Below are 72,089 nucleotides of genomic sequence, written 5' to 3'. Positions count from 1 at the left end.
TCTCAGAAACTTTGTGAGTAGCTGAAACGGATCTCTCTGATCGAGGAAAAGTACAAGATGTGTAGTTACACTTGCCAAAACTGTGGAACTCAGAGAGGACGGTACGATTGATCTGTACTGGAAGAAGAAAAGATGAACTTGAGTTTAACGTCCGGAGTAAGACGAAGTCAATAGAGGCCAGAGCACAAGTTCTTACTGGGAAGGGATGAAGGAGGAAATCGACGGTGTCCCTGCAAAGAAACAATCCTGGGCCTTCGGCCTAAGTGACTGACGGTCGTACCTAAAAATCTGTATGTGAGCAGGAGGACAGCAATTCGCCCGCATCCGCAATACAAGTCCAATGGCGTGTAACTGCACCACGTCTCTGGGTGTTACAGGGTGAGGATTTGAGGATGCGTCCATAAACTCAAGAAAGATGCCACTCTGTGAAGGTGTCTGAAGTGTCTGTGGACGCCCCACGATCAGAAAACAACTAAGCGGACATGGGAAAGGTGCAGGTCATTTATCGCAAGTCATTTGTTACTTCATAAGAGTCCAATGATATTTTTCTGCACAGATACCGAAAACGGTAATAAAATACAAATGACTCAGGCAGCTATTCCAAAAATTTCTTCAATTAAAGCAACTGATGATTAATTACTTAATTTAAACTGATGAAGTGCACACATTAAGAAGCACTAACAAGCAAGTAGTACCATAAAATGTAGCTCAAACACGCGTTTAGCTCTGGCGAACAACGACAACAACAATGCTAAAGGTTAAAATTCCAACATTTGGCTGGCAAAAGGGTGTGATTGACATTTATGAATTTATGAATGTACCTTACAAGAAGTTTAGTAATATTAATTTACACAAGTCTTGTATCTCATGAGCTGAGGCCCGTTAAGTGCTAATACTTTATGCAACGAGCACAGGAAAAATTTTCAACACATATTGAATATTTGATCAATTATAGAAGCCCCTTCACCATAATCAGGATACTGATGTAGAAAAATAATGAAATAAAGTTTAACAAATTGAGCATTATCCCAATGTTAAAACTATTACGTTAAAATCAAACTTAAAACAGGGAAAACGTATAAGTGGTAGGTAAAGCCATGGAGGTCTGAGTAAGGTGTTTAGAATGACGGGCCCCTCTTGTTAAATTAACACCAGGCTGCAACTAGATAGAAACTCAACTTATGAGGGATGCCGTAGCAAGCCAGCGCTTCAGAGGTTACGATGAAACGCGAAGCGGCGCCCCTCCTGCGCATACATACACAGCAGACGCAGGTAGGCTACATCCTATGGACAGGTAGGTAACAAATGAAAGCCTGCAGCAGCGCCTCCAAACGCTACGAACATCTCGAAAAACCGAGACCATATAAGCGAACATATAATTCAGGCATAACAGTCACAGAACGTATGAAAATGCTCACACCCAGACAAGAAACTTAATATGAGGATGGCCCCAAGCCCCAACCAAACCTTACGTATTACAACAAGAATATTACAATACAAATTACACGTAGCGGCCTACAACATATGATAACTAATTTCAGGCCCGAATAACAAAATAAGCAGACACTGAACAAGTTGCAACTCAAAGAAATTTTAAAACACATCAAATATGGCACTCAGATAATTTCAAACAGATGCACCGAAAGGTAAATTTAACACTTGAGACAGAGTGATGTCGAAACACAGGCAATCCATTGTAGCGGGAACAACTTCAACACGGGAGGACATGTGTCAGTCAAGTAACGAGTATTTTTCTTGAAAGACATCATGTTTACGCCAGTGACGGTTAAATGTTTTACTATTGTAATTTCGGCCTTAGGCTATTATTAAGTGCAGATGTTTAGGCTCTAAGCCATGTCTACTTCATACAAGCTTACACATTTATATGTCTTTTTTTTCCTTTATTGAGATTCGATTCACCCCGAAGGGGGCGGGCTGGCAGCAGCTTAGTACGCCGCTTTTCAGCCTACAGAATTTTTTTTTAAATGAAGATAATAAATAATAAAAGCAGGCGATAAAATCGGTGACTTAAATGGTAAAATGGCGGAAAATTGTGGAACTTAAAACATAAAACAAAGGGATGGCGATGTTAATAAAATACACAGGAAGCAGACAGGTAAAATAATAGACAGACAATTAAAAAAAAACATGGTGACAGTCTGGTTTCTGTTCGCAAGAGATATAAAAATCACACCCAGCGACAGCATGATGTCTGTTTGCAACACTTTGGAAAAGACACACGACACTGAACACTCACTTGAACACTGCACTAAAAAGTTGGCACAAATATGACACACCACAGCCGAGGGCAGATGGGGGCACCTGGACAGATCATGGGAAAGAAAAGGGGGAAGGAGAGGAAAACCGAAGTGGGGGGAGGGGGGAAGGAGCCGACGGAGGACGAGGACTCATAAGAGTGGGGGGGGGGGGGGGGGAACAGATGCGAGAGGGAGTGGGGAAAGGCAGAGGAGGGGAATGCAAAAGGACTCGGGTTGGGGGTTATATGTCATTGTCATATGCTGTTATATACATTCATAACGCTGCTAAGTAATCCGAGCACACATGTCCATACATCGTAAAACAGCACATTCAATCAAAACATCTGCACTTGATAATGGCTTAAGGCCGAAATTGCAACAGTGGAAATAAAAAGTTTCACAGTCACTGGTGTAAACATGGTGTCTTTCATGAAATGTCACATGACTGTGAATCCCAGTTATGAAAAGTTAGGTAACAAGTACTTTACCCCCAGAGAGCAGAACAAAGGGCACCAGAAAATGAACAACACTCCAACACCCACATCAGCATCTATCCCTCCTTAATCCAGGGTAAACCGGCTGCGTCGACATCAGGCCCAAGAATTACCGAGCAACACAACTCTACCGATCACCGGCTGCTTAGACAATCGTTGACCTGTAAACTCCGTGCAGAGCTCACCGTAAATCACATGTGCCTCTTACCACTGTCCCTCTCCCTCTCCCTCTCCCCTTTTTCTGTTTTTTTTTCCTTTTATTGAGATTTGATTCCCCCCCAAGGGGGTGGGCTGGCAGCAGCTTTGTACACCGCTTTTCAGCCTACAGAATGTGTTGTAAAAAATTAAGATAATAAATAATAAAAGCAGGCGATAAAATCGGTGACTTAAATGGTAAAATGACGGAAAATTGTGGAACTTAAAACATAAAACAAAGAGATAGCATAGCAAATAAAATACACAGGAAGCAAACAGATAAAATAATAGACAGACAATTAAAAACACAGTAACAGTCTGGTTTCTGTTCGCAACAGATATAAAAATCACACCCAGCGACAGTATGATTTCTGTTCACAACACTTGGGAAAGATGCACTAAAAAGTTGGCACAAATATGACACATCACAGCCGAGGGCAGATGGGGGGAACCTGCACAGATGATGGGAAAGAAACAGAGAAGGAGAGGAAAACCGAAGTGGGTGGGGGAGGGGTGGAAGGAGCCGATGGGAGACGAGGACTGAGGACTCATAAGAGGGGGGGGGGGGCTGGGCAGACGTGAGAGGGAGAGGGGAAAGGCAGAGGAGGGGAACGAAAAAGCTCTCAAGGGGGGGGGGGGAGGGAGGCAGAGAGAGGGTAGGCGGGGAAAAACAGGATGGGAGGGGGGGGGGGGAGAGGGAGCCCAGCGAAAGGACAGAGGAAAGGAGGGGAGGGGAGGATCAGAGTTGATAGGAGGGATAAATGGAGGGAGAGAGGGCATCATCCGCGAACTCTCCCCCCCCCCCTGACTGCGGCAGATTCCATGCTCATGTGATCAACAACCCGCTCCAAGGAACTACAACCAAAGACTTAACTAACTGGCAACCGAAGCGCCACCTGGCGACTAGACGGAGAGACGGATCGCGCCAGTAGGCAAGGATGTGATAGTGTAGGACGAGCTGACGTGGTTCACTGTTAAAGCTGAAACGTTCCTGATGTAATTAAAACATCACGAAGCATGTGGGACAAGCACAACTGAACAGAAAAACAGAGCTCCATATCGCTGCTGGTCCGCATAGTGTTTTTATAAACTCACCTGTCATTAAATTACAGAATGTTTCAGGATTCACCAAATTTCACGAGATAAAACATTTGGCCCCCCAATGAACCATGGACCTTGCCGTTGGTGGGGAGGCTTGCGTGCCTCAGCGATACAGATAGCCGTACCGTAGGTGCAACCACAACGGAGGGGTATCTGTTGAGAGGCCAGACAAACGTGTGGTTCCTGAAGAGGGGCAGCAGCCTTTTCAGTAGTTGCAAGGGCAACAGTCTGGATGATTGACTGATCTGGCCTTGTAACAATAACCAAAACGGCCTTGCTGTGCTGGTACTGCGAACGGCTGAAAGCAAGGGGAAACTACAGCCGTAATTTTTCCCGAGGGCATGCAGCTTTACTGTATGATTACATGATGATGGCGTCCTCTTGGGTAAAATATTCCAGAGGTAAAATAGTCCCCCATTCGGATCTTCGGGCGGGGACTACTCAAGAGGATGTCGTTATCAGGAGAAAGAAAACTGGCGTTCTACGGATCGGAGCGTAGAATGTCAGATCCCTTAATCGGGCAGGTAGGTTAGAAAATTTAAAAAGGGAAATGGATAGGTTGAAGTTAGATATAGTGGGAATTAGTGAAGTTCGGTGGCAGGAGGAACAAGACTTCTGGTCAGGTGACTACAGGGTTATAAACACAAAATCAAATAGGGGTAATGCAGGAGTAGGTTTAATAATGAATAGGAAAATAGGAATGCGGGTAAGCTACTACAAACAGCATAGTGAACGCATTATTGTGGCCAAGATAGATACGAAGCCCACACCTACTACAGTAGTACAAGTTTATATGCCAACTAGCTCTGCAGATGACGAAGAAATTGAAGAAATGTATGATGAAATAAAAGAAATTATTCAGATTGTGAAGGGAGACGAAAATTTAATAGTCATGGGTGACTGGAATTCGAGTGTAGGAAAAGGGAGAGAAGGAAACATAGTAGGTGAATATGGATTGGGGGACAGAAATGAAAGAGGAAGCCGCCTGGTAGAATTTTGCACAGAGCACAACATAATCATAGCTAACACTTGGTTTAAGAATCATGAAAGAAGGTTGTATACATGGAAGAACCCTGGAGATACTAAAAGGTATCAGATAGATTATATAATGGTAAGACAGAGATTTAGGAACCAGGTATTAAATTGTAAGACATTTCCAGGGGCAGATGTGGACTCTGACCACAATCTATTGGTTATGACCTGTAGATTAAAACTGAAGAAACTGCAAAAAGGTGGGAATTTAAGGAGATGGGACCTGGATAAACTAAAAGAACCAGAGGTTGTGCAGAGATTCAGGGAGAGCATAAGGGAGCAATTGACAGGAATGGGGGAATTAAATACAGTAGAAGAAGAATGGGTAGCTTTGAGGGATGAAGTAGTGACAGCAGCAGAGGATCAAGTAGGTAAAAAGACGAGGGCTAGTAGAAATCCTTGGGTAACAGAAGAAATATTGAATTTAATTGATGAAAGGAGAAAATATAAAAATGCAGTAAGTGAAACAGGCAAAAAGGAATACAAACGTCTCAAAAATGAGATCGACAGGAAGTGCAAAATGGCTAAGAAGGGATGGCTAGAGGACAAATGTAAGGATGTAGAGGCCTATCTCACTAGGGGTAAGATAGATACCGCCTACAGGAAAATTAAAGAGACCTTTGGAGATAAGAGAACGACTTGTATGAATATCAAATGCTCAGATGGAAACCCAGTTCTAAGCAAAGAAGGGAAAGCAGAAAGGTGGAAGGAGTATATAGAGGGTCTATACAAGGGCGATGTACTTGAGGACAGTATTATGGAAATGGAAGAGGATGTAGATGAAGATGAAATGGGAGATATGATACTGCGTGAAGAGTTTGACAGAGCACTGAAAGACCTGAGTCGAAACAAGGCCCCCGGAGTAGACAATATTCCATTGGAACTACTGACGGCCGTGGGAGAGCCAGTCCTGACAAAACTCTACCATCTGGTGAGCAAGATGTATGAAACAGGCGAAATACCCTCAGACTTCAAGAAGATATAATAATTCCAATCCCAAAGAAAGCAGGTGTTGACAGATGTGAAAATTACCGAACTATCAGCTTAATAAGTCACAGCTGCAAAATACTAACACGAATTCTTTACAGACGAATGGAAAAACTAGTAGATGCCAACCTCGGGGAAGATCAGTTTGGATTCCGTAGAAACACTGGAACACGTGAGGCAATACTGACCTTACGACTTATCTTAGAAGAAAGATTAAGGAAAGGCAAACCTACGTTTCTAGCATTTGTAGACTTAGTGAAAGCTTTTGACAATGTTGACTGGAATACTCTCTTTCAAATTCTGAAGGTGGCAGGGGTAAAATACAGGGAGCGAAAGGCTATTTACAATTTGTACAGAAACCAGATGGCAGTTATAAGAGTCGAGGGGCATGAAAGGGAAGCAGTGGTTGGGAAGGGAGTAAGACAGGGTTGTAGCCTCTCCCCGATGTTGTTCAATCTGTATATTGAGCAAGCAGTAAAGGAAACAAAAGAAAAATTCGGAGTAGGTATTAAAATTCATGGAGAAGAAATAAAAACTTTGAGGTTCGCTGATGACATTGTAATTCTGTCAGAGACAGCAAAGGACTTGGAAGAGCAGTTGAATGGAATGGACAGTGTCTTGAAAGGAGGATATAAGATGAACATCAACAAAAGCAAAACGAAGATAATGGAATGTAGTCTAATTAAGTCAGGTGATGCTGAGGGAATTAGATTAGGAAATGAGGCACTTAAAGTAGTAAAGGAGTTTTGCTATTTGGGGAGCAAAATAACTGATGATGGTCGAAGTAGAGAGGATATAAAATTTAGGCTGACAATGGCAAGGAAAGCGTTTCTGAAGAAGAGAAATTTGTTAACATCCAGTATTGATTTAAGTGTCAGGAAGTCATTTCTGAAAGTATTCGTATGGAGTGTAGCCATGTATGGAAGTGAAACATGGACGATAAATAGTTTGGACAAGAAGAGAATAGAAGCTTTCGAAATGTGGTGCTACAGAAGAATGCTAAAGATTAGATGGGTAGATCACATAACTAATGAGGAAGTATTGAATAGGATTGGGGAGAAGAGAAGTTTGTGGCACAACTTGACCAGAAGAAGGGATCGGTTGGTAGGACATGTTCTGAGGCATCAAGGGATCACCAATTTAGTATTGGAGGGCAGCGTGGAGGGTAAAAATCGTAGAGGGAGACCAAGAGATGAATACACTAAGCAGATTCAGAAGGATGTAGGTTGCAGTAGGTACTGGGAGATGAAAAAGCTTGCACAGGATAGAGTAGCATGGAGAGCTGCATCAAACCAGTCTCAGGACTGAAGACCACAACAACAACACAAAACATTTGGCTGAATTTCACATTAAGCATAATATTACCTGATCAAAATAGCATAGAACCCATCAGAGGAGGAGGAATCGAAGTGAAATTCCGTATAATGACAGGGAATGTAATGTTGGTGATTATAAAATCGAATCAAATTTATAAAAAATCTTGGCAATATGAAACCATTTGTTATAAACTCACCTGTCATTAAATTACAGAATGTTTCAGGATTCGCAAAATTTCACGAGGTAAAACATTTGGCTGAATTTCACATTAAGCATAGTAATATTGCCTGATCAAAATAGCATAGAACCGATCAGAGATGGAGGAATCGAAGTGAAATTCAGTATAATGACCGGGAATGTAATGTTGGTGATTATAAAATCGAATCAAATTTATAAAAGATCTTGGCTATATGAAACCAATTATCAGCAGGATGTGCAACTCTCTGGCCTGGATTCACGCATTGGTTCGATTGGAAAGGGTGTCAGAAGGTGCTGTATCCTCTGATGTGGCAAATTGTTCCACAACTGTGTCCAGTTCGCCGGGAAAAGTTAAGGTCTCACATTGTTTATCTCTATGGGGAGGAAATGCATCGTTGCTTATGGAGGTTGGACAAACGTCGCAGCAGTAGAGTAAGGTTGGAATGTGCATTATCGTTTTTATTGAAGTGTCGAAATCATAGTGTGGTTCCAACGTTTGCTAAGGTTGTGCATCATATTAATTCTCATGCCGCCAATCGCATCAAGCAACGTGCTGGTTTAGGTCTTGTTCGTGAAAGGATCCACTATACTCGCCGTCAATTAGATTTTGTTTCTATGGAATTATTTCAGCTTCATTTAATGATGGCGTCTCATGTTTCTGAATTTTCTTGGGATTGGGTGGACGGTGGCTCTTGGTCGCAGTCTGACTGGGAGTTTCATTCTGTAACTGCTCGTCATTCGGCGATGTTTGAAAGTTTCCTTTGCTCAGTGCCTAATTCTAATTTTAATTCTCGACGTTCTGTGATCAATCTCACGGGGAAAACGTTTGACGACGCAGCTTCGAGTTTGCCAGTCGTTTGATATCATTAGTTCTATGGAACAGGCTTTTTATAAACTACCTTCCGAAGCTGCTGAAGAGGTTAGTTAGGAGGGAAGCTTGTCGCGTGTTAACTGGGGCCCGTCCACCCAAGTGTAACATTACAGTAGCTGAGGCGGCTGCTTTACGTTCGCTCCGGATAGATACTGATATTGTTATTTTACCTGCGGACAAGGGAATTGCGCGGTTTTGTTGAAGAAGCACGATTACGTTCAAAAGATGCAGTGTCTACTTTCTGATTCAGCTTATCTCAAAATCGGTGCTGACCTTACTAAGAGTGTTGAGAGAAATACTAATAACCTCCTGAAGAAACGGTCTTTGTCACAGGAGACTATCGACAGTCATAAGTCTTACTGTGCTGTACCACCTAGATTATATGGCCTCCCTAAGGTCCATAAAAAGGCTGTCCCGTTGAGTCCTATTGTTTCTAATGTTGGTGCTCCGAAATATCGTGTAGCTAAACATCTTGCTAGTTTTTGAGCCCACTAGTAGGTAGGTGTGAACACCACATTAAGAACTCTGCAGATTTCTTACGTCGATTGCAGGAATTGCGTTTGAATGACTCTGATATTTTAATCAGTTTTGATGTGTTTTCTCGTTTCACTCGCGTTCCACTCTCTGGGTCGTTGCAGCTAATTGAGGTTAAGTTTGATGTCGAGTTAACAAATTTGTTTCGACATGTGCTGACATCCACTTACTTTTTATTCAATGGTCAGTACTACGAGCAGACTGATGGAGTTGCTATGGGAAGCCCGTTGGCACCTATTGTGGCCAATTTGTTTATGGTGGACTTTGAGGAACGTACATTGGAGTCAGCGACCTTGAAATCTGCGTGTTTTTCAGATATGTAGACGTTACTTCTGTTGTTTGGCCTCATGGTAGTGAGAATTTAAACCGGTTTTTGGAACACCTGAATTGAATCCACCCGAATGTTCAGTTCACTATGGAGGTGGAAAAGAATGGATGCCTTCCCTTCCATGATGTGTTGGTCAAAAAGAAGACTGATGGTACGTTGGGACATTCTGTTTATAGGAAGACTACTCACACTGACTTGCGTCTGGGAGCTGATAGTTGACACCATCCAGCACAGCGTGAAAGAGTACTTCGTACCTTGGATCACAGGGCACACGTTATCTCAGACCCTGAAAGTTTGGCAGATGAGCTATCACATCTCGAAGTCACCTTTCGTCAGAATGGTTATAGCGAGAGGCAGATCAAACGTGCGTTGCGCTATCAGCCTTCTGTGCAACGGGTGAGTGACGACAGCAACGAAGTGGCACCTAAATCTACGGCCTTTTTGCCTTACGCAGGAAGCATTTCCAACAGGATTGGCCGTATTTTGCGTAAATATGATGTGAAATGTATTTTTCGACCACCTTGTAAGATAAAGGCCCTGTTAGCATCCGTAAAAGGTGATCTTGGTTTGCGTAAGGCTAGTGTCTATCGTATTCCTTGCAGTTGTGGCATGTCATATATTGGTCAGACAATCAGGACTGCGGAAGACCGGTGTATTGAACATAAGCGCCACACACGCTCACAACAGCCGAGCAAAGCCGCTATTGCAGAACATTGCCTTGACACCGGTCATCCTATGGAATACAACAACACGGAGACTCTGGCTTGCACGTCCAGCTATTGGGATAGTGTTATTAAGGAAGCTGTTGAAATCAAACTATCAAGCAAAATTATAAACAGGGATGGTGGATTTTGTTTAAATGCTGCTTATAATCCGGCTCTGTCTCTCATCAAAAACAGAGGGACAGAATTAGTGCTACCTCACCTGTTGATTAATAGTCACTATCGATGTTTCTGATGTTGATTATCTTAGTTTGTGTTGACACTTGCTCTGTGTGTGGTATCTTCCTTGTTTCTCCTCTGTGAATCGAGGTATCAAATTCCGTTGCACATTGCTTCCTCCTTGCATTTGTGCCTTGAGAATGGCAGGGTGTTCTCCTGTCGAAATATCGGCGGCGGTCGACGACGTCGCCCAGCAGCAAACCCGTAAGTTATTTGGTCCATAACTGTTGTAACTGGTGTTTGATATCGAGAATCCCGGCACTGGGACCGAGTGTACATCTCAGCTGATCTCACACACGTTCTATATGGGACAAAAAGGGGCATTTTACTGGGGACAGAGGTGTTTCAACGTCAAGCAACGCTTCATAGTGATTCGTGACACGGGTGAATGAGCACTGTCTTGTTGAAAAGTGGCACCACATTCTCATCGCACGAGAGTTTAGCCATGAGGACGAAGCATGCCTGCAGCACACTGTTGCTGAGTCAGACTTCCCTCAATCACAACCATCATGATGTAAAGTCATACCCAATGGCTCCGCGTATTATAAGGCAGGGTGCCTCCGTGCCACTCCAGACACTGGAAGAACGGGTCTTATCCCCAGTCACTACCATACTCGTTGACGATAGTTATGTATGGTAGTGTAGAATCGTAATTCGCTGCAGAAGACACTGTTACCCCACTTATCAACAATCGATGCTTTCCGGTCCCGGTGCCACACTAAACGCAGCCGTTTGCGCCGAGTTACCAACGGCAGCCTATTTGTGGAGATATTTCTAGTCCGACCAGTGCTGTGGGAACCTGCATTCGAACATGTCGCTCGTGTTGTGGGTCCAGATCATGAGAAAAATTAAGAATTGACCCAAAGTGCCTCCTACTGTATTCCTCCACACCAGTTTCTTCACTCTTATTTGAATGACTAGCGGGGACAGGTGATGTAAGGATTTCACTGAGTGGCGTCCCCAGCTCCCTAACCTCAGTCACTTCTGAGCCATGTGTGGCTCGTGTTCGTGCCATCTCTTATTTTACACCCTGTTTTTACCCTACTGCCGCTTCGTTATGTTAACTTTCAATTACTGGTGTAACTGAGTTGCTGCCTTGCCTGCCTGTGAGCGGCAGCAGCAGCGCTTATTTATACAGGGTGTTACAAAAAGGTACGGCCGAACGTTCAGGAAACATTCCTCACACACAAAGAAAGAAAATATGTTATGTGGACATGGGTCCGGAATCGCTTACTTTCCATGTTAGAGCTCATTTTATTACTTCTCTTCAAATCACATTCATCATAGAGTGGAAGCACACAGCAGCAGAACGTACCAGCGTGACTTCAAACACTTTGTTACAGGAAATGTTCAAAATGTCCTCCGTTAGCAAGGATACATGCATCCACCCTCCGTCGCATGGAATCCCTGATGCGCTGATGCAGCTCTGGAGAATGGCGTATTGTATCACAGGAGTCTACAGTACGAGCACGAAGAGTCTCTACATTTGGTACCGGGGTTGCGTAGACAAGAGCTTTCAAATGCCCCCATAAATGAAAGTCAAGAGGGTTGAGGTCAGGAGAGCGTGGAGGCCATGGAATTGGTCCGCCTCTACCAATCCATCGGTCACCGAATCTGTTGTTGAGAAGCGTACGAACACTTCGACTGAAATGTGCAGGAGCTCCATCGTGCATGAACCACATGTTGTATCGTACTTGTAAAGGCACATGTTCTAACAGCACAGGCAGAGTATCCCGTATGAAATCGTGATAACGTGCTGCATTGAGCGTAGGTGGAAGAACATGGGGCCCAATCAAGACATCACCAACAACGCCTGCCCAAACGTTCCCAGAAAAAATGTGTTGATGACGTGATTGCACAATTGCGTGCGGATTCTCGTCAGCCCACACATGTTGATTGTGAAAATTTACAGTTTGATCACGTTGGAATGAATCCTCATCCGTAAAGAGAACATTTGCACTGAAATGAGGATTGACACATCGTTGGATGAACCATTCGCAGAAGTGTACCCGTGGAGGCCCGTCAGCTGCTGATAGTGCTGCACACGCTGTACATGGTACGGAAACAACTGGTTCTCCCGTAGCACTCTCCATACAGTGACGTGGTCAACGTTACCTTGTACAGCAGCAACTTCTCTGACGCTGACATTAGGGTTATCGTCAACTGCACGAAGAATTGCCTCGTCCATTGCAGGTGTCCTCGTCGATCTAGGTCTTCCCCAGTCGCGAGTCATAGGCTGGAATGTTCTGTGCTCCCTAAGACGCCGATCAATTACTTCGAACGTCTTCCTGTCGGGACACCTTCGTTCTGGAAATCTATCTCGATACAAACGTACTACGCCTCGGCTATTGCCCCGTGCTAATCCATACATCAAATGGGCATCTGCCAACTCCGCATTTGTAAACTTTGCACTGAGTGCAAAACCACGTTCGTGATGAACACTAACCTGTTGATGCTCCTGATGTGCTTGATGCTCGTATGTAGAGCAATGTGTCGCATGTCAACACAAGCACCGAAGTCAACATTACCTTCCTTCAATTTGGCCAACTGGCGGTGAATCGAGGAAGTGCAGTACATACTGACGAAACTAAAATGAGCTCTAACATGGAAAGTAAGCGTTTCCGGACACATGTCCACATAACATCTTTTCTTTATTTGTGTGTGAGGAATGTTTCCTGAAAGTATGGCCGTACCTATTTGTAACACCCTGTATAGGCCCTGCCGTATTATCTTTTCTGGACTGCTATTAATTCCCGGTCGTCGTGTGTCCCCGGGTGAGTTGGAACGTGGCAGCAGTTAGTTCGGACCTGACAGTGTGTGACTTGGCACGTTGCACAAGTTCAGTCCGGGCGTGGCAGCAGTGTGGTCTGAACCGCCATGACTCGCCCGACGCTTGCCAACACACATGACTGAAGTGGGGACGACTTTGGTTGGTCGTCGGTAATCGCTTATGGGTTGGTTATGTGTGCCGACTCGTGATGCGTCCCTGTTCTTGTACAGTCACTGCCGTTAGCATTGTCTAGTTCTTCGTGCAATTGTTCTTGAAACTGTGTGTAGTTCGTATGATTTTGACTGACAAGTTATTTTAAATGTTGTCAGCATACTGGCTCTGAGCAGTCGGTCAGTTGGTGTGGATCAGCCAGGAAATCTCCGAGTGGCGCAGTCGGCCGGGCCCGCTGGCAGTCTCTAAGCAGTACCGGAGTTTGTGAGAGCTGTTCCCATTGCTACGAGGTACATGGCTCAGCGACCCAGGACATCAAAGTTGACTGTTGGTTTAATTACCAAAGCCAGTCTGTTCACATTGTGCCGTTGGTTTTCATGGTTGGCTGTTGGGGGTATTCCCGTGAGCAACTGCGAGTGTTCGAGTTGGCGAAAGTTTGGCCACCAGCCGGTGGGCTTTAACTGTAATTCGGTAATTTGAAATCCAAGTGCACCAGCGGAGTTTTCTGCCTTGTGGCCGTTAGCGTTCCGGTTACCTGCCCTGGCCGCTGCTGTAAAATTCAGGCAGTGTCCTTTCCTCACCGTGTTGTTGCTGTCCAACGTATGTGTGTAGTTTTGACAGCATATGCATACTTGGTTGTGGGCGGCGACGCCTTTTACGCTTTGGCTTTGGAGTTCCTTGTCTACTCGTCGGGTGGAAAGCAAGTCGTCTTGTCCGTGGGTCCGTTGACTGTATCTTGGTTGGGTTGCCGGCGGACCGGATATAGTTGGCCAAACTACCTTTCTCCCCTAAGCGAACGTTAATATGTCAAGTGCAGACCGATCCCCGGAAACTTCTGAGCGCCGCTGGCTGTACGGACTTTTCTTATTGGTGTTTGATTGTGTATTTTAATGGCTCATAGCAGATTGTCTGAATTTGTATGCTTTTAGTTGGATTGTAAATAATGGACCTCCAGCCATTTTAAAACTGAACGTTCCTTGCTTGTCAAGTCTTGCATTGTTTGGGCCTTCAGCCTTAATTAAAATATTTTTTGGATAAAGCTTTGGGCCATTTGCATTTGAAAATTCAATGGAGTTGTGTTTTTCGATCATGGGCCTACAGCTGTTTTAAAATTTAAATTCGTTACTTGTTAAATCTTACATTGTTTGGGCCTTCAACTTATCTGAAATATTATTTAAGGATAAAACTTTGCGCTTTCCGCCTTTTGAAAATTTATTGTAGTTGTGTTTGAAATATGGGCCTTCAGCCGTTTAAAAAATTAAAGACGTTGTCCCCTTAAGCCATAAGATTGTGTGACATATTCAGTCGATAGTTAAGCTCGAAAATTTGCGCTGTAATGTTTGGGCAACTAAATAAAGTTATATGATGAGGTTATATGTGTTCGAGTGTAACTGACAGCCGTTCATTTTTGGCCCCTATCCACGATTTCAACGCCTTGTTCTGTCCTGCGGATTTAACCAGGCGTTTCAACTTCCTCTTGTCTTTCTTCTTACATGCTCTCTTTTACATTTTCTAATCTAAGAGGCAGTGGTTTGTCAGCTGTTGTGTTCATATGTTGCAGCTGAGCCAGCGTTTCACAGTGCCTGAGGTTGACTTCTGGGCTGTGCTTGCTTGAATGCTTGCTTGAACTGTAGAGATCTAACCTGTTACTGATCGGGACAAGCAGTACGTTGCGTAAAGTCAAGTACTGCTACCACACCCTAGCGCAATGTGCTCCACCGCTGTGGCTAGTGAGCCGACTTTAGTTACAACTTTAGATATAACATTGTTCTGTTTTTTCAAGGCGACTTCGTATGTCGCCACCTGCTGAAACATATGCTATCACTTCTTACTGTTCTACACATAAACTCACGATTACTTCTGTGAAATGTTGGTACTCAGCCCCGGCGCAATCCTGCACTATTAAATCGTAGTCCGCCGCCAGTATTCTGTTCTCTAGCCGTTCTGTAATTTCGGTAATACTGCCGCAAATTTGCTACACTCATTACGAACAGATTCAGTCGTAGCTTTATTTTCGTACACTTCTGCATTAATTCTGGGACTAACTTCCTCTGACCTCCACCTGGTTATCTAACCTTGAATTTATAGCTTGTAACTGCTCATTTGGTACTAGCAACTCCAGACGCCCACTTACTCTAGAAAACACATTTTGCAAAAACGTAAATAGCGTATTCGCCAGAGCTGACACGCCGGACCATTGTTCGATCCCTGTCTAACCTGGGACAGAGTACGCGCCCTGAGTTTCACAAGGACGGCAGGCTAACGGTTCCACCACTGGCTGGCCCACATTCCTGTCATTGTCTGCAGTCACCAGTTCATTCACGCTCACCTCGCGGCCACTGCTTCCTACCTCTACAGATGTTTCCATTCCACAGCCACTGGTCGCTGTCCCCTTGCTAATGGCCACAATACAACAATACACAGGCCGAACAGCCAGTAAACCTCCTTCCCCCCGCCCTCCCTTGCCGATCGAGTCTGCCCCGACCTGTGTGAGCGATATCATAGCGATCAGTTCCATGGTCTCGATGCATCGGTTTGTCGGCGGATTTCAACCTCCTTCCCCTGACCGCTACCTCGCATTCCACACTGTCAGTGCCGGCAGGTAGGGACCACCATGCAATCCATACACAGACGGGTTGGCGACTCATTCAGTGGGTGGGTCAGCCAAGAAGTCGGGCCGTGAATGGGCAATGTAACAATCTCAGCAGCAGCCACCTATCCATTCTCCATTACTGAATGACTCTTCGCCTTAGATCCGATTACTAAACACATTTCCTTATTCCGTAAAATTCCCCAAAAACTAACCAGTCACATCCTATCATCAAGATGTAGTTATTCCTCTGATAAGTAATTTACTCATGTGAAATCCAAGAACCACACTAGTCTGCAGTCTGCAGCAACAACTACGACAAATAAACAACATAAACATAGTTAAGTGCATGTGAAAGGTTAAGAGAAGGAAAAAATAATTGATTTAATTACACCATCAATTTCTGACAAGACACCTACATTATTGATAAAAGCCTTGCATGGTCACCAGATGAGAGGAGGAACGGGTGTGGTACACAGATAAATATAATTACTCTGCCACGAATTTTATCCAAACAAAATTTTGTTATCGCTCTGGACAACGATCAATGGTTCAAATGGCTCTGAGCACTATGGGACTCAACTTCTGAGGTCATCAGTCCCCTAGGACTTAGAACTACTTAAACCTAACTAACCTAAGGACATCACACACGTCCATGCCCGAGGCAGGATTCGAACCTGCGACCGTAGCGGTCTCGCGGTTCCAGACTGTAGCGCCTAGAACGGCACGGCCACTCCGGCCGGCTGGACAATGATCCCTCTCCCCATCTGAGCCATGCCTTTGTCGAGTATGTGGGCAATCTTGACGTGGTTTACGATTTAGTCCTGGCCCACAAAGAGTATTGAAGTCTGCTCACTATCCCATGCCTTTCACAGAATTTGTAATAAATATATATCGTAATACTGGCACTAAATGAATTCACTGCAACATACTATAGGTGTTCAAAGGCTAAGTTGCACAACTGATAATGCATAGGTGAACCTACTTTATTGAGAGTTACGCAATGTGATCCACTCAGTGCTACATTTTATTGTCAATGTCCGTCTTATTTCACGGTCATGGCGTGTACCGGGTTTACACTTTTCATTATCCTCGTTTTGCTTTTGTGATGTTCATCGTACATTAAAGACACTGACCATTCCGTTCAGCTGCTCTTCCCGATCCTTTGCTGTCTCTGAGAGAATTACAGTGTCATTGGTAACTCTCAAAGATTTCATTTCTTCTCCATGGATTTTAATTCCTACTAAAATTTTATGTTTTTTTCCCCTTTACTGCTTGCTCAATATATAGATTGAATAACATCGGGGTAGGCTACAACCCTGTCTCACTCCTTCCCCAACCACTGCTTATAACTGCCATCTGGTTTCTGTACAAACTGTAAATAGCCTTTCGCTCCATGTGTTTGACCCCTTCCATCTTCAGAATTTGATAGAGAGTATTCCAGTCAACATTGTCCAAAGCTTTCTCTAGGTCTACAAATGCTAGAAACTTAGGTTTGCCTTTCCTTAATCTATTTTCTAAGATAAGTCATAATGTCAGTATTGCCACATGTGTTCCAACATTTCTACGAAATCCAAACTGATCTTCCCCAAGGTCGGCTTCTACCAGTGTTTTAATTCGTCTGTAAAGAATTCGAGTTAGTATTTTGCATCCGTGAGTTATTAAGGGGACACAGTATGTCCTATGCCGCCAATGTTAAATTATCGAATTTTGTCATCCTCTTGATCTTGGAAACTTTTTAAGACACCAACTTACAATTTTCTATAATTATTACTAAAATTGTATTGTGGTTAATGTTATCTCACTCATTTTTTTTGTAAATAAATGAACATAGAAACAAAAACAACTTAGGATATTATAATTATTCTAGTTCCATATGTGTTGAATCTCACACTTGGCATACTGTGAAAATTTCATGTGTCTACCACCAGCAATTTTTTAGAAAACGGGTCATTTATTGCAAAAAATGTAGTTCAGACATATTGAGGTTTAAAACTTTTTTGTTACAAATTCTTATACAGACTTGTATTTCTGCTTCTTTTATGCACTAGAATTTCGCTGGCCCATAGTCTGTATCTTCTTCAGTATCACAACAGCCCAGTGCTTGCCTCCTTCTTTTCTTTCTTGCTTCTTTTGTCATTTGCTGAACAGCTAACTCTGCTTCATGTACACGAAGCTCATCCAGTTCCCATAGTCCTTTAGCTGTGTTCTTTCCAAATCATACCCCTAACTTCTCCAAAACCTTAAGTCTTTTACAGTTCCCACCATTAAAAGTTACTACAGCTTCAGACACTGCTAACTTTAGAGTCATAAGGCCAACAAATAAATTTTGAGGCACACGGCACCACACAACATTGCTGATGGACTCATTCACATTCCGGGTCTTCGCATGTAAACACTTTTTTGGCAGCTCAGGATTTGCCAAATCTTTGTAAATGGATTTCATTGCTTCCATTACTGCCGAAGGAAGAGAATTTATTTGTGTAAATTCATGCAGGGTGCCAGAAAATTCAGCTTGCCTATATTTACACCAAGTGTTTGGCGGAGGTGGACACAAAGCATGACATGGTTTCCTTCACTGCTAACACACGTGTTTTCAAGTACTTCAGAAGAAAATACAGGTCTCACATATGTGTTACCCGCAAATTTGCGTTTCTTGAAGTTACTTTTACGCTTAGTCATTTTATTTACGTATAAAAAGCAATACAAGTTAGATTACTACAAAAATAGCCGATAATCACACTACTTTAAACGAAAACTAGTATCAGAAATAAAGGAATGATTTGTTTATTCGCAATACCAACTTCTAGCTCCCAAGATATGACTGCTCAAATGTGGCAGTATACGCGTATCCGCGAAATTTGACAATCACACATCAACATTCAAAATATTATTTGAAGGTCTCACAAGTGCCTGATTTTAATGTATTGTATATCAAAATGTTCTGTAAAGTCCAAAGTACGTTAAAGAGTAGAAAACAGTAAATGCCAAATTTCAACGAATTTCGCTTACAAAGTCCGCTTAAACTGATAGTTCGCCGGCCGAAGTGGCCGTGCGGTTAAAGGCGCTGCAGTCTGGAACCGCAAGACCGCTACGGTCGCAGGTTCGAATCCTGCCTCGGGCATGGATGTTTGTGATGTCCTTAGGTTAGATAGGTTTAACTAGTTCTAAGTTCTAGGGGGCTAATGACCTCAGCAGTTGAGTCCCATAGTGCTCAGAGCCATTTGAACCATTTTTGAAACTGATAGTTCGCTAATTTTCACACCTGTCAACACCTTCTTTCTTCGGTATTGGAATTATTATTTTCTTCTTGAAGTCTGAGGGTATTTTGCCTGTCTCATACATCTTGCTCACCAGATGGTAGAGTTTTGTCAGGGCTGGTTCTCCAAGGCTATCAGTAGTAATGGAACTTTGTCTACTCCTATGGCATTGTTTCGACATAGGTCTTTCAGTGCTCTGTCAAACTCTTCAAGCAGTATCATATCTCCCATTTCATCTTCATCTATGTCTTCTTCCATTTCCATATTATTGTCCTCAAGTACATCGCCCTTGTATAGACTCTCTATATACTCCTTCCACTTTCTGCTTTCCCTTCTTTCCTTGAAACTGGTTTTCCATATGCGATCTTGATATTCATGCAAGTGGTTCTCTTTTGTGGTTCTCTTTTCTCCAAAGGTCTCTTTAATTTTCCTGTAGGCAGTGTCTATCTTATCCCTAGTGATATATGCCTCTACATCCTTACATTTGACGTCTAGCCATCCCTGCTTAGCCGTTTTGCACTTTCTGTCGATCTCAGTTTTGAGACGTTTGTATTCCTTTTTTCGTGCTTCATTTACTACATTTTTATATTTTCTTCTTTCGTCAATTAAATTCAATATCTCTTGTGTTACCTAAGGATTTCTACTAGCCCTCGTCTTTTTATCTACTTGATCCTCTGCTGCCTTCACAATTTCATCTCTCAAAGCTACCCATTCTTCTTCTACTGTATTTTTTCCCTGTTCTTGTCAATCGTTCCCTAATGCTCTCTCTGAAGCACTCTAAAACTTCTGGTTCTTTCAGGTTATCCGGGTCCCATCTCGTTAAATTCCCATCTTTTTGCAGTTTTTTCAGTTTTAATCTACAGTTCATAACCAAGTGGTTGGGGGCAGAGTCCACATCAGCCCTTGCAGATGTCTTATTCCTTTCCCCATTCCATATTAACCTACTATTTTTCCTTCTCTTCCTTTTCCTACTATCGAATTCCAATCCCCCACTACAATTAAATTTTCGTCTCCCTTCACCATATGAATAATTTCTTTTATTTCATCACACATTTCTTCAATCTCTTCGTCGTTTGCGGACCTAGTTGGCATATAAACTTGTACGACTGTGGGCGGCGTGGGCTTCGTGTCTATCTTGGCTACAATAATACAGTCACCCGCTACACAAAAAGGGCGTCAAGACAGACATCAACAATTACAGAGGAATTTCCCGGCTCTCAGTCGCTTACAAAATCCTTTTCACAGCACTTTGAAACAGGATAGAATCCCAAGCAGATCCAATAGTTGGTGAGTACTAGGCCGGATTCAGAAAAGGAATATCATGTGCGGAACAGATCTGGTGCTTAAAGACGGCATTACAAATGAGGAAATGCAGAAACACAGTAATTACATTCATCGACTTCAGGAAAGCACACGATTCAGCAGACCTTGAAACTCTGTTTAAAATCATGGAAGAATTTGGGAACGACCGAAAGAAACGAAAAACCACAGACCACACACTCACAGGAACATCATCCAAAGTGAAAGCCATGTGCGAAATATCAGAACCCTTCGACATCAAAACTGGAGTCCGACAGGGGGACGGACTATCCCCAAAGCTTTTCAATATTGTTCTTGGAAAGAACACCAGGGAATGGGAATCTCATGTAAAGCTCATCCAAATTGGTATCAAAAAAGAGAACCGAATTACAGTCAATGCCTTGCTTTCACTGACGATATTGCAATTATCACCAATAACAGAACAAAAGCAATTCACGCAGTGGAAAACATGAAATTTCACAAAAAAACGGACTACAGATATCTCATGAAAAAACCAAATATACGAAAAGACAGCCAGAAAATAAATTCCCTTTAATCACAAAACACAGTAAAATTGCAGCCAAGTGTGCCATTTTAAATATCTCAGAGAAACAATACAGTCCTCAGGATTAAACCGAATCGCCAATGAACAAAGAATCGACAAGATCCAGAAGGCCTACAGGCTAACATGGACGCATTAGAACAAGAATACATTTCGACAGACGCAAAATTAAGGCTATACAGCAGTGATTCTTCCAGAAGCAATCCACGCAGCTGAAACAATGGTGATTGATGGTCATTCAAAAATTAGGGAAATAGAAAAGCAGGAAATGAAAATTCTCAGAAAGATTTACGCGGCGATCAACAAAAAGTGATATGGGTGAAGAGGCCACAAAACGCACTCTATATAAAGGCCAAGAGAGTAAGAGACGAAATCAGAAAACGCCGAGCCAAAACTTATTCACATATCTACAGGATGGAAAACTCCAGAACTGCAAGGAAACTTTTGAGTATTTTAACAAAGAGTAAATGCGGTACAGAATGGCTGAAAGAAGCCCAGAGGAATTTGCAGCAGATCAACATAAAAAAGACCGCACTGAGTGCCGGAATAAAATCACAAGTGTGAAGTTCGAGGAAAGAAGATCGTTCCAGCCTGGTAAAAAATGGACAGAAGAACTGAAGAAGGAGCATTGTGAGAGTATGAAGAGTTTTCGGGAAGCAAAGGAGAAAAACGTCGGAGATGAAATTATGAATTCAAGTTCAATCGCTCTCCTAAAGGGGAACGATCATTATAATATATATATGTGATGACGGCCAATGATCTTTTCAGTGTGGATGTAACTCACAGCAAACGGTGAAACGCCGCGAAAATTTGTACAATGGGCAAGGTGCACTATATTAGTGGCGTATAGATAAGTTGAAGTTCTAGTATAGTCCGTACAGTTCCAACGACCACTGTGTCCGGATGGCTCAGAGGTCAGTGCATCTGCCTAATACGCGATAGACCCTGTTTCGAATCCCAGTCTGGCGCAAATTTTCTTCTTTATCCTTTGATTTAAATCAATGTCTCCATGCAGCCAGTGTCTGTAATTCCTTTGTATCTTACTGTGAAATGCTTATAATCTTTCACCGAAAGCACAAATCTGCATAGATTTGTAGTCTAAACTACATGCATCGCAGAACGTATTAGCACATGCTCCTGGTAATAATCAGTGCTTGGTCCTTTTCTCATAAGCATTTCACTGTTTTCGCACAGTGGATTACTCATTGTGCCTGAACCTGGAGAGCATACTTGTTTGCTCTCACGTCTATGAATTCTGTCTAATCTAGCCTGATAATTCATTTTTAATTAATTCCTGTTACTTATTACTGACACATTTGATGTTATAAAAGTTATTATCGGAGAAAGCTGAAGTGTTGAACCACCAGTTCAGATCGCTTTTAATAACATCATGTCTAGGGCGCTGCAGTCGTGGACTGTACGGCTGGTCCCGGCGGAGGTTCGAGTCCTCCCTCGGGCATGGGTGTTTGTGTTTGTGTTTAGGATAATTTAGGTTAAGTAGTGTGTAAGCTTAGGGACTGATGACCTTAGCAGTTAAGTCCTATAAGATTTCGCACAAATTTGAACATTTAATAACAACATAAATTTTTGAGGTAATTACTTGACGTATTACGCTGTCACTTTTAATAACACCTTAAATTTTTGAGGTAGTTACATGATGCATTAGGCAGTCAATGTCTGTCTGACAAAATTCAACATGTTTTCGCTAAAATTTGTACAATACATACACATAATCTACATCTAAAAGCAGAGTCTCAGAAATATCAAAAACAGTCATTCCTACAGCTATAGATTTATTAAAAACAATGTTAAGTGTGATTAGTTCAGTTGCAGCCAAATTTTCATTAAATAAGACACTGCCCTTGAAATTCGGTCTTACAATCAGAGGAGCTTCATATCTACTTTGCTGAATTGTTTCTAGCTTCACATTATTCATATTTTCACACTGTGCATAGTTTTTTAGAAAACACAGTTATTCATAAGGTTGAAGAATTTTTATCGAAATAATTTTTTGTAATCATACGTTTCTCAATGTTAATATGAGTACACGTTTCCATCAGAGCAACTTGATGAAATGAATTATATGCGGCGAATTTTGCTTTGAGTAAGATTACTGTTATCTGATTTAAACATCTTTAGTGAATCACATAATTTATCTAATCATATGATGTTAATCCCATCTTCTTTGGGATCAGGGTGGGACGAGTTATCATAACGCTGTTTGATACCACGAATTGTACTCTTTGTCTTGTCCTGTAGCAAGAACTTTCCTGTGTCAGGTTTGTGGTAGGCTTGTGTGTGTATCAAACATTTTAATTGTAACAGGTTACCTCGTATTTCCATGAATATCTATAGAGAAAGATATGCAAAATTTTAACAGAGCAATGTCACTTCTGGTCTGTATAATTCCCTCGTTGCCTTCTACAGCCCTTTAATTAATAATCGGAAACTCTTGCAAGAAGCTGTGAGGTCTGGTGCTGGCCACGCTCAAGACAGTATAAGATTAGTAGGTAAGGTCAAATGTACGTGTTAACTGGGAATCAGAAGCCAGCCAGCCATTTTAATTTCTACCAATCCTGTCGCCGCGTTCGTTCTTTTAAAAGAGAACCGATGGAGGTCGCAACATCCATACACTGAGAAACATGTGCGACGTTTTTCTTGTGACCTATACCTATCATGCCCCTATTTGAATTTCCATAGCGGACATTTGATCTCCTTCTTGTATTGAGCTATACCACGTGATCGCTTTCACCACGTGATACTTCATGCTAACAAAGTGTCTGCATTGCGTTACGCAATTGTCGCTGAGAATAATAGCATACCTTGACATAAGATACTCTCTGATTAACATATTTCAAAGAAATCAAACAGAAGAGCGTGGATGAGGCATTACTTAACAAGGAGTTGAAAATGTGATTGCGAGAGTAATATGTGTGTATGTGTGTGGTGTGAGTGTGTGTATCTTTGTGTATCACGTTTCTGCTATGAAATATCATCTGCTACATAAAACTGGTAATAGGCACGCTCTGCAACTCAACATTGGCAAAAAAGAAACAACGGCCATTGATGACAACATGCATTTGGCCCTGCCACTCCTCCCGGCTCTAGGCAAACTAGACATCAAAGGCTAGAGTGTAGAAAGAGAGATGTACAGAGGATATCTACAGATACAGGTTGGTACAAAGAAAGGTATCATAAACTCAGACAGGTTTTGATCCAGAAAGTATTTAGACCTCTTACTGGTCCTCGTAGCTAATTTTTAATGTTGTCTTCATGGTGTGGCATTTGCCTCCATACCTCGTTGGTGAACAGTTTGGTTGCTATGTGGAAGACACAGGTGGATTCGCAGTACTGCCAGGGATTTTTTCTTTGTGGGAGGACAGGCACTGGGTCCACTCAGTCTCGTGATGCCCTATGAGGTGGTACTTATGTGCGAAATAGCGGCTCCAAGATCAAGAAAAGCAACAACGACTGGGAGAGCGGAATGCTACCCAACATCGCTCCACACCGCATTCTGTGAAACCTTTTGCGGAGGATGACATGGCGGACGGTCGGTTCTGCTAGGCAATTTACGGCCAGAACACAGAGCTTTGCTTTTATGTTTGCTCAGTACATGGTGGTTTATTCAGTCTGTGTTCCACGACTGGGAGACCATCATCTTTGTTTGGGGCTGGTTTGATTCTTTCTGAACACATGCGATGTTTCCGGTGGGTCTCCTGCATTTCAGAACTGACGTTAGTCGGTGCCATTGTGTACCGTTACGCATATGAAATTTAAGTGTTTGTTATTTTCCGTGTCAGTGGCGAATTTTGTTTACGTCTTGGAGCTGTTATATACGACTGAGTGTTTCATCCAGAGGATATCTAATCTCTTTTACATAACTTCGTCAACTTATTATTCTCTATTAAAATTTTGAACATAGTTGCTCTTCAGCAACGGAGAATCTAAATGAATGATTTGAGAAAATCATCCAACCTGTTGTAGGTGTATAGTTTAATTAACAATGCTTGACCATGATTTCAACAATCGTAAAATTTTCTTCTTGAGGAGTTCATGGACACATCGAGGAAATTTTTTATATCGACGTTAAAAAGAATTATCAAGGTGTGGGGGATGTACGAAACCAATGTGCAAGAAATGTAAGAAGCAAAGATTACTTTCACGTAAAATCAAATGTTGGTGGCGACAAGTAAGAGGACAAAGAAGCTAATGGCAAGAATCATGGTACGTGTGACCATAAGTAAAACCAAATAAGATCAAATAAAAAACGTTGTCTTTGGAGCTGGGCTAACCGTAAAAGTCTTCAAATTAAAATGTACATGGAATTAAAAAGCTGTGAATAAACCCGTATGTGGCTGATGCCATGCGGTGACTGACAAAGTTGTCTCAGTACACAAGTAGAAAACTTCGATAGGTGACGTACCTGCGAGGAAACATAATCGCATAGCAAACAGGAAAGATGTAAACTATACAACATCGTGTTATTTCGAAAAGTGGTTAAGGAATGTGTAGGAAGTAAAATGGGAGAGATGGGAGATATGGAGGCGGAGGGGAAATTTTAAAAATGTTTTGTAACAATAAAAAGGATTATGAATAGAGAGAGGAAATATTTTACAAGAAAAATAGAAATTAGAAGGTAGTGCATGACAAGTGGTGACTACCAACGAACTGTAACCGATCTGAAGTATCGGCTTAAAACCTTCAAGAAACAATCCACTCGCAAACTGCAACTAATCGTTTAGCGTGTTTCCATCCCCGTTGAGTGTGTGTTTAAAAATCTTCAGTTTGTAAGTAGGCTGTTTAGGTTTTCTTATTGGTAACGCCACGTAGCGCTCTGTGTGAGAATCACTGGCTGTGCTGTGTGCAGTCTGTGTCTAGTTTGCATTGTTGTCTACCAATGTAGTGTTGGGCAGCGGCAGCTTGATGTGAACAGCGCGTAGCGTTGCGCAGTTGGAGGTGAGCCGCCAGCAGTGGTGGATGTGGGGAGAGAGATGCCGGAGTTTTGAAATTTGTCATGAGCTGCTATATATATATATATATATATATATATATATATGACATCATGCATATATATATATATATATATATATATATATATATATATATATATATATATATATATATGATGATATTAAGGTAAATACATTGTTTGTTCTCTATTAATATCTTTCATTTGCTAACTAACCTATCAGTAGTTAGTGCCTTCCGTAATTTGAATCTTTTATTTAGCTGGCAGTAGTGGTGCTCGCTGTATTGCAGTAGTTCGAGTAACCAAGATTTTTGTGAGGTAAGTGATTTGTGAAACGTATAGGTTAATGTTAGTCAGGGCCATTCTTTTGTAGGGATTTTTCAAAGTCAGATTGCGTTGCGCTAAAAATATTGTGTGTCAGGTTAAGCACAGTTGTGTATAATTGTTCAAAAAGGGGACGTTTCAAGTTCTTCACATAAATTTTCACCTTTAACCTCCTTACACTAAATTATGATTCCTCCCAGATTTTTAGGGGAATGGTAAGTAAAGACGAAATGATCAACAAATGTGGAGTGGTGTTCATTACCACCCTTGTTTCCCAGTAAATGTTCTTCATACCCTACATTCATCGCCATGCCATTTTGACCTGTGTCCTAAGCTGCAACTGGTTGGTTGATTTTCTCAAATCACACATTATTCTGTATTGTTTCCTGTGGTTTCAGAAGATGTTAGCTAGTGGTCAACTGATCTGTGGTACACTGATCTGTGGTACAATGCCAGCCTTTCCTATTGTGAAGGGCACGTTTCTGCAGTATGTAGACTGTGCATAATTGCATCATTCGAAGCCCAAAAATAGACCTTGTACCACAAACTGTCGCTTTATTTTGCCATTAATTAGATATGTTTCAGAGATTTCGTCGTAATGACGTTTTCGCTCTGAGACGTCACAAGAAAGGATTAGAAAATTTGACGATATTAGAAAGTAACGAAGAAACTTTTAGCCTTTGGAGATTACGACACAGCATAGGAAGAAAATAACTGCTTCTGAGACGAATCAGGAGCTTAGTGTTAATGAGGGCGCCAGAAAAGACACTGCCGGGATTCTGTCGCCAATTATATTTTAATTAGTATCCAAGACAGTCTTCGGAGATAGCCTGCCCCAAGAAAATAACCAATAATAAACAAAGCTCAACAAAAGGGAGGGAGAGGGGCCAGTGTGGCCACGCGGTTAAAGGCGCTTCAGTCTGTAACCGCGCGACCGCTACGGTCGCAGGTTCGAATCCTGCCTTGGGCATGGATGTGTGTGATGTCCTTAGGTTAGTTAGGTTTAAGTAGTTCTAAGCTCTAGGGGACTGATGACCTTAGATGTTAAGTCCCATAGTGCTCAGAGCCATTTGCACCATTTTTGAAAAGGAGGGAGCTGGGATGCGGTGGTTGACAAATATTCACCTCTAGCATGAATTTCGAGTAGAATAACGTGTTCGTCTCACGTTACACGCAATATAACTGAAATGCACACACTGTTTGTGTCTTTTCACTTTCTTCTTTACAGCATCTGTGTAGCACTATATGCTTTCTTTGTTCTTGTCCTACAATTTCTTCATCTTCTGGCTGTAGCTTTTATTATGTTCTTCTGTATATGTTCTCTCAGGTGTAATAGTTTCTTTTCCTTGCCCTGCAAAATTTTGTTAGCAGGACCTATTCTCTGAAGAACTTTTGAATTTCAGGTATCCAGCTGTTTCTAACCCGAACTGATAGGTCTAGGTAGGTCTACGAATCTATTACTATTTATTCAGAGAATGTGGCCATAAAATTTCAATTTTTTTTTCTGAAAGTGTCCAGGATATTTTCATAATTTCTCGAATCAGATTTCCGTCTATTTCAGACACGCTCAAAGTTAACTGTAACGAAAATTTTCTATAGCTCACCTTGAATCTCTTTCTGTATCTTCAGTCCATGATCTATCTCCAATGATATAATTTTTATTATACATCTTCCATGCAATTCTGTAAAGTTTTTGTAGTTTGACGGTAGCGGTACATTTGCCGGCGGATCTGCTCTCTATTTTAACCGACATTTAAATGAATGTGGTTAGTGCTTTAAGATTTTGTGATGTGTCCAACTTGTTTCCAAAAATTTTAAGGAGATGTTCTTAAAGTGTTAACAGGTTGACTGGCCCTACGCTTTTCATTTAGCTGTTCTGGTTTTACTTCTGTTTTAACCTCGTGCGTAGCACCTCTCAGCCTTCACTTGCGGCGGCACAGTTCCTTGCGTCCCTTTACGACGAACCTGCACCTACCCGTGAACATTGTCTCATCAGTAGGGAAGCCGAGCGAAACCTACCGTACTTCGACGTGAACCAGGCTGCAATTAAAGTCACTAATCTACGTTTCGGGAGAAAGTTTTCACACGAAATGAAACGTAGGAAATTTTGTCCTTAATTAATATATTCTGATCACTATGGGACTTAAATGATGAGGTCATCAGTCCACTAGAACTTAGAACTACTTAAACCTAACTAACATAAGGACGTCACACAAATCCATGCCCAAGGCAGGATTCGAACGTTCCAGACTGTAGCGCCTAGAACCGCTCGGCCACCCGGGCCGGCGGTGAACGAGTATCACTGCCAAGCCCGTTCCATTCTTAACACAGTCACTCACAATCCCTTTCACTCAAGTTAGCACGTTTATGGTGTTGCATTTCCCGAAAACGTAATAGCTACAAAAATACGAACTGTTTTTGATTGTGAATGCTCGACAAATATTAAGTTTGTCGGTACCTAATGCAGTCACAGTTTTTAACCACCGACCTGGACAATACGCCACGCGGAATTTATGTATTTTCTCGTCACAAAATTCACTTAAAAATTCCGAAAGTTCTACACACCCATCGGAATAATTATGCCGTCACTTTACAACACTTTTGATGTATGAAACACTGCTAGATCAAGCAACTTATCATTTTCATCGGAACTACTACTACACACGTCCGAACTGTTTCATGGCTAGGCTCCGACTCCTCTCTAGAATACTATAAGTCTTCTCTACTGGCAGAGAAAGGCGCACAAAGAATATTGCTTTACCATTGGTCAGTTTACTCAACAGCCAATAGCAAAACAACATTCTCCCTTGTCAGTCCGCGCTTTTCATCAATAACCAAACGCAAAATAGTAAACCTAACGATTGTACTTTTTACCGACGTAATTATCTGATATGCTGAAGTTTGCTTTATGCATAATTTTCTATTGTTATTTATACCTGAATGAACTTTCCCTTTACCATAAACTTACTTTACAAATCCTTTCTACTAAAATCCCCTTTGTCCACATCCATACTTCTTCGAAATGTTCCCACACTAAATCCCACTACATAACTCGTTAAACAATTATCTTCGCATTAACCTTAAACCACACTCACGCATCGTTCATGCTGCAAAAACACATTTATAGCATTTTACATACACAAAAAGACATAATAACACTTTATGAAAATACTAGAACAGTTTATGAAAAACGTCCTATTACTTTAGTGCACTCTAGTGGGCACAATCGAAACTATATCACAGTCCCCTATCCAATACTGTCCTCTATCGGCTGATACATAAACTACGTTCGCGTCCAGTCTCACGTCACCAGCTGTCACTATCCAGCTCTGAGACACATCTCGACTTAACCCCCTCCAAGGCAGGATCGGTAAACGGTGCTACGCCTCACACTGATGTATTATGGCCTACGAGATATGGTGGATCAACGAGAGTGGAGTGAAAGCGAGTGATTGAGTGTCATTTTATAGGTTTCCTTCTCACTGTGTGACAACAAGTTTAGAGATTTTATCCACATTCGCTTGTTTTAATATGTTTAAAGCCACTTATAACTTCGGTACAGCGCCTGTAAGCTCCAAACAAACACACACACACACACACACACACACACACACCTATTCTCGCTTTGTTTGATTGATGATTTAATCCAGAGGGTTAAATTTGAGGACTTGAGATATTTTACCAAACTTTTTAGATGTCGAGGACAACCTACCACGTAGTGTGTTTGTTCGAAAGTAAATTTTCAGTACGCTTTTAGCTCTTCTTTCTTGAGAGTTTATCTCCTCTTGTCTAATGTTTGAAAAGATCGCTAGATCTTCTGCATTGGGGAAACATGGTAAATGAATTTTTGTTTCACGTAGTCTGCCAGTAAGTATTCCTATTACTTATTTTTCCCGTGTTCTACCTACTTTTTCTAGTACAAGATAGAACAGTAAAGGCCATATCTCATCTCCTGTCGGATCCTTGTTTGCATATCAAAAGGTTCAGACATTTCGCCTTGCAATTTAACTCCTGAACTGGCATCAGCTAATGTTTGTTTAATGAACTGTTCTGTTTTTCTAGCCACTTTCAACTCTACTCTTATATTAAACAGTGTACATCTATCTACTGAATCACTTGCTCTTTTGAAGTGTGCAGGGGTGATCACCTTTCGTCTGCCGTTGAAGATTTGTAACTCTGGCCTGAGACTGAGAATTTGTTCCACAAAAGATCTATCTTCCCTAAAACAGACTCGAGTTTCGCCTATTAAATGATCCGTTTATGCTTCATGTTTGTAAAATATGACTTTTGAAACAACCACTCTGTAGCTACTTACATCTGTTTTATCCGATTTCTCGGGTAAGGGATGGATTATGACACACTGTCATTCTTACAGGATTTTTTCCTTCAGCCAAATATTTGTATGAACCTTATGAATTCCTTTAACTTACTGGAATGCAGCCGGATGACTTCGTCGACAACTGACCATATGGCGACAGGTGCATATCAAACGCAGTTTCGCCTTGAACATGACAGACTGTATATCTGTCGATATATCAGAGGCTTTCGACCACGACACCCAGCCGGTTACCCATAATTATTTACACATTGTACACGACAAGAGAGACTCAGGTCTCACTTTATGAATATTCTGTGTGAGGCTTTTACCACCTTTTTTCTATATTTCTCCCATTATCCTATCTTTCCCTGGAGCTTTATCGAATTTCACGTATTTCTTTGCCATCTTGTTCTCCTGCTTTTGGTTCTGATTATATGTTTGGCTCTATTTTTCTAATGTGAATTCAATTGCGGGGCATTCACATTTTAAAATATTTTTAAAGTTGTTTGCCGAAGGATTGCATTTCTCCTTATTATTTGTTTCCATAGCCCCATCTGATCGTCTAAGACAAGGACTGAGTACCTGACATGTTGACATTTCCTCTCAAAAAACTGTGGAAATTCCTTGTGTAATTTTTCTTGAACTCTGGTTGCATTTCTTGTTGACTGGTTTTCTTATAATGGCGTTGTAGAGATCGAATGATATTTGAAGCCTGTTTCTGGATTACAGTAGATCCATGTATCTTTTGCGTGATTTTAAGGGAATTCCGGTCTCAGATATTATTCTAAGACCTTTGTTTACGTTTTCTTGGAGGATGTACTAATGCTTTGGGGACCTTCTATGAGAGCGTCTGTACATTCTGCCCAGCTGAAATTTCTTGGCTATGGATGTTTTCACGGAAGATGTTCTAATTTTGTTTACGAAATTCAGTTATTGGGTTCCTACTTATTCTCGGTTTGGTTCTATTTGGCTGGAATCTATCTTTTATTAGTGGCAGGTGGTGATGAAAATCGATAACTCCTTTGATTTTATTTAACATTCAAAGATTTCATTATTATATACTAGCTGTTGCCCACGGCTGCAATCGCAAGTCAGTAGTTCTGTTATGATCAATAATAGTGAATAAGCAAGCTAGTATTTTATAAATGTCTGTCTATGTGGTGGTGTAGAGACGTAAGGCTAACTAAATATATGCAGTGTCGGTATGCAGTTATACAACGAAGGGCCAAAGAATTTAAATACAGATATATGTAAACAGGAAGAATACCGCGCTGAGGCCAGCAACGTCTACTGAAGAGAACAAGTACCGGCGCAGTTGTTACGTCGGTTACTGTCGCTACAATGGGGGGTTATCAATATTTAAGAGAGTTTGAACGAGCTGTTACAATAAGCTCAAGAGCGACGGGGACAACACCTACGAGGTAGCGATGAAGTGGGAATTTTCTCTTACGACCATTTAAGGAATATGAAGAATCTGGTAAAACATCAAATCTCCGACATCGCTGCGACGGAAAAAGATCCTGCAAGAACGGGACCAACGACGACTGAAGAGCTTCGTTGAACGTGACAGAAGTGCAACCCTTCCGCAAATAGCTGCAGATTTCAATGCTAGACCATCAATGAGTGTCAGCGTGCGGAACAATCAACGAAACATCGTAGATATGGGCTTTCGGAGCCGAAGGCTCACTCGTGTACCCTTGATGACTCCATGACAGAAAGGTTTACGCCTCGTCTTGGCCCGTCAACACCGACACTTGGACTGTTGATGACTGGAAACATGTTCCCTGGTCAGACGAGTCTCGCTTCAAATTGTGTCGAGGGGATGGACGTGTACGGATATGGAAACAACCTCAGGAATCTATGGATCCTCCATGTCAACAGGGGACTGTTGAAGTTGATGGAGGCTCTATAATGCTATGAGGGGTTTGCAGTGAACACGTACGTAAGCAACCTGTCTGATCCCCTGCATCCATACATGTCCATTGTGTATCTCGACGGACTTTGCAATTCCAGCAGGACATGCGACACCCCACACGGCCAAAATTGCCACAGAGTGGCTCCAGGAACACTCTTCTGAGTTTAAACACTTACGCTACCCACCAAACTCTCCAGATATAAAATTATTGAGCATATAGGGGACGTCTTGCAACGTGCTGTTCAGAAGAGATCTCAAGCCCCTCGTACGCTTACGGATTTATGGACAGCCCTGATGGATTCATGGTGTCACTTCCTCCAGTACTACTTCAGACATTGGTCACCATTAACATACACACACAAATTATGTCGCCGAACTGCAGCACTAACTACTGACTGCAACGCGTTCAGTTGGATATTTGCACATGAATGTACGATGGATTCTCAGAGTTCATCCAATTTGCGTGGCTTTTGTCGATGAAGGACGTCCTTCAGTGTCCCCCACAGGTAAAAGTCCAGAGGAGTTAGGTCTGGGGAACGTGGTGGATACTCCACAGCACTCTACGGCCTATCCATCTTCCTGGTAGATTTTCGTCGAGATACGCCGTAACACGGTTTTGGTAGTGGGCTGGGGCACCATCTTGTTGAAAGTAAACTCTTCCGTCTCCATACAAGTCTTGCATAGCAAGTAAATGGATGTCTGAAGCTTCTGAAGTTACACCTCACCGGTAACTGTGCCGTCAAAGAAGAATGGCCCAATCAAGCCCCGGTAAGGCAACCCACACCACACATTTACTCCTGGCAAATTCACGGCTTTGTCTACATGGACGTTCGGATTGTCGGTGGCCCAGTAGATGCAATTGTGGCGATTTACTGTACCACTGAGTTTGAACTGTGCCCCATGAGACCACACAATCATCTCTGCAAACGCTTCATCGTTGCGCACCATGTTAGTAAACCACTCGCAGTACCCCATTCTACGATCTGGGTCGTCCTCGTTCATTGCGTGTAGAAATCGTGGGATGTAGCACTTCCAATTTTCTGTCTTCAAAATTCGCCAATTTTCTCTGCCTCGTGATGACTGGATGTTGTGTGATGTCCTTAGGTTAGTTAGGTTTAAGTAGTTCTAAGTTCTAGGGGACTGATGACCACAGCTGTTAAGTCCCATAGTGCTCAGAGCCATTTCAACCATTTGAACCAAAATTCGCCAAACACTTGAGCGATTTACTCCAGTTTCACGGGCACACTGTCTCACAGACTTCTGTGGTGAGCGAGTGAATTGTTGTAACACACGACGGGAGTTAGCTGGACTTGTTACTGTTACAGGTCGTCCAGGTCGTTGTTTGTGTACATCTTTAACACAGCCTTCGGCTTCAAAATTGTTTCGAACGCGACGAATCGTTAAACGTGTCGGTGGCTCTGTTTGACACTCATTTCGCCATTGACGTTGAACCTCATTAATATTTTAGTACTTAAAATACTTCTTCAAAACTGACTTCCTTTCATCGAATGTAAGCCTTGCGCCAGCCATGTTTGCTCGAGTAACTAGGTGTAACTAAGAACAAAACACTGACTATCTGGCGACTGTCAACTGACAAAACAAAACAACGCAGTACAACGCTTGTGTGGCGATCGCCGGAACTACAAACTATTACACTACGAAATGAGACAACTCCGTCAATTAGTTTGCCAGTTATGGACTTTTAAACAGAGGATACATTTTTTTGGGCCCCTCTATATATTTACATAAACTAAACATGCAGATAGTACTCACTTGATAGAGATGTTGGTTGGAGTCTAGTTCAAATGAAACTAGAGCGAACAGGTGAAATGTATATTACCGATAAACAAGTGGGTCATCTTATGCAGTACAACGATAGTAGTTAAAAGTGGTTCCAGAGAACCACTACTGGGAAACCTCAGTTTGAATTTTGGGCGGCTGGTAAATCAGCTGAGACCATACAAATCGGAGCTGTGTATATTACCGACAGAAGGGTGCAAACCGCTACTTGTGGTTGTTTCTGCTGCATGGAGATGGGTTCCACCGTGGAGGGCGATCGAAGTACAAGCGCGAAAAAAAAATAAGAATTTGTACAGGTGGCCAGATTGCGAAATATATTACTGGGCAGCAAGAGTAGCGGGGTACGAGAACAACTGTGGTGGACAGAAACCAACACCACGCCTGGAGAGCGACCACTTTGCTACGCCAGAACTCATCAAATCGTTGGCGATAAACAAAGCCCTCGAACACTTATGGGCTTACAACAAATTCGTCTAGACTACCACTACCGTACTTCGTCAGCCTCGGTGCTAACAGCATTCCTTCCCTCGGGTTCCTGAAGATGTGTGCTGACATAACAGTTGAAAGCCTATCACAACCTCTGCCAGGACCCTTTACGGGAAGCTTTCTGGCAATGGGTGACAAGAGAAAATGATAATAGGGGTGCTGCGTAGGCCATCATTCTGTCGGCTAAACCACTGAGCTCGGAGACCATTTCTCCTAAACATCCCGAGCTATAGCACATCTGCGGTGCTGAGCTGGCGTGTTCCTGCCCAAACATGAGGCTTTCGCAAGAAAACTGCCTCAGATATTGTAAAAACATCAAATGTCCTTCGCTCTGGTCACTGAGACGCGATACCAAAAGAGCAAGTCGCTAGGTTGGTGCGGGGTAGGTCCCCGTCTGCTAATTCCCAGTGACCAGATGTCCTCCGGCTCCTGACCGTTCGCTACTATTTTGAGCAGTTGGCCGCCTCACAGCCCAAACGTTCCCGCTCACTTCCAGTGTGAAATGAACAGAATTACGGTATGCACACATATGCTGGTATACCGGTACATAGCATACGATTATCTACTTTGCATGACGGTGTAACAGAGTTGTGAAATGCCTTTAATTTGCGTGTGTGCAAATTCAGATTTTAGAAATGCGAGATAGGCTGGTTTGATGAGCCTAAATAAGGGTATTATGAGGTCAGAGGGCTTGCCATCTTGAATAACCCCACGGCTCACACTAGACTTTTATGTAGCGTTTGTGCCTCACTTAGGAAATGTTTGGATTGGGTGGTTTAGGGGAGAAGACCAAACAGCAAGGTCATCGGCGTCATCGGATTAGGGAGGAACAGGGCAGGATGTCGGCCGTACCCATTTCAAAGGAACCATCCCGGCATTTGCCTGGAGCGATTTAGGGAAACCACGTAGGAAATTGTGATAGTGTGGCACAACACGGCTGGAGTGGCCGAGCGGTTCTAGGCGCTACAGTCTGGCAGGTTCGAATCCTACCTCGGGAATGAATGTTTGTGATGTCCTTAGGTTAGTTAGGTTTAAGTAGTTTTACGTTCTAGGGAATTGATGGCCTCAGACGTTAAGTCCCAAAGCGGTTAGAGCCATTTGAACCATTTTGTGGCACAACACCAAGGATAAATCACACCTTACTGAAACGTATCACCACGTGACCGAAGTACCCAAAGGGTTCAAAAAAGAAACAGAGGTTAATAACTGCCAGTGCTCTCACCATCCATCGCTACTACGACAATACAGAGACATCCTCCGGAAATATCTTCTTTTGGAAATTAGTGATATGTTCCTTTGGGACCAAACTGCTGAGGTCATGAGTCCCTAGGCTTACACACTATTTCATCTAATTTACGCTACGGAAGACACCCGCACACACCCATTCGCGAGGGAGGACTCGGACCTCCGATGTGGGGAGCCGCGCGAACCGTGACAGGGCGCCTCACACCCCGCGGCTACCCCACGCCGCCATCCTCTGAGGCACCACACCTATACTCAGTTTCTGTAAACTGGACACCAGTCTGCTGTCCAAGATATCTGAAGTGACTGGACCAGATTGCACTGGGGTCCTTACAGTCAGTTCTCACAAACAACAAATTACAATAATCAAAATGTCTACTTGTGCCAGTAAGGAAACAACACAGACTTGCACAAGGAAAAAATGTAGTCCAACTCGCAGTCCTGTTGTTTCTCCGACTAATGGAAGTACAACACACAAATATGTGTCCCAGAACAGCAAATGTCTAATTGCAATGTTATGTATGTTTCTGTTATTTTAGCTGTATTTTCTTTTAATGCTTTACACTGTTACACATGAAGCGTTTGAGAGAGGTCCTTGATTGAAATGAGCTCTCGTCATACTGTGGCACTGTATTATAAGTTACCCCGTCTCACCTACTGCGTGCAGAGGTTAAGTGTGAGTGAAACTTTCTTTCTGTTGTGTGGTTAATTACAACGACCATTATTTTAATTAATGGCAACGGACAAATTCATGCAAAGTATAACGCTAATGCACACAAAACACAGTAATGGGGGGGGGGGGGGGGGTTTAACCGCTTGTTCACTCAAGTCTGACAACAAGGGAGGAATTACTATTTAATTTAGCGTCATTTAAGATCGCTACAGTGTGGCTCCACCTCCTTTATGATTGTGAAATGATTAATCATCGAGTGAGTGAGATAGGAAAGGTAATTATCTGTAATTTCAGCACGTATTTTAACATAATTGAACATTTAGTGCATTTGAAACATGCTTTCGTCTCATTTGCCTACATTGTTATTACTTCTGATATGTGATCAAGTTCCTAATTAGTCTCTTACGTTTACGCTTTCAATGGTCGTACTGTTAAGAGATAGGTGGTGAGGGAATTACATCTCTCTCTCTCTCTCTCTCTCCTTCTCATATATCGTCGTACTGAAGTATACATCATATATGGAATATCGAAGCATTACGCGAAATATCACTGCCATTTACATTAAAGCGAAAGCACGATCAAACAGGGCTGGGAAGCTACACACTGAAGTGCCTGATCACATGCAATTTCCATCTGGGCGCGAGAGGCGAGCGAAGAGGCGATGGTTAACTAATTACAGAATCAATACAACACCAATTTTGATTGATTGTGATAATACGGATGGGCGTCATCGGCGAGAATAACGTGATAGGTTCCTCTCTCATCTATTTCAAATACGCGCTGGCGGGAATCGTCACAGCCGTGTTCTATCTTTAAAATATGTCAACAGAATATGTCAATTAATTTCAAATGCGTAGGTGGGGTGGGGGGGGGGTGGTTGATGGCCATTATCACAGATTATTTTCAAACACATCGGATTGCCTGCGGAACATGGGACAAAGGAACTACGCAGTTCAATAAATTACTCTGAAAGAGCCATGAAACATTTCATAATTCCTTCCACAAATAAGCCACAGACCTACACACACCACGTGACCCCAGCACAAAAAAAAGAATATTGTTAGGGTTAACACGCAGAAATCTATATAAAAGTAGTGTCAATTACGCAAAGCATGTTGTTGTTGTGGTCTTCAGTCCTGAGACTGGTTTGATGCAGCTCTCCATGCTACTCTATCCTGTGCAAGCTTTTTCATCTCCCAGTACCTACTGCAACCTACATCCTTCTGAATCTGCTTAGTGTATTCATCTCTTGGTCTCCCTCTACGATTTTTACCCTCCACGCTGCCCTCCAATACTAAATTGGTGATCCCTTGATGCCTCAGAACATGTCCTACCAACCGATCCCTTCTTCTGGTCAAGTTGTGCCACAAACTTCTCTTCTCCCCAATCCTATTCAATACTTCCTCATTAGTTATGTGATCTACCCATCTAATCTTCAGCATTCTTCTGTAGCACCACATTTCGAAAGCTTCTATTCTCTTCTTGTCCAAACTATTTATCGTCCATGTTTCACTTCCATACATGGCTACACTCCATACGAATACTTTCAGAAATGACTTCCTGACACTTAAATCAATACTGGATGTTAACAAATTTCTCTTCTTCAGAAACGCTTTCCTTGCCATTGCCAGCCTACATTTTATATCCTCTCTACTTCGACCATCATCAGTTATTTTGCTCCCCAAATAGCAAAACTCCTTTACTACTTTAAGTGCCTCATTTCCTAATCTAATTCCCTCAGCATCACCCGACTTAATTAGACTACATTCCATTATCCTTGTTTTGCTTTTGTTGATGTTCATCTTATATCCTCCTTTCAAGACACTGTCCATTCCATTCAACTGCTCTTCCAAGTCCTTTGCTGTCTCTGACAGAATTACAATGTCATCGGCGAACCTCAAAGTTTTTATTTCTTCTCCATGAATTTTAATACCTACCCCGAATTTTTCTTTTGTTTCCTTTACTGCTTGCTCAATATACAGATTGAACAACATCGGGGAGAGGCTACAACCCTGTCTTACTCCCTTCCCAACCACTGCTTCCCTTTCATGTCCCTCGACTCTTATAACTGCCATCTGGTTTCTGTACAAATTGTAAATAGCCTTTCGCTCCCTGTATTTTACCCCTGCCACCTTCAGAATTTGAAAGAGAGTATTCCAGTCAACATTGTCAAAAGCTTTCTCTAAGTCTACAAATGCTAGAAACGTAGGTTTGCCTTTCCTTAATCTTTCTTCTAAGATAAGTCGTAAGGTCAGTATTGCCTCACGTGTTCCAGTGTTTCTACGGAATCCAAACTGATCTTCCCCGAGGTTGGCTTCTACTAGTTTTTCCATTCGTCTGTAAAGAATTCGTGTTAGTATTTTGCAGCTGTGACTTATTAAACTGATAGTTCGGTAATTTTCACATCTGTCAACACCTGCTTTCTTCGGGATTGGAATTATTATATTCTTCTTGAAGTCTGAGGGTATTTCGCCTGTTTCATACATCTTGCTCACCAGATGGTAGAGTTTTGTCAGGACTGGCTCTCCCACGGCCGTCAGTAGTTCCAATGGAATATTGTCTACTCCGGGGGCCTTGTATCGACTAAGGTCTTTCAGTGCTCTGTCAAACTCTTCACGCAGTATCGTATCTCCCATTTCATCTTCATCTACATCCTCTTCCATTTCCATAATACTGTCCTCAAGTACATCGCCCTTGTATAGACCCTCTATATACTCCTTCCACCTTTCTGCTTTCCCTTCTTTGCTTAGAACTGGGTTTCCATCTGAGCTCTTGATATTCATACAAGTCGTTCTCTTATCTCCAAAGGTCTCTTTAATTTTCCTGTAGGCGGTATCTATCTTACCCCTAGTGAGATAGGCCTCTACATCCTTACATTTGTCCTCTAGCCATCCCTGTTTAGCCATTTTGCACTTCCTGTCGATCTCATTTTTGAGACGTTTGTATTCTTTTTTGCCTGTTTCACTTACTGCATTTTTATATTTTCTCCTTTCATCAATTAAATTCAATATTTCTTCTGTTATCCAAGGATTTCTACTAGCCCTCGTCTTTTTACCTACTTGATCCTCTGCTGCCTTCACTACTTCATCCCTCAAAGCTACCCATTCTTCTTCTACTGTATTTATTTCCCCCATTCCTGTCAATTGCTCCCTTATGCTCTCCCTGAATCTCTGAACAACCTCTGGTTCTTTCAGTTTATCCAGGTCCCATCTCCTTAAATTCCCACCTTTTTGCAGTTTCTTCAGTTTTAATCTACCGGTCATAACCAATAGATTGTGGTCAGAGTCCACATCTGCCCCTGGAAATGTCTTACAATTTAAAACCTGGTTCCTAAATCTCTGTCTTACCATTATATAATCTATCTGATACCTTTTAGTATCTCCAGGGTTCTTCCATGTATACAACCTTCTTTCATGATTCTTAAACCAAGTGTTAGTTATGATTATGTTGTGCTCTGTGCAAAATTCTACCAGGCGGCTTCCTCTTTCATTTCTGTCCCCCAATCCATATTCACCTACTATGTTTCCTTCTCTCCCTTTTCCTACACTCGAATTCCAGTCACCCATGACTATTAAATTTTCGTCTCCCTTCACAATCTGAATAATTTCTTTTATTTCATCATACATTTCTTCAATTTCTTCGTCATCTGCAGAGCTAGTTGGCATATAAACTTGTACTACTGTAGTAGGTGTGGGCTTCGTATCTATCTTGGTCACAATAATGCGTTCACTATGCTGTTTGTAGTAGCTTACCCGCATTCCTATTTTCCTATTCATTATTAAACCTACTCCTGCATTACCCCTATTTGATTTTGTGTTTATAACCCTGTAGTCACCTGACCAGAAGTCTTGTTCCTCCTGCCACCGAACTTCACTAATTCCCACTATATCTAACTTCAACCTATCCATTTCCCTTTTTAAATTTTCTAACCTACCTGCCTGATTAAGGGATCTGACATTCCAAGCTCCGATCCGTAGAACGCCAGTTTTCTTTCTCCTGATAACGACATCCTCTTGAGTAGTCCCCGCCCGGAGATCCGAATGGGGGACTATTTTACCTCCGGAATATTTTACCCAAGAGGACGCCATCATCATGTAATCATACAGTAAAGCTGCATGCCCTCGGGAAAAATTACGGCTGTAGTTTCCCCTTGCTTTCAGCCGTTCGCAGTACCAGCACACCAAGGCCGTTTTGGTTATTGTTACAAGGCCAGATCAGTCAATCATCCAGACTGTTGCCCTTGCAACTACTGAAAAGGCTGCTGCCCCTCTTCAGGAACCACACGTTTGTCTGGCCTCTCAACAGATACCCCTCCGTTGTGGTTGCACCTACGGTACGGCTATCTGTATCGCTGAGGCACGCAAGCCTCCCCACCAACGGCAAGGTCCATGGTTCATGGGGGGGGACGCAAAGCATGGGTACGCTCGACATGTGAATGAGCGTCGAAGCAGCCATAGTATTCCCGTTTTATAACGTTTAACCACGCTGAAGGATTAATATATTTATTCCGAATTAAGGAACGCAAAGCATACGTTCCTTAATTCGGAATAAATATATTAATCCTTCAGCGTGGTTAAACGTTATAAAACGGGAATACTATGGCTGCTTCGACGCTCATTCACATGTCGAGCGTACCCATAGCACGAATACAAGACCCAAAGAAACCCGCCATAACACATTTGCTAGTCTTTACTGGTCACTTCGTTTCTTGAACCGAGGGTACCACATGAAAATGTGCGAACATATGCTTGCGTCTATGTTACAAAGAGAACTACTCGAAAAAGTTATTTTGCACCCCAAATCATTCTGCCGGGTCAATATTTCTACCCACTGACGAAATGAGAAAAGTTGTAGCTTCTGCTGTTCATGGTACAGCGCAAGAAGCTAGAATAAACTGTTACAGCTAATACCCATCGATAAAAACAATCAGGATTTCGATCTCATGAAATATTTTTGCAGCCACCACCAACTTAACTATTACATCGCGAACCGTATCCATGACGGTATACCTCGTTTTCACCACATCTTACCATCGTCCGGATGGAGCGGCTCCACATTTGCGTCCTGGCCACAGTGCGTCCCAGCTAACAATGCCCCATCATAGCGACCTACCGTAAATCAGGGCCTTTGTTTGAACTGCAATGTTCCTGTTGGCTGCAGGCCAACCTCTTCCCTCTATATTTCTCAGAAACGATCTTTTTGTGGTCTTTCGAGCAATCTCTGTATTTACTTTCTTAGTTTCTCTTTTTAGAAGCCTACTGCTTCATTTAACTATCTTTGTCATAGCCCTTCACCTTCCGAAATCCATCACCCTTGCGCTAGAATTATGAAAAGAAAGTGTTATGTTTATGTCTATCTTTAGTTCTTTTTCTCAATAGTGTCGTATTAGCCACCGTTTAGCACACATTATTGTTTCTCAGTTTATCTGACGTGCTTGCGACATTTGGATTCAAGTGATACGCTCCAGAATTTCCATGTCCTTATGGCAGCAATAAATTTCGCGGTCTACTGTGTAAGTTACCATAATAAATGGGAATGTTATTTCCGTATGGTTTTATCTACGCCCTTCTGTAGATCTTCATAGAATACCTTTCTTCCCTTTTCTTCATTTAGCGGAAATGTATTCCTTGTACTGCTGATAGTACATGCATATTTGTAACCTTAATCTTATGATTGTGTTGTTAAGAAAGAATTATATAGTGTAGCTTTCCAGTTATTTTAACTCATCTGTTCAGCCCTAACTTTTGTGACACTAACTTGTAGAGCACTGTATAATAGGTAGCATCTTTCATTCCTGTTCTGTATTTGATACTAGAATTTTAACTTTTTCTTGTGCATTACATCATCTCATTTAGGTTCTTTAACATGTAAACTTTTTACACACCGCATATCAGCGTTTTATTCCTCTAAAAACCCAAATCCTTGGCTTCTGCCGGCAGGTGTGGCCGAGCGGTTCTAGGCGCTACAGTCTGGAGCCGCGCGACCGCTGCGGTCGCAGGTTCGAATCCTGCCTCGGGCATGGATGTGTGTGTTGTCCTTAGGCTAGTTAGGTTTAAGTAGTTCTAAGTTCTAGGGGACTGATGACCTCAGCAGTTAAGTCCCATAGTGCTCCGAGCCATTTTTTGTAGTCAATGTGACATGTTTGTGGGAATACTGTTCAACGCAGAGCAAAACAAACAGCACACTGAGGTGCGTAAATATTCAGGTACCATATACGAAAATATCTGTCCTTATACCTGTCTCACCATAGGTATACGCACTTATTACACGTTACAAGCAGAATGGGCAACCACAAGGAAAAAAGAAATAAAATTAAGTAAACGACCACAGTGTCTACAGCAAGGGCATCCAACTGCCGGTTTAAATAAAAAAGTTATAGCGCCATTAGGCGGGTACATCGGAACACATCTCTAAGATAAGCAAACGCTACAAAAGCATAAGCGGAATTTGCAGCTTCAGGTAAAACAAGAAATGGTAAAAGTAAATGATGTGTGAAGTAATAAAGATAAATTAAATATACATATTCTTCATCCCCTGCTGTTCAGTCTGTACGTTGAAGAAGGAATGACGGAAATAAAGGAAAAGTTCAAGAGCTGCATTAAAATTCAAGGAGAAACGATGTCAGTGTTAAGATTCGCTCATGACATTGCTATCCTCAGCGAAAGTGAAGGATCATTACATGATTTGTAGAACAGTCTACTGAGTACAGAATATGAACTGAGAGTATATCGAAGAAAGACGAAAGTAATGAGAAATGAGAGTAATGAGAGCAGAGAGAACAACGTAATTGACGATCACGAAGTAAATGAAATTAAGGAACTCTGCTACCTACGCAAGCAAAGTAACCCTCGACGAACTCTTAGCTGAAAACGTTGGCTTCTCATTTTTAAGACGTTTGTATTCCTTTTTGCCTGCTTCATTCACAGCTTTTTTTTATATTTTCTCCTTTCATCAATTAAATTCAATATCTCTTCTGTTACCCAAGGACTTCTACTAGCCCTCGTCTTTTCACTTACTTGATCCTCTGCTGCTTTCACTATTTCATCTCTCAAAGCTACCCATTCTTTTCCACTGTATTTCTTTCCCCCGTTCCTGTCAATCGTTCCCTGATGCTCTCTCTGAAACTCTCTACAACCTCTGGTTCTTTCCGTTTATCCAAGTCCCATATCATTAAATTCGCACCTTTTTGTAGTTTCTTCAGTTTTAATCTGCAGTTCATAACCAAAAAATTGTGATCAGAGTCCACATCTGCCCCTGGAAACGTCTTACAATTTAAAACCTGGTTCCTAAATCTCTGTCTTTTCATTATATAATCTATCTGAAACGTTCCAGTGGCTACAGGCCCCTTCCACATATACAAACTTCTTTTATGATTCTTAAACCAAGTGTTAGCTATAATTGAGTTATGCTCTGCTCAAAATTCTACCAGGTCACTTTCTCTTTCGTTCCTTAACCCCATTCCATATTCATCTACCACTTTTCCGTCTCTTCCTATCGAATTCCAGTCCCCCATGACTATTAAATTTTCGTCTCCCTTAACTATCTGAATAATGCCTTTTATGTAATCATCTGTGGAGTTAGTTGGCATATAAACTTGTACTACTGTGGTAGGTGCGGGCTTCGTGTCGATCTTGGGGACAATAATGCGTTCACTAAGCTGTTCATGGTAGCCGGCCCATGCTCCTGCTTTTTTTTATTCATTATTATGCCTACTCTTGCATTACCCAAATTTGATTTTGTATTTACAACCCTGTATTCACCTAACCAGAACTCTTTTTCCTCCGGCCACCGAACTTCACTAATTCCCACTATATCGGTCTTTAACCTATCCATTTCTCTTTTTAAATTTTCTAACCTACCTGCCCGACATTCCAGTCTCCGTTCCGTAGAACGCAAGTTTTGTTTCTGCTGCTAACGACGTCCTCCCGAGTAGTCCCCTTCCGGAGATTCGAGTGGAGGACTATTTTACCTCCAGAATATTTTATACAAGAGGACGCCACCATCATTTAACCATACAGTAAAGCTGCATGCCCTCGGGAAAAATTACGGCTGTACTTTCCCCTTGCTTTCAGCCGTTCGCAGTGCCAGCACAGCAAGGTCGCTTTGGTTCATGTTACAAGGAACACATCAGTCAGTCATCCAGACTGTTGGGTCTGCAACTACTGAAAAGGCTGCTGCCCCCTTTCAGGAACCACATGTTTGTCTGGTCTGTCAAGAGATACCCCTCCGTTGTGGTTGAGGCGTGGAAGCCTCCTCACCAACGGCAAGGTCGGTAGTTCATGGGGGTAGTTGTTGATTTAGCAAATCAAATATTTCCTAATCTTTTTAAATCTTTTTTTTTATTTTCCTCAATGAAAGCTCAAAAATTTGCTGCAACCCTTAGTCGGCCAGTTCCGCCTCGGTCTCTTTTACAGGCACTTGGAAACTTTCCAAACATTTTGCAAGGCAGCACACAATCAGAATCCAGGTTGGTCGTGAACCTGAGAATAATAGTCCAGTAGAAAACGACACGCAGCCTGGTGGGTGCAATGGGACAGTATACGGCCCGTGACTAAGGGCTTCATAAACAGCGAAGTGACAGCAGTCTGCTGCACGACCAGTTTTAGGGAGCATAGCGGGCTACGTGATTCCCCTGTTCAAGTTACCGACAGCGGCGAACTTTGACAGCATGATACTTCACCAACATCATCTGTCATGGCCGTATTGAGGTATACTGTTTCCAGTCCCTGATCGCTGTCACGCGGAGATACGAAATTTTACGTTTAACTACTTCACTGGTCGTCTCTGTACGTACTACATGAACTATAGTTCTTTTAAACCTTGAAAGTACTTCGAGATGTAGTAGCCAGAGCCGGGTCTGTCATTTAGGAAACCGAAACAGCTGGTTAAGGAGACGAAATCTGACTTTCGACCAAGTACGCGAGATAATGCAAAAAAAAAAAAAAAGGTTCCATAATTTTGCCCGCATCTCGTGGTCGTGCGGTAGCGTTCGATGTTAAGTCCCATAGTGCTCAGAGCCATTTGAACCATTTTGAACCATAATTTCGGCTTTCTTCCCGTTTACTTCGTTAGTTGCTTGAAGACTAGCTTAACGCTTATTAAATCACTTGTCCTGAGGTCACGCAGTAACCAAACACATGCGACCACACTTATTAATGACTTACACTGGCATGAAGCGCGCTAGTTGCTGAAGTACACTGGTTCGCCACGACTGCACTAAGAAATACGATACTGCAGTGGTGTTATTCCGAATTTATTGTTCCTTTGGACAAGCATGAACTCAGAATAACACAGGCACTGGAATATCGTGTTTATCCGCCGACACCAGGCAAGTGTAAAGCGTCTCCCCTATACTGGAATGTGCGAGTATATAATGGATGTACGAGTGCAGGTTGCAGACGCATCATTGACGACATATGGAAGTTTGGGGATGGCCGTGAGTCGTACACGGATAACCAAATAGTAACGCTACCGCTCGCGCTAAACAGCAAATCCAGATTCGACAACCTGGCCGGCACATATTTTCATTTTCGTAATTCCATTCTAGAGCTGATGGTTGCCCATATTCGCAATTGGGAATACATTTAATGTATGTACTAAGAAACGAGTGCGTATTGCAATCTAGTGCTCTGCTTGTGACAAACTGGTATTTCCTCACTACTGCTACTTTACACATAAGAACATAAGACTGTATGAACTGCAGTATGAAGTAATATTTATGAAATTTTACAGTAAAAGACATATAATTATTTAATTTAATGCAATACTGGCAATTATTTGTAGTCCGGCCGTGCAGCAGTATTTATTCTCAGACTGCTGTGCGAGATAGTGTAGCTGACGAGCCTCAGTTAATTTTAAGTTAGCTGTATTAGTGTTTATCAAAATGGCTCTGGGCACTATGGGACTTAATATCTCAGGTCATGAGCCCCCTAGAACTTAGAACTACTTAAACCTAACTAACCTAAGGACGTCACACTCATCCATGCCCAAGGCAGGATTTGAACCTGCGACCGTAGCAGTCGCGCTGTTCCCGACTGAAGCGGCTAGAACCGCTCGGCCACCGAGACCGACTTTAGTGTTTATCGCTGACCACTCACGAATAGGTGTATATATTACAATTAAAATATATGTATTGCATATTTTAATTATTTTTCTTTCCTTTGTGCTTTGCATTTCTGTAACTAATCGAAGTTACATTATTATTTCAGCTATAGCAAGGTGTCTAATAAGAAATCCATATACACAGAAATGGCACAAGATGACAGAACACCAGTAGGAGAGTAGGTGAGAGAAGAAATAGAAACAAAGAGATATTAAACAGCGCTTATCTTTCACCTACCCTGTCTGAGATCTCTTTAGATGATTTACTTAAAACCTGCTTCCAACAAAGGAATGATGCGACCCAAGGAGGAATAGTAATAAAATCTATAATTTACTGATGACATGAATGAAGTACTATTAAGGTCTTACCGCAGAGGTAACACTGGTTTCCGCCAGACAACCGAAGTTAGGCGCTGTCAGGTTTGGCTAGCACTTGAACGGGTGACAATCCGATTTGCCAAGCCCTGCTGGCAAGCAGGGTGCACTGAGCCCTTATGAGGTCAACTGAGCAGCTACTTCTGTGAGAGGTAGCAGACCGGATCCGATGGCGAAAACTGGCACCGTCTGGTGGTCGGTGTGCTGGCTACATACCCTCCACATCCGCATCCATTGTTGCCTAGCGGCAGAAGATGATATGGCGGTCGGTCGGTGGCGTTGTACCTCTGGAAGCCTGCTCGGGCGGAGTTTAGTTTTAGTACGATAAAAGAACTAACTAAGCGGCAGCTGAGAGGAAAACTGAATGAAGGTGAAAGTGAAAAAGGCCAAGTCAGTGTTTTTCAAGGGAAGGAAGGAAAACTGTAAATTTGCGATGAGCTAGTCTAACAAGTTGGCAACTTCATGTGCCTATTATACCAGACTACCGTTGCGTGGAATGTACTCAAGAACCAAAAAAAAAAAAAAAAAAAAAAAAAAAGAAGAAAATAAAAGAAAAAAAGGAGCAGCTACTGCAAAATAAATATTTTACCGAAGGAGGATTAGTTTCTGTGGTTTAAAACAAAATACTACAGGCTGTAGCCTTTCGCCCCTACTCTTCAATCTCTACATCGAGGAAGCAATGATGGAAATAAAAGAAAGGTTCAGGAGTGGAATTAAAGTACAAGGTGAAAGGATATGAATGATACGATTCGCTGATGACATTGCTATCCTGAGTGAAAGTGAAGAAGAATTAAATGATCTGCTGAACGGAATGAACAGTCTAATGAGTACACAGTATTGTTTGAGAGTAAATCGGAGAAAGACGAAGGTAATGAGAAGTAGTAGAAATGAGAGCAGCGAGAAACTTAACATCAGGATTGATGGTCACGAAGTCAATGAAGTTAAGGAATTCTGCTACATAGGCAGTAAAATAACCAATGACGGACGGAGCAAGGAGGACATCAAAAGCAGACTCGCTATGGCAAAAAAGGCATTTCTGGCCAAGGGAAATCTACTAATATCAAATACCGGCCTTAACTTGAGGAAGAAATCTCTGAGGATGTACGTCTGGAGTACAGCATTGTATGGTAGTGAAACATGGACTGTGGGAAAACCGGAACAGAAGAGAATCGAAGCATTTGAGATGTGGTGCTATAGACGAATGTTGAAAATTAGGTGGACTGATAAGGTAAGGAATGAGGAGGTTCTACGCAGAATCGGAGAGGAAAGGAATATGTGGAAAACACTGATAAGGAGAAGGGACAGGATGATAGGACATCTGCTAAGACATGAGGGAATGACTTCCGTGGGGGGTGTAGAGGGCAAAAACTGTAGAGGAAGACAGAGATTGGAATACGTCAAGCAAATAATTGAGGACGTAGGTTGCAAATGCTACTCTCAGATGAAGAGGTTAGCACAGGAAAGGAATTCGTGGCGGGCCGCACCAAACCAGTCAGTAGACTGATGACAAAAAAAAAAAAAAAAAAAAAAAAAAAAAAAAAAAAAAAAAAAAAAAAAACTATTTGCGAACTACTCTGTTTTCAGTGTTGCGCAGAATGGTATCAAAATATGGACATTACAACGAACACTAGATAAATGTTAGATGCTTTTGGGATGAAAGGTGTGTAATGAATAAATAAAATGCGGACTGAGGTTATTTTCACACACTGCAAACGAGAGTACGGAAAGAAATCGCCTTAAGCATTGAATGATAAGATACTGCGTAACACAGGATGCACTAGAAGCAATTGTGACAGGAAAGAAGGACAACGGAAGAAGCAGAGACCGGCTAACTGACGACATCAAAATAAATGCGTCATACACAGGTGTATGAATGGAGGCGGAAATCCAGCAAGCCTGGATTACACTGAACTTGTCTCGTGTGAAGAGCATACCGTAACGATCACTATAACAGGTCCACAACGTTCCAGGATTGCTGGCGGACGACGTCGACATCTTATCCCTATGCCATACAGTGTAAAACCCACCTGCAGATGCCTCAGTTGTTGTCAGCGGAAATATCGTGGCGAGATGGCGGCGTCATGTGACTACAACTCCGAAATCTCATGAAATAGTCATTACGCAAGAAAAACTCTCGGAATCACGTTTTTTACTGCCGTCTCTGATTTTCCTGCGTTTAAGCACATCTTAATTTGACGTTTCTGCTTTTATCAGATTTAGAAGTCAAGCACACGCTATATAATATAGGGATAGAAGTTTTTTTATTCGTGGGTCCACAAGCACAACAAATTTCTTGTTGTACGAAATTTCGAGGGAACTGCCCGATGCCTGTAACCTGCTAGTATGAGATTTGGGTGCGGAGACTTAAGGCCATCTTCAGGTGAATGCTGAAGTGCAATACCATACGCTCCCCTATTTAATATCCCTCCGACACATGCGCGGTGTCCTAGTTAGCATTGCGCATGCGTTGTGTGAGCAAATGCACTTCTGCTGTAGGTCTGTGTGCTGATCTGCCGGTCCTCCTTCGTGTGAGCTCGCCTCGTCCATATCAAACCAATTGTCTTCGCACGGTAAGATCGGATTGTACAGTTTTCTTCTCCAATCTGGTACCAATCAGAAAATAATTGGAAACCGCTGTCTCGATTAATGAGGGTTTCAGACAGTTGTATTCCCACCGGTTCATAGATGGTTGAGATCCAGAACTTTGACGTATGGACTACAACTTTTGTTTCATAATATTTCACAGAATGACGAGTAACAATACAGTGTTCAACGTCGATGGACTTATTCACTTGGAGAAGGTGAGTATGCCGCTGCTGTTCGACAGTACTGTCCTGCACTGTTGGCGTAGTTTGACCTATATAACATTTTCCACATTCACAAAGAGTCCTGTAAATACCTGGTTTGCACAACTGTAAGTCGTCTTTAAGAGCTCTCAAATGCGAGGATGTTTTAGAAGGAGGTCGACTGATTGCTTTAACTTGACGTCTTCTTAATATTCTACGTATTTTAGCTGAAACAGCTGAGGAGCGTATAACAAGTGTAGGTGAAACTAAGTTAATTGTTGGATGTTTTACCGGCCACTCGATTCTGCTGTGACGGTTCTAGAGTCATTCAAAGAAAGTCAACGGTCAGTAGCGATTAAATGTCCGTATCACGCAATACTAGGGTGGAGGCGACTTCAGTCTTCCGGTTAGAATGTGGCATCTGCGAATTCATTGCTGTAGGGTACAGACAGACAGTCATGCGAAATACTTTTGAACACGTTTTTTTGGAAGTCACACACAGTGGAAATACCTTAGACATTGTAGCTACAAATAGGCCGGACCTTATAGACAATGTCAGTAAAGGAACGAAAATAAGCGATCATGATGTCATTATAGCAACTATGATTTACAAAAACTAATAAATCAATCAAGAAGGCTAGGAGAGTGTTTCTACTAGGCAGAGCAGATAAGCAGTTGTTAGCATCTCACTTAGACAGTGTGTTGGCATCACTTAGTTCCAGTAAGATCGATCTAGAGGAACTATAGGCTAAGTTTAAACAGACTGTAAGTCTTGGTCTTTAGAGTTATGTGCCTAGTAAGTGGATAAAAGATGGAGAAAGGCCTCCATAGTTTAATAATGAAATTAGAAGAATATTGAGGAAGCAGAAGCTGTTGCAATCTCTGTTCAAAAGATAACGCACAAATGACGACAAGCGAAGATTTGCAAAGATTTTTGCGACTGTGAAAAGATCTGTGAGCGAAGAATACAATTGTTACCACAGTCAAACCTTAGCAAAAGATCTGGCAGAAAACCCGAGAAAATACTGGCCTTATGTAAAATCGCTAAGCGGGTCTAAGACCTCCATTCCAGTGCCTTGTGGACCAGTCTGGTGTGGCAGTTGAAGAACGCTGAAATTTTAAATATCACGTTCAAGAAATCATTCACATAGGAGTATCTTACAAACTTACCGTCATTTGACCATCGGACAGACTTCCATATGGACCACATAAGCATCCCTGGCGGCCGAGCGGTTAAAGGCGCTACAGTCTGGAACCGCGCGACCGCTACGGTCGCAGGTTCGAATCCTGCCTCGGGCATGGATGTGTGTGATGTCCTTAGGTTAGTTAGGTTTAAGTAGTTCTAAGTTCTAGGGGACTTATGACCACAGCAGTTGAGTCCCATAGTGCTCAGAGCCATTTTTGAACCATCCCTGGCGTAGAGAAACAAGTGAAAGATATGAATGCAAATAAATCACCAGGTTCGGACGGAATCCCAATTCGATTTCACAAAGACTAATCTACGGCTCTGGCCCCTTACCCAGCTTACATTTATCGAGAATCTCTCGCCCAGCACAGAATTCCAAGTGACTGCAAAAAGGCGCAGGTAACCTCAGTATACAAGAAGGGTAAAAGAAAGGACCCGCAAAATTACAGACCAACATCCCCAACTTCTCTTTTCTGCGGAACCCTTGAACATATTCTCAGTTCGAACACAATAAACGTTCTTGAGACAGAGAAGCTTCTGCCCATGAATCGCCGTAGTTTTAGTAAGCATTGCTCGTGCGAAACTCAGCTTGCCCTTTTCTCATATGATATACTTCGAACTATTGATGAAGGACAACAGGTAGAGCTCATATTTCTACATTTCTGCAAAGCATTGGACACAGTGCCCTACTGCAGGCTGTTAACGAAGATACGAGCATATGGAATAAGTTACAGCTATGTTAATGGCTCGAAGACTTCTTAAATAAAAGAACCCAGTACGTTGTCATCGACGACGCGTGCTCATCAGAGTCGAAGATGTCGTTAGGAGTCGCCTAAGGAAGTGTGACAAGCCCACTGTTGTTCTCTATACACATAAATGATTTGGCTGACAGGGTGGTCAGCTATCTGTGGATTTTTGCTGATAAATTCTGTGGTATACGGTAATGTATTGAAGTTCAGTGATTGTAGGAAGATACAAGACGACTTAGACAAAATTTCCAACTCGTGTGGTAACTGGTAGCTAACCCTAAAGGTGGAAAAATGCAACTAATGAAGATGAGTTGGAAGATCAAACGTGTAATGTTCGGATTCAGTATTATTTGTGTGTTGCGTGACACGGTTAAGTCATGTTGCAAAGCGATATAAGGTGGAACGAGCATTCGAGAACTGTGGTAGGAAAGGAGAATGGTCCACTTCGGGTTATTGGCAGAATTTTAGGAAAGAGTAGAGACCGCATAGGGGATGCTGATGCGACCTATTCTTGAAAACTGCTCGATGATTTGGTAACCGTACCAGGTCAGATTGAATGATGACATCGAAACAATTCAGAGGATGCTAGATTTGTTACTTGCAGCTTCAGACAACACGAACGTGTTACGGAGTTGCTTCGGGAACTCAAATGGGAATCCCTGGCGGGTAAGCGGCGTTCTTTTAGAGAAACACTATTGAGAAAATTTAGACAATCGGCATTTGAAACTGATTGCGGTACGATTCTACTGCCGGCAACAAAAATTGAGCGTAAATACCACGAAGATAAAATACGAGAAATTACGGCTCATACTGAGGCACATAGACAGCCGTTTTTCCCTCATTCTGGTTGCGAGTGGAACAAGGAAGGAAATGACTAGTAGTGGTGCAATACGGTGGCTTGTGGTGTATCTATGTAGATGTAGAAGAAATATTTCCAGTACGTGGTAGACAAGCAGTCGCTTTCAAGGCCTCATCCTTTTCCTTGTCCTGTCGTTTGTATGTCTGTAGCACTCTCTGTACTTGTTTAGGCGAATATCCCCTGTTCAGGAACACAGTCTGCGGATGTTCCAGTTCTGTCTGCAAGCTATCGGCATTTGATATGGCGTGGGCTCCGTGGATCAAGGTCTTTAGAACGCACATCGTTTGTGCAGTAGATTGTAAATAAAGGTCGCCGGCCGCTGTGGTCGAGACGTTCTAGGCGCTTCAGTCCGGAACCGCGCCACTGCCACAATCGCAGCTTAAATACTGCCTCGGGCATGGATGTGTGTGATGTCCTTAGGTTAGTTAGCTTTACGTAGTTCTAACTTCTAGGGGACTGATGACCTCAGATGTTAAGTCCTATAGTGCTCAGAGCCAGTTGTAAATAAAGGTCAGCATGAGTGGTCTTTCGACGTACTGAATGCCAAACTGAGCCATCGCTCTTACGTCGCACCTAGGCTTCTAAAAACGGCAAGCAAGCGTCTTTCTCCACCTCCACCGTAAATTTAATTTTCTCACCTACTGAGTTCAGATGGTGATGGAACTCTCGGAGACTTTCCAAACCATGAGCCAGTACTATAAAAGTAGTATCAACGTATCGCCGAAATACTACCGGTTTTAAAATAACTGAGATGAGCGCTCGCTCCTCAAATTCTTCCATAAAAAGATTAGCCACTAGGACAGACAAAGGACTCCCCATAGCGATACCGTCAGATTGTTCAAAAAATTCGTGATTGAGTAAAAAGTACGTCGAGGAGAGAGTATGCTCAAACAACGCTGTAATATCAGTCACAAGACTATTGCCAATGAGTGTAGCAAAGGCGCATTTGTAGAAAGCGGAATGTTGTCAAAACCTACCAAAAAATCGCTGATTTCCAGCTTAAGTGACTGGAACTTGTCGGTGGAGTCACTCGAATTCCTTATATGATACTGACATTTGCCTACGATAGGTTTGAGTGAAGACGCCAAGTCTTTGGCTAAATCATAGGTGGCTGTTGCAATAGGTGCTCGCTATAGGACATAATGGTACACATTCTTTGTGGTATTGGGCAGTCCATACAGCCTAAGTGTAACTGAACTATTCAGTCTCAGTCTCTTAATGATGTCCTGTGAAAGAGAATTGTTACACAGAGTTTGCTGTTTTTCGCACTACTCAGTTAGGGAACCCAATCAGTCTAGCGATACGTTGGGTCACACAGTAAAACATTGATTCTGTTAAAATAATTCTTCCGAGGCATGAGGACAGTAGCATTACCTTCATCCGACTTGAGTACTGCAGTATCCACGTCTGTTCCTAAGATAGGGAGGGCTGCCCTCTCCATAGGCGAGATGTTACAGTTCGGTGATGCGGCTCTGGTCAGCACACAGTAGGACTCCCGACGAATTTTTTCTGGTGCATCTGTTGTAAGATGTCGCACAGCCTCTTCGATGGAACTGACAAAATCCATTAGTGGTGCTGAAACCGATGTGGGAGCAAAATTAAGACATTTTTCCGGGCCAGCCGGAGTGGCCGAGCGGTTCTAGGCGCTACAGTCTGGAACCGAGCGACCGCTACGGTCGCAGGTTCGAATCCTGCCTCGGGCATGGATGTGTGTGATGTCCTTAGGTTAGTTCGGTTTAAGTAGTTTTAAGTTCTATGGTACTGATGACCTCAGAAGTTAAGTCCCATAGTGCTCACAGCCATTTGAACCATCTTTCCGGCACGGACACAGTGGCTTCATCAACTGATTTCCGTGTAAAATTGATAACGGATCGTGGAATAGAGACTTCTTTTGGTACCCGTCTGGAATTTTGGTAAAATTTTGCAGTTTGCCTCGTCGTAGCCTTTTTGTGGGCCACGAAGTTACAATTGGGGTTCCAGGCAGCATTTGAATGCCATCTCTATTCATAAGACACCGGTAACCTGCCTCCATACAGCGGGAACTTGGCTACCTCTGAGTTTCATATCTGCTCACATGAGCCGCTGGCTATAAGGGCAAGATTTTGTCGCGGACACCAAGCTGCAGATCAGCGTAGAGAATTGGCAGGAAACACATTCAGCGGTCTTCTATGACGACGGTATTGTGGAAAACTGCTACAATGCTATGACAAATGTGTCAGTCGTAGCGGCGACTGTGTAGAGAAGTAGCTGGAAGGTTTATCTAACATTTTTGATCTTCATTGTAGTTCCTATTTCACGACCGACCGAACCTTACTTTCCGAATAGCCCTTGTGTAATCCTTAACTTAAGATGGCTATTAATAATTTATCTCCATATAAACCTCCCTCAGCACCAACTGAAGTCCCAGGAAACTTAATAAAAATAAGAATGTGCTCACCAGTACATTTTTTGACTCTTGCGATCCTGATTTGACATATAAATTATTCATATATCTCTAGGCTTCAGCCTGAGTTCGTTCAACTTGGGAAACCGTGTCATTAATAATGGACGCCATATTATCTGAAAGATTATGCAACTGTACAAAAATTGTTTAAAAATATTGCATTAATGATTCTTTTCATTTTATTTTTAGATCTGAAGATAATTCCCTATGACTGGAAGCGATAATCCAGAGTGAATATGTGCAACTGAGACTGTAGTAGTAATAATAAATCATCTAAGTGTTACCTTTGTTTGTAATATCATTAGCGTTTCCCTGCACAAAGGAGATATGTTTCCATATTATATAGTCACACATCTCTATTTTGTGGTAAATATGTCCACATCAGTAAGGTAATTGTCGTCTCCATTGAGCTGCTGCAAGCGTCTAGGCCACTCTCACTTCATTTGTGTTATAGCCATGTGATTACTGATATTTCGTGCAAGTGGCTTGCATTCCTTGATTGCCTATAAATTTTCGGAGAGCCAGAAATAAGAGCAGTGGAGTGCGAGCTAGACCTAGAATCATATGGGGGCAAATTCGGAGGAAGGGCGGTCGAGTGCGGTGCTGAGGAAGGGAGACCAGATACAGGAGGAGTATATGATCCCACAGTCGTTCGAGGAGATGGCGGCGACTGGGCCTTCACTTGTGGATTGCGGTGGTGTGTCACCCACCGGTCTTCCATCTACAATGTGAAGTCACGACGACCGCTCGGTCTGGGGATGACTGCCGCAATACCACACTTGCGTGAGAACGCGACTAGAGTCCCGTGCCTATGGGGCTCCAGTATGTCGGCTGCCCCTTCTCGCTGATGGGTGTGTACCTGTAAGAACTAAGAAATTGTGCGAGGGCCTCTTCTCCTGTGATGTTACCATTACAATTTTTTAGTTGCGTCTTAAAAGTGCAGATGAGGTGTTCTGCATCTTTGTTCGATTGATGGTGGAACAGAAGTGCACGTATGTGGTGAATACCATGCTGTGCACAAAAAGCGTCTGAGAATAAAATTGTGACTGTTGTCACTGACCAAGGTGTGGGGCAGATCTTTGATTCAGCTTATCTGAGTGAGAGGGTCTGCCGTGTTGAAGTGGAGGTTGGTAGCTCTGTGAAAGGGGAGTAAGTGTCAATGACCAGCAATCAACAAGAATCCAAGAGGTAGTCTGTGAAGTCTACACGGACCCACTCAAAAGACTGATAGCCCAGACCATCGTTAATAGCTTTGCCGGGGAGCGGCCTGATACACTGCGCATTTAGATAAAGCAGTGATTAAATGTTCAAATTCATGATTAATTCAAGGCTTTAGACATGGCGACTAGCCATCATCTTGGTGAATGAGATGCCGCAATGATCCTTATGCAGAAGGTGAATAATGTCGTGCCGAGAGAAACCCTAACGATCTCTTGCAGAACAGCCTTTCACTGCGCACAACAAAAATCGCCATCGACGAGAGCGTGTCTGTGTCTGAACTGACAATAATTGTGGATGGAATTTGTGGCCCATCTTACGGAACATATTGCCGCAGTTGAATGGAGAACGGGGTCGACGGCGACGGCTTGAGTAATGGAAGAACTGGTAATAGAGAATCTATACACAGTGCTCCAAGCTACCTCGTCGTGGTAAAAGCAGAGAACATCATCCTGATCGATACCAAGGTCAGATACCATAAGTAAATGCGGAAGGGCGACTGCGTTTGAATGATAAGCTACTTGCGGAAATGAATACCACAGTTACATCTACTAAGGAACAGGGCCCAACTCTGAAGTCTATGGCTCGTGTTATACGTGAAGTTTGCCACGGTGCTAAAGAGAGACACTAGCGGTTGTGATCAGACATAAAATGAGACTTAACACTGTAGAGAAACATATAAGACTTCTTGATAGGATACATAAAAACAAGCGCATCCTTCTCTATTTGATAATAATTCTTCTGTTCATCAATAAGCGTCTTTGACACAAAACAAATGGGCTGTTATGAATATTTTGCACAACGCCACGACAACACGAGCTCCACGCCATACTGCGACGGGTCAGTTGTAACCACAAATTGCAGGACCAGCTGATAGTGGTCAAGTAAGGGGCAGAACGGCGGACGTTCTTCAAGATCTGGAATGCGTGGTCTGAGGCAGGAGTTCACTGAAACGTTGCACCTTTCTTAAGTGGTTGATATCAAGGAAATGAAACCAAAGCTGCTTGCTGAAGGAACTTGAGGCAATTCGCGACTTTGCCTAAGAAATCGTGGAACCCTCTCACATTCGCGGGGCGAAAGGGCCGTAACAGGCGGTGTGTGGCTGTCGGTTGGCTGAATCCCCCGACAAGAAATAAGATCTCCAATGTATTCTATACAGGGTTGCAAGAAATATGACTTTTCCAAATTGCACTTTAGTCCTAAAGCACACGATGTCTGAAACAAATGACTATGTTTGTTAAGACGGTCTTAGCTGGTGTGACTGGTAACGACACTCTCGTCGAGGTGATTGATATAACAGTGAATTCGTTGTGTAAGTTTCACCAAATAGCGCTGAAAAATGGCCAGGGTGCTTACAACGCCAGAAACACTTCAGTCTTAAATGTAGAGGCCTTACGGGATTATCATAACAAGAAGCAGACGTAATTTGTCATCAACTTGTAGCTGTTAATGTACTTCCAAGGAATCTATTTTTGAAAAATACTGTGCATGCACAGCTTCGTCACGGGTTAGTCCTGGCGTAGACGGGGGTATGTATCGACCGCTTACTTTGAATTAACTGGCAGCTCAGAGTCATCACCACAGACACGGATTATGGCCGTCGGCTTCTTGGTAATGACTAATGTTGTAGCCCAGGGACTGGATAAAATAGGTTCCATGACGCCTAAAGCGGTCAATCTGTCTAATTCTTCGTTCACTTGCTCGCGAGTGTTACATTCCTGGCATGGAAAAAACAGGGTCACGCCGTCGATTTTTATGGCATACGCACTACGCAATTAGCAGCCTTCTTGAGTCCCGGGAGAAAATGGCACAATATTCCTGGTAAACATAATTCAGCCGTTGATAAGGCACAAAATCAGACACAAAATAAACGGAATCGGATATCGTAAATCGAAAAGCCCGGATACCGTCCAAAAGCGAACAAATGTTCCGTAAGCGCTCTGTCCATTGCTAGGAATAATCAATGGGCGCACCACGGCCTTGTACGTTGTTCCCGCGGTAAACTGGCCCAGGTTAGGAATCTGCTGCCTATTATAGCTGAGAAGCTGGTGCAAAGTTGCTGACAGCGGAGGAGAACCATGACGGACGTAAGTATTAGAATTTAACAGCGTGGCTGCTGAAGCCCTGTCCAGTTGGAAGCGTAAGTGGAACCCCGTTAATATGCTCATTGATGAACGGCGTCTTAGAAACAGTTGCACTTCTTACACTGAAGAGCTAAAGAATCTGCTACACCTGCCTAATATCGTACAGGGCCCACGCGAGCACTCAGAAGTGTCGGAACACGACGTGACGTGTCTGAAGTAGTGTTGGGGGAATTGACACCATGAATCCTGCAGGGCTGTCCATAAATCTGTATGACTACGAGGGGCTGGTGATATCTTCTGAACTGCTACTAGCATGGCATCCCGGATATAATAATTTTCATGCCTGCGGAGTGTGGTGGCCAGCGGAGGGTTTAAACTCCGAAGAGTGCTCTTTCGGCCCCTCTATAACAATTCTCGACGTGTGGGGTGTCTCATTGTCCTGCTGGGATTGCCCAATGCACAATGGACATAAATGGATGCAGGTGATAAGACAGAAGAAGACGTATGTGACACCTGTCAACGCCGTATCTAGACGTATCAGGGATCCAACATCACTCCAACTGCGCTCGCCCCACACCATTACAGTGTCTCCACTAGACTCAACAGTCCCCTGCTGACATGCAGGGTCCATGGATTCATGAGGTTATGTCCTTACCCGTACACGTCCATCCATTCGATACAATTTGAAACTGTGTTGACGCACCCAGGCAAGGCGTAAAGCTTTGTGTCGTGCAGTCATCAGGAGTACACGAGTGGCCCTCGGCTCGGAAAGCCCATATCAATGATGTTTCGTTGAATGGTTCGCACGCTGACACTTATTGATGGCACAGCATTGAAATGTACAGTTTCTTGCGGAAGGGTTGCATTTCTGTATCGTTGAACGCTTCTCTTCAGTCGTCGTCGGTCCCGTTCTTGCGGTATCTTTTCCCGGCAGCTGCGATGTCTGAGATTTGATGATTTAGCGAATTCCTGAAATTCATGGTACACTCGCGAATTTGGTCGTACGGGAAAATGGCCCGTTCATCGCTACCTGGTAGATACCATGTCCCATCGCTCTTGCGCCGAGTATAACACCACGCTCAGACAAAATTACATCTTGATAACCTACCATTGTAATAGCAGTAACCGACCTAACAACTGCGTCAGATACTTGTTGTATTATATAGGCGTAGTTGACCGCAGCGCTGTATTTTGTCTGTATACATATCTCTGTATTTGAGTTCGCAGTAAACCGACATAAGGCTGGGAGAGCGTGTGTTGACCACATGCCACTCTATGCCAGCATCCAGTGTCGCCTATGGGCTTAGGATGACACGGCGACCTGTCGGTATTGTTGAACCTTCGTGGCTTGTTAGAGCAAAATTTGGTTTTTTACTTTTTGTTTGAATACGCAAGTCTATACAAGTTTCTTTGTCGCTTCACTGTGTCGCAGATATTAACCACTAATCTACATGTATAAAGTACATGTAGACTAGCCACTGCAGATGAGGTCAGTTACTTCATTTATTCACTCTGTGTGTGTGTGTGTGTGTGTGTGTGTGTGTGTGTCTGTAATGGCCTCAGACTCGTAATCAACAAACAGTTCATGCGTATATTAGTAATTAGCTTTGTGATAAGCAAGTCATGCTTCTCCATACACATGGATTTCATTCAGTTCTGTAAGAACAGCAAGATATTCCAACACTGATTCTGCAGGTATTTTTCCTACTGAAAGCGTTAGTTAGTTGCAGCAATTTTCATACAGACGTTGCTAAAAATGAACTTTACTCCTGAAGTGTAAGTGGATGATGTTTCATTTACGAATTAGTTAAATATTTACTCTGGAATACCTGTAACCACGGATGTGTTATCTTACAAAGTCCATTAGAGCAAAATACGGGTTCCGCGGAAAAAAGTCGATTGATGATACATTTAACCGGGCATACGAGTTACAGGACAAATTCAACCGCAAGTTTTCCATTGAGCTTCTCCTAACAGAAAAGGATGGGGGTATACACGTACATATTTGCGATAATGTCGCATATGCTGATGACATGTTGTCTGTGATGTGATCCAACTCATAAACAATTATGGAAACCTAAACTAGAGGCATTCTACACAGTCTGGGCGGGCGAGGTCTGAAAAAGAAGGTCACTGAGGCTACCGGAAGTAAAATTACAGAATGACCAGGTTATAAAACGGCAGAAAACACGTAACTAGACACCTGCTGTTATAAATTGACGATCGACTACCGCTCAATCAACACATAAAACAGGGGGTTGATAAAACACGGTAACTTTTCCGGTCTCATCGGTCAACACAGCCGTTTACACAGATCCACTACAGCCTACACTATGTGATCAAAAGTATCCGGACACCTGGCAGAAAATGACTTACAAGTTCGTTTCGCACTCCATCGGTAATACTGGAATTCAGTACGGTGTTGGCCCAGCCTTAGCCTTGATAACAGCTTCCACTCTCGCAAGCATACGTTCAAACACGTGTTGGAAGGTTTCTTGGGGAATGACAGCCCATTCTTCACGGAGTGCTGCATTGAGGAGAAGTATCGATGTCGGACGGTGAGGCCTCGCACGAAGTCGGCGTTCCAAAACATCCCAAAGGTGCTCTCTAGTATAGAGGTCAGGACTCTGTGCATTCAAGTCCATTATAGGGATGTTAGTACCATGTAACCACTCCGCCACAGGCCGTGAATTATGAACAGGTGCTCGGTCGTGTTGAAAGATGCAATCACCATCCCCGAAAGATTCTTTAACAGTGGGAAGCAAGAAGGTGCTTAAAACATTAGTGTAGCCCTGTGCTGTGATAGTACCACTCAAAACAACGAGGGGTGAAAGCCCCCTCCATAAAAACACGACCGCACCATAACACCACCGCCTCCGAATGTTACTGTTGCACTACACATGCTTGCAGATGACGTGCACCCGACATTCGCCATACCCACACCCTGCCATAGGATCGCCACAATTTGTGCCGTGATTCTTCACTCCAAATAACGTTTTTCGAATTTTTAGTTATCCATTGTTTACGCTCCTTTCACCAAGCGAGGCATCGTTTGGCATTTACCGGAGTGGTGTGTGGCTTACGAGCAGCCGCTCGACCATGAAATCCGAGATTTCTCACCTACCGCCAAACTGCCATAGTATTTGCTGTGAATCCTGATTAAGTTAGGAATTCGTGTCAGATGGCCTGGATATATGCCTGACTATTACACATTACGACCCTCTTCAACTGTCGGCGGCCTGTACACTTTTGTGCTGTAAGTGTCCCGCCACGTTTCGACTTCACTATTACTTCGGAAACAGTGGACCTAGGGACGTTCAGGAGTGTGGAAATCACGCGTCCAGACGTATGACTCAAGTGACACCCAATAACCTAACCACATTCGAAGTCCGTAAAGCGCCCCATTCTGCTCTCTCACGATGTCTAATGACTACTGAGGTCGCTGATGTGGAGTACCTGGGAGTAGGTGGCAGCATAATGCACCTCATACAAAAAACGTTTGTTTTTCAGTATGTCAGGATACTTTTGATCAGATAGTGCTTGTCTTGTGGATCTGCAGAATATTACGCGGCGTGCACATGGTCACTGTCTCTCTCTCTCATAACTAACACAACCTTGTTACATGACGTCAAAGAACTGTTCTGCTGAGACTGACAGGGGATTTAAGCACAACATCAGTGGAAGCACTATGCGTGGTGCTCGGAACATATCCGAGTGACTTAACAATCCGTCAGCGAGCTTAGATACACTGCCTGCAGAGAGTAAAAGTAGACAAAATAATGGAAGTTACGGATCATGACTTAAGGGGCAAGGGGCAGCTGGAGTAGTGACAAGTGAATGCGTGGTGGCGGAGTGGGTAATCAGTGTTAACGGCTCTAGATTTTACTCTTTTTTCCACAACGTCCAAGTAGAGCTGAAAATTCACCATGCACACCGCCGCCCAGCCATGGTGCATTTCTTTTGTAGGATATGGCCAGTACCTAATGGACTTTTGTAGAAGGTACACCTCGGTCAGCAAACAGAGTGCCCCTGTGGCTAACAATGAACGCCTAAACATAGCCTTGTGCTCTGCGTACTACATATGACAACCCGACAAATAAATACCACTACGAATCCATAAGACACAGACAAATGGCAACCTGTGAACCCAGCTACTGACACTACATCGCGTACACTGTATGCCGAATTTATAGAAACAAGATCGTACAGACGAACCAGACGGGCAGTGAACCAAGATAAGCTTGAACCATAGGAAATATCATTTACCCTGCGCTGCTCCACATTTATTTCAGCATATTAAGGGAGTATGTGATTAAGATAAACACAGGCACCAACGTGAAGGAATATCTGTCACTTATTTTCAATCTTCGTGCTTCTCGACAATGTTATAAAGACGGTTCATAGATGTTCATCACAATACTTGAGGGTAATTAATCGCCGGCCGTTGTGGCCGAGTGGTTCTAGGCGCTTCAGTCTGAGACCGCACGACCGATACGGTCACAGGTTCGCATCCTGTCTGGGGCATGGATGTATGTGATGTCCTTAGGTTAGTTAGGTGTAAGTAGTTCTACGTTCTAGGGGACTGATGACCACAGATGTTAAGTCCCATAGTGCTCAGAGCCATTTGAACCATTTTTGGTAATTAATCAGTTGTTTGCATTCATGTGTAGTGACGCATTGCTGATATCATTTTACGCACAGTATTTCCACTACTGATCCAGCAGTTTTCTTAAGTATCTGCTGATTGTGCTACTATTATCCCTGCCCTGATCTCGGAGACAGGACACACTCACTGAGCGTCAGAAGTGTAGCTCTCGCTGCCCAAATTACACCTTCAGCCGAACTCATACTTTTTCACTGTCACCTACACGCGGCGGAAAATTAAACACTTACGTCTCGATGGTGGTATGACACAGCGTATCAGGAACAGAGGTAAGTGGGTATTAATAAATGATTATGTTTCACGGTCAATGCTTGAAGGACACAGAACGTAGTCAATACTATATATGATTTAGAATAACGTGGTATTTAGATTAGTACAATAGCATTAACAGTTTTGTGGTCATTAATCACAATAAATATGTAAAACCTTCATTAATTGTATTTAGTATAGTAAACGTAATTGTTATAACGATCTCGCAATCATTATACCTCCACTGACCTGTAAAATCTGTATTGCACCACTCCTCATTTAACCAACACAGATACCAATTAACAAACACATACGGCATTGCGTAAACAATGTCAATTTATATCGAGGACAAAGTTTCAGTAATACTAACAACTTAGCTATTAATTTACATTCGAAAAACACGTGACACTGAACAGGTATGTAACTAAGTAGTTTTAGAAAAAATAGTTCGAACCAAAACTGCAAGACTCGAAGGTATTCCGTTTTCGCTGGCTCTGTTAGATACATCATCGGTCGTCTCTTTGCTTTTCTCCGTAATTGTTCTTTCCTATGACCTTGAGCCGTGGTAAAAATTGCTGTTTTGAAGAGCGCGCCGCAGCGCGTAGTGTGAAGCAGTCGCCCTCCGTTTCTGGCGGTAGTGCCGCTGTGGCAATCGCAGATTTGGTGTCTCCCTCTGGTGGGAAAGGGGAAAGGTTGCCCACGTGCATCTAAGGGACGCTATGAGCTCGCCAGGGGTCAGTCCGGGTCAGTCTCAGTCAGACTGGGTCAGCCTCTCGTCCCCAGCTTGCTAGTCTGTCTCTCGTCCGCATTTGTTACGTAGTTAGTGTCTGTCTGTCGTTCGGAGCTGCCTCTGTCATGTTTGTCGGATTCTTTATTGCTTGGGGTGTATGGGTCTAATTCCTGAAATATATTTTGATCTTGCCTATGATCTTGAGAGGCGGTATCTGTGTACTGTTGACCATCTTTTTTGGCCAACCTTGTAGAATGTATATAAGATTGCATTTCATGGACTTTCATTTCAATGATCATTGAGGTATATAAAGCTGCCACCCTTTCACCGTAAGTCTTTTCTCAGAAGCTAAAATCAAGTTGTACCTTCGGTGGCAAGGTTAATATTGTAATTGTTAGAATTTTGTACCATTTCCGTCCCTCCTACGGGGTGGCATAATTTGTGTGCTTGTGTAAATTGTTAAAACCATTAGTTTAAAGTTATCTAGTGTGTTGCAGACTTGCACCAGTGTAGTCTTTCAGAGGATGTTGTGAGCGGTCGTAACTACGGCCGCGTCAAAAGGGAGCGGCAACGTTCTCTGCCCGAAAGCTCATACAGTCAAAATTTGTTTCTTTCTGCCTCTGAATAAATTGTAACTTGATAATTAGAGGATGCTTTCTGATTATAATTTTAAATCTGTTTCTTTAAAAAAAATGCCTTTTAGGCATTATTAAAGTGAATAAATTCCCATTGGTTTAAAGGATTTTTGACTATGGTTACATCAGTTACTCCCTGGCAACTAGTTCCACACTTATTATGTGTTAATGTTCTTGATGAATCGCTAGCAAATAAAATAAATTCTGAAGAATATTCTTTGAAAACAAATCACGGTTCAGACCTATCGTTTTTTTTTAATCTCCTTACGCATCTTAACAATTGAAGCGAGTTTCACATCGTAGACTAATTTTATATTTGGCTATTTTATTATATCCAAACCAAAATTATAAACTACATTTTTGTGTAAAATTGCAATTAAAAGAGATAATTCCCAAGCAAACTAAGAAACTGTTAGATATGAAGTGGTCTGCCTCTTCGTGGCTTTGGGAGGGCTACATCGAGCGGAGCCGGAAGCTACCACACCTTGCTCCTGTTCACGATGACCAAGAGGCAAATAACATCTAGGCTGGGTATGTTACAACGGATCAGTTGTAATAAGAGAAGGAAAACCCATATAACCGTAGGCAGCTGGTCACCCATCTGGCGTAACGGAAAAAAAAGTTCGAATTACCAGCTTTGCGAACTGGAAGAAGTACTATTGTTTAACCAGCGGTCCCGCATGTGAAGAGGAGGGGAGGTAGAAAGAAATCGTATTATGTCTCGAGTGTTCTGATGAGCAACTTCTGTCTCAATACAGAGTACTGAAATCATTTATTTGAGATCGTTGCTTCATGTGTGAAATATAGTAATGTAGTGGGCGACAGAGGATAGAGAAGATGCACGATAAAAAGAAACAGCTTGGCTTTTACACCTTCTTAAAGAAATTACTAACGGGAAATATGACTTCTGGTTATTACCTAAATAGCAATCCAGGTACACATTTCCTAGTAACGCATGAAAAGTCATAATTGTCTTCATCGCGGAAAAAAAGTAATTCCCTGGTGATATAATGTCAGTGCAGAGCTATAATCGCAGAGAAAATGATGTGGACTTCCCATTTTTTACCACAACTCTGATGCATTCTTGAGGTGACAGTAACTGATTAGATTTTAAACTGATAAACAATACAATTGTCTAAGAACGTAGACGCAGTGGTCCATTCCGTAGTCTCTTGATTCCCAGCACAAACACCTTCCATGGCCTGAGAGATGACAATTACACGCATGGTCAATGCGTTCATGTTAAGATAAGGTACTTGGATACATCTACAGAATTTCAGGAATGGTTTCCCAAAAGCTTAAATAAGTCATCAGTTACAGTACCCCTTGTTTTGCATACCTGAATGCTGTGATGCGATGTACTTTCTATTTTTTCTCTGCTTGCTGATAGTTGCATTTTCATACGCTATGCTATTATATGTGGTGCTGTGTTATTTAATTTATTTTCGGATAAAAACTCTGTTTGTTAAAGGTGTAGTAGGTATTATGCACTCAGACCGAGAGTTTTATCGTAACATCTTTTTTTTTTTTTTTTTTTTACTCCAACGCTCTTTATTTATTACGCGAATCAATATAGAAACTTGGAATGAAATTTAACTTCCACGTCGAAGCTAAAAGTGTACATTGGTGACTACTGTAAGTTGCCGGTTCAAGTACTTGCAGCAGGAATTCTCCTTCGAGAACCAAACTCGTACGTTCGCTCATCCATTACCCAACAAGCGAGAAATCAGGATAGAGATAACAGGCAACAAACAGCGTATTGCCTTGTCCGCTTCAGCTGTCACAATTCATTTACCACGGTGCAACGTGGTTTTCTCCAAGAATGCGATATTGCATCTTCTATAACTAAAGCGATCGCACGATTTGTACCATTATTTCGAGACTCTTCTTGTCTGTGAGAGGGCCGCCCTGTACGCATCCCCAAGGCGCAGAGCACGTCATCAGAGTGTTAAGTATTGTTCTCTAATTTTCCTTTCTTGTTTTAAAAGTGATCCGTAGCAGTTTAGTCTACGTAACAATCAGGAATTACCTGTTCCGCATTTCGTACGGCGTGATTTGCGACGATATTCGAGTTTCACGCATGCTGCAAACATGCCATTCTGATTTCAATAAACAACGTGTTCAGATTTGTGAATTCGGTCTGTGCGTTGAGATAGAAGATAACAATGCCCTTTGTGGTTTAGTGTTCAGTGATGAGGGTAACTTTTGTTAAACAAGAGAAGTGTAGCGACAGAATATGGGTACACAGCATATAGACAAACATGACGAAGGCTCTCCAAGACTTCATGTGCTCTGTGTCGTTGTTCAAGAACACGTTTAAGAAGCGTTTTTTCGCGGAGAAGACGATTACAGGAATTTTGTTACCTAAATATCGCCGATATGGCTTTATTAGTATTTCATTTTTGAACATGATGGAGTACCACCTAAGTGGTACCATCATGTAAATTGTGAGAGCATTTCTGAGTAGTGGGCTGCCTCAAAGACTGACCGCCTTATGGGGGGACGGGCCTCTAATTGCATCACTCGGGTCAAAGATCATCTCATTTCACGGTATATGATCCTCATGTTTTTCCCTTTTTATGCGTATTATTTAGTGCTATGAAGATAGCCAGTAAACTACTTTGTGATACGAGAAGGGAAAATATAGAAAACATGGACAATATTACACATATTAAATTAAGATATTTATTTAAAATGGCAAAACATTAATTCCCGCTACATTTGCACATTATTGTCTCCCCTGATGAAACGCTCATCAAAACGTGTGAGCCGTGTTTGTGTCTATGAATTTGTACTTGTGGGCCAGTGTGTGGCAGTACCTTTCACATCGGAAACTCGTGAAACTGCTGGCGCCATTATTGTGAAATAGCAATTTTCTCCTCTGAGTTCATCTAGTCTTCTCAATCACTTCCTATGTTATGTCTGGGCATAAACATTTGCACCGACATTCGAATTAATCTTATTGAATATTTCGCAACTCACATACATAAATTTCAGTTCAACGAACATAGTACTACCAACGAGATGGAATTAATTGCAGTAATTGTTCTAATATCAGTAGAGTGAACCGTTTCTTTTCTTTTCGCTTCCCGAACACACGGCCTCGATCACACTCGGATAAGAATTAAATCAGCTTTGGTACTTGAGTTACCACAGCGACACAATAAGCTGGGCTCACAGCCAAACTGGCCGTAGGGTTCCCGTGTGACAGCGTACGTCCGTAGTAACAAGTTGCCGACATTTCGTATAACACTGTCTTTTATGCAATTAGATACAAATACAGTATAAGACATCTAGACTGCTCCTCTGTCGTTGACTCCATCTATTAAAATCCTACTCTATAAAGGAATATTTTAATAGCATAAGGCAATACATTACTACAAAAATTGACAAACGTATTTTCAATGGTCATGCATTCGCTTCCAGAACACACGGCGTCGCTCACACTCGGATAAGAATAATATTAGTTTTCGTACTTCAGTAACCACAGCGAAACCATAATCTGGGGTTACAGACAAACTGGCCGTAGGGTTCCCTTGTGACAGTGCACGTCTGTGGTAACAAGTTGCAGCATTTCGTATAACATAGTCTTGTATGCAGTTAGATACAAATACAGTAGCCGGCAGGTGTGGCCGAGCGGTTCTAGGCGCTGCAGTTTGGATTCGCACGACCGCTACGGTCGCAGGATCGAATGCTGCCTCGGGCATGGATGTGTGTGATGTCCTTAGGTTAGTTAGGTTTAGGTAGTTCTAAGTTCTAGGGGACTGGTAAGACCCATAGTGCTCAGACCCATTTGAACCACTTTTGAACAAATACAGTAAAGACATCTAAGCTCCTCCTCTGTCGTTGACTACACGTATTAAAATCCAACTCTATAAAGGAATCTTTCAGTAGCGTAGGCAACACAATACTACAAAAAATTGACAAACATGTTTTCAGTGGTCATGAGTTGAACTACTGAAGTCCCGTAAAAGTTGTTCTGTAGTTCAGTATGTCAAATAATTACATTTTTCACGCACTATTCGCGAGTGGAACGGACTTGGATGGATCAGATAGTGGTACGCCACACACCATTAGGTGGCTTGCGAAGTATGATGTAGATGTAGGTGTATATTCAGAAATCGCATTGGCATATTTCGTATTTGAAGCAATAATTTTTCCTTTTAATTTACACTTATGTTCAAATGAGACACGCGTATGAAAATGCTGTAATATATGGACACTGAAACATTGTGTAGCAACTGTCACTTAACAGCGCATGTATCGTCATCTGGGTTGCCTGTCAACAATGCAGTGTCGCTTGAAGCGATCTGAGCCGTTGCCCAGGAACATTGCGAGTCCGTATAGTTCTCGTGCGCTCTAGTATTGTTTCGAGGTGTTCTGAAAAAAGCGTATCTTAACAGTTAACTTAAAGAAGAAAGTTGTGAAAGCTTCGTATTACCATCTGAGAAGAAGCCTAAACGTCCATTTTCCAGCCGGACACCAGTTCTTCGGAACAGGTATGTAATAAGTGGTCCTTTCTGTCATTGTCCGCCGTTAGACAGACATCAATTTCGCACACACAGGATCGAATTACATTAAGTAGTCCAAAATTACACATAAAGCTGCTACAACTGCTTAGGAAATATTACAAGATGCACACAATAATACAAGACACAAACATTAAGCTTTTAGACAAAACATTTGCCCGTAGAGGTAGGAATATACATCTACTCGTTTGAAAATCATAGAACGTCGTTCGGGTTCATTGTTTCCATAGGCGTCTAACGAAATTCCTTTTATTAATTTTGGAATAATTTTCTATTAAAGTATTCGACCATCTTGGCTGCTTTCTCTAACCCAATTTAGATGTTTCATTTATTAAATTACTGAAAACTTTTTTCTGTATGTGAATGGTTAGTCTTAATATTTATGTGTGCGTAATCCATATCTTCCGCGCCACTCCTGGTTTCAAATGATCGTGAGAGTCATATATGTTTTGAGTCGCTTTTACCAGCAATATTCAGTACTAACAGTCTACGGTAAATTAAGGTTTTCCTGTTAAATACACGTTTGTTCGTGTGCTTCTCTTTTTAAGATTTAATCCTAAAAGAAATGCCGTTGCTAACATTCAGTGACTTATCCGGTATTTATTCAGTTCCCTGTCAGGGTTCTCGCATTCCAGATTAGCGCAGACGTGTATGATTTTTAATATATTTAAGAGCTGACATTCAGTGACTCATCCGCTACTTATTCAGTTCCCTGTCAGGATTCTCGCATTCCAGATTAGCGCAGAAGTGTATGATTTTTAATATATTTAAGACCACTTAACAATCTGTTCCTCCTGCAGAATTAATCAAGGATTATCAAGCTATATCAAAATTACATACATTTGTCCTGAACTGAAGCCTATCCACTAACTGTTTTTTCTTTCGAAACAAATATGCGAGGTAAATAAGTAGTAGGTGGTGCCTCGAGATACCTTCTTTAATATAATCCCAGTTGAAGTTCACATAATACTGTTTCATGCTACGTAACAGAATAATTATCCATCGACCCATCTAACTGTGTAATTGGACTGGTACATTACAACCGTTCCAACTTCTCGTTAATGTCTACTCCAAGTGTGATGCGTTGAAGGAGCACCGCATTCACACACAATGTCGGACAATAATTAGTGTGTTTCTTTCCTGCAGAAGATGTTTCGCCGGTTTCGCCGGTGGCTGCCCTGCTGTACCACTGGGGAGGGGAGAGAGGCAGACGACCCGTCGGAGGAGAAGACCGCCCCTGGCCACCCACTGGACAGCATGGAGGTGAGGGGCGCCGTGGTGCTTGCCTTTTGAGAGGCATCGACGGAGCAGCCTACTTGATTTAAAAGCGCTATTTTCATCTATCACATGTGCACGCACTATTAGGTATTTGAGAAACCTTGGCAATCTTTCTTAGCTAGTGGCTGGGAAAAAAGAGGTGTTCTGAATTCCTGCTTCCTTTAGACTACGTTCTGAGCGTTACCTACTTTAGTGTTATTTGTAAGAGTCAATTAATGTCACTTTCTTCAGTTGCGGGATTCTCTGTTCTCATGTTAAGTGGTTAGTCCTTATACATCGATGGGAATCAAAAGTGGCACTCGCATAAGGTGTCAAACATATTTGTATATTTATCAGTCGAATAAGGAACTATTAACCAAGAGTAATAGTGGGAAATTATGAGGAAAACGTAAGTGTGGCATTTTATATAGTGGCTTTATTCTAATTAGCGCAAAAATTATGGACATTGTGTATCTCAACACTGAAACCTCCCTCGTGGGATTGGGAATACGTGGTGCGCTAATGAAGGTATGGAAACGGAGCAGAAATAAATGAACAATCATTCTAGCGACGATACGGGTCGATAATGCGGAAATGCACTGACTTCAGCGTCTCTGAGAACGGGTAGTCTGCTGTGTCAGGTGCTTAGGGACAATCATTGGTAAATGGTTACCCTGTTTGGCTGTCGTGAGCTATGACAGGAGGTTGAATGGCGGTAAAACCTGCAGTAGGCGATAAGACCTTCGATGTCCTCTCCTCAACACGGTACGTAATTGTCGGAATCATTTGCGGACTGTAGAGCAGCATTGGAGGCTACCTGTGGCAGATATGGCGACAGAGCAGATTGCTGGTACAGGCACAAAGGCCTAATCTCCTATACCCATAACCTCATGTGTATTGTATTCGTGAGGAGGCCCAACACCATATTAAATATTCGGTCATACTATTTTGGATCGTCAGTATAAGTTTGTAGGACACAGACAACCATGAAACCCTGCGAGGTGGATATGCGCATCCTCGCGTCTGTTCTACTAAGTGCAGAAGTGAACTTACAGGAATGGTCCTTATCGAGCGACTGGGAGACATCACAACATCATGTTGTGCATGAGACTGTATCATTGTGTGGAAGGTTGAGCAGTGATAGTCTTTTGCTAATGTTTAGATTACTATTCAGAATAACAAGCTTTTGAAGATCCAACCCAGACAAAGAAAATGCACGAGAATAATTTATACACCATTATAATCTCACGTCACTATATTGACAGATAAATAATTCGTACTTCATTCGATTTAAATATGTACTGAATAGATGTACCAAAGAACTGGCAATATCTAATGTTACTTTAATGATCTAAATTATTGTGAATAGATCTTCTCTCAATTTGTATCACATGGAATACATTTAGCAACATCTTAACATCATCCATTATATCTTTTTCTCACAGGAGCCAGCATTAGCAACAACAGCGGCGTCACCAGCCACGTCGCCCACTGCAACACAGCAGGTATCGCCAGCCACATTGCCGGACACAGGAGGAGAGCGAGCAGAAGCCACAAGAGAAGAGGCGTCTCCACCTGCGTCACCATCCA

Source organism: Schistocerca piceifrons, chromosome 6 (genome assembly GCF_021461385.2).
Source record: "Schistocerca piceifrons isolate TAMUIC-IGC-003096 chromosome 6, iqSchPice1.1, whole genome shotgun sequence".
NCBI lineage: Eukaryota > Metazoa > Arthropoda > Insecta > Orthoptera > Acrididae > Schistocerca > Schistocerca piceifrons.
Note: the sequence above shows the minus strand (reverse complement) of the source record.